This window comes from Siphateles boraxobius, unplaced genomic scaffold, assembly GCF_051911475.1.
Source record: "Siphateles boraxobius isolate OS27281-9 unplaced genomic scaffold, OSU_SipBor_1 48, whole genome shotgun sequence".
Taxonomy (NCBI): Eukaryota; Metazoa; Chordata; class Actinopteri; order Cypriniformes; family Leuciscidae; genus Siphateles; species Siphateles boraxobius.
Genome location: NW_027509119.1, coordinates 2,970,141 through 3,040,803, shown reverse-complemented (window position 1 = coordinate 3,040,803; position 70,663 = coordinate 2,970,141). Strand labels below are relative to the sequence as shown.

Below are 70,663 nucleotides of genomic sequence, written 5' to 3'. Positions count from 1 at the left end.
TAGAAAGAAAGATAGATCGATTAGTTAGAAAGAAAGAACGATAGATTAGTTAGAAAGAAAGAACGATAGATTAGTTAGAAAGAAAGAAAGAACGATAGATTAGTTAGAAAGAAAGAACGATAGATTAGTTAGAAAGAAAGAACGATAGATTAGTTAGACAGAAAGAAAGATTAGTTAGAAAGAAATAAGATTAGTTAGAAAGAAAGATGGATTTGTTAGAAAAAAAAGAAAGATTAGTTAGAAAGAAAGATAGATAGATTAGTTAGAAAGAAAGATGGATTAGTTAGAAAGAAAGAACGATAGATTAGTTAGAAAGAAAGAAAGAACGATAGATTAGTTAGAAAGAAAGAACGATAGATTAGTTAGAAAGAAAGATAGAACGATAGATTAGTTAGAAAGAAAGATCGATAGATTATTTAGAAAGAAAGAACGATAGATTAGTTAGAAAGAAAGAAAGAACGATAGATTTGTTAGAAAGAAAGATCGATAGATTAGTTAGAAAGAAAGAACGATAGATTAGTTAGAAAGAAAGATAGAACGATAGATTAGTTAGAAAGAAAGATCGATAGATTAGTTAGAAAGAAAGAACGATAGATTAGTTAGAAAGAAAGAAAGAACGATAGATTAGTTAGAAAGAAAGAACGATAGATTAGTTAGAAAGAAAGAAATAACGATAGATTAGTTAGAAAGAAAGAAAGATAGATTAGTTAGAAAGAAAGAAAGAATGATAGATTAGTTAGAAAGAAAGAACGATAGATTAGTTAGAAAGAAAGAAAGAATGATAGAATAGTTAGAAAGAAAGATAGATAGATTAGTTAGAAAGAAAGAACGATAGATTAGTTAGAAAGAAAGAACGATAGATTAGTTAGAAAGAAAGAAAGATAGATTAGTTAGACAGAAAGAAAGATTAGTTAGAAAGAAATAAGATTAGTTAGAAAGAAAGATGGATTTGTTAGAATAAAAGAAAGATTAGTTAGAAAGAAAGATAGATATATTAGTTAGAAAGAAAGATAGATTAGTTAGAAAGAAAGATCGATAGATTAGTTAGAAAGAAAGATCGATAGATTAGTTAGAAATAAAGATAGATAGATAGATTAGTTAGAAAGAAAGATAGATAGATAGATAGATAGATAGATAGATAGATAGATAGATAGATAGATAGATAGATAGATAGATAGATAGATAGATAGATAGATAGATTAGTTAGAAAGATAGATTCGTTTGAAAGAAAGAACGATAGATTAGTTAGAAAGAAAGAACGATAGATTAGTTAGAAAGAAAGAACGATAGATTAGTTAGAAAGAAAGAACGATAGATTAGTTAGAAAGAAAGAACGATAGATTAGTTAGAAAGAAAGAAAGAACGATAGATTAGTTAGAAAGAAAGAAAGATAGATAGATTAGTTAGACAGAAAGAAAGATTAGTTAGAAAGAAATAAGATTAGTTAGAAAGAAAGATTGATTTGTTAGAAAAAAGAAAGATTAGTTAGAAAGAAAGATAGATAGATTAGTTAGAAAGAAAGATGGATTAGTTAGAAAGAAAGATGGATTAGTTAGAAAGAAAGAAAGAAAGAAAGAAACATAGATAGATTAGTTAGACAGAAAGAAAGATTAGTTAGAAAGAAATAAGATTAGTTAGAAAGAAAGATGGATTTGTTAGAAAAAAAGAAAGATTAGTTAGAAAGAAAGATAGATAGATTAGTTAGAAAGAAAGATAGATTAGTTAGAAAGAAAGAAAGATTAGTTAGAAAGATAGAACGATAGATTAGTTAGAAAGAAAGATTGATAGATTAGTTAGAAAGAAAGAACGATAGATTAGTTAGAAAGAAAGAAAGATCGATAGATTAGTTAGAAGGAAAAGAACGATAGATTAGTTAGAAAGAAAGAAAGAACGATAGATTAGTTAGAAAGAAAGAAAGAAAGAACGATAGATTAGTTAGAAAGAAAGATAGATAGATTAGTTAGAAAGAAAGAACGATAGATTAGTTAGAAAGAAAGAACGATAGATTAGTTAGAAAGAAAGAAAGAACGATAGATTAGTTAGAAAGAAAGAAAGAACGATAGATTAGTTAGACAGAAAGAAAGATTAGTTAGAAAGAAATAAGATTAGTTAGAAAGAAATAAGATTAGTTAGAAAGAAAGATGGATTTGTTAGAAAAAAAGAAAGATTAGTTAGAAAGAAAGATAGATAGATTAGTTAGAAAGAAAGATAGATTAGTTAGAAAGATAGAACAATAGATTAGTTAGAAAGAAAGATCGATAGATTAGTTAGAAAGAAAGAAAGATTAGTTAGAAAGATGGAACGATAGATTAGTTAGAAAGAAAGATTGATAGATTAGTTAGAAAGAAAGAACGATAGATTAGTTAGAAAGAAAGAAAGAAAGATCGATAGATTAGTTAGAAGGAAAAGAACGATAGATTAGTTAGAAAGAAAGAAAGAACGATAGATTAGTTAGAAAGAAAGAAAGAAAGAACGATAGATTAGTTAGAAATAAAGATAGATAGATTAGTTAGAAAGAGAGAACGATAGATTAGTTAGAAAGAAAGAACGATAGATTAGTTAGAAAGAAAGAAAGAACGATAGATTAGTTAGAAAGAAAGAAAGAACGATAGATTAGTTAGAAAGAAAGAAAGATAGATAGATTAGTTAGACAGAAAGAAAGATTAGTTAGAAAGAAATAAGATTAGTTAGAAAGAAATAAGATTAGTTAGAAAGAAAGATGAATTTGTTAGAAAAAAAGAAAGATTAGTTAGAAAGAAAGATAGATATATTAGTTAGAAAGAAAGATAGATTAGTTAGAAAGATAGAACGATAGATTAGTTAGAAAGAAAGATTGATAGATTAGTTAGAAAGAAAGATAGATAGATAGATTAGTTAGAAAGAAAGATAGATTAGTTTGAAAGAAAGAACGATAGATTAGTTAGAAAGAAAGAACGATAGATCAGTTAGAAAGAAAGAACGATAGATCAGTTAGAAAGAAAGAACGATAGATTAGTTATAAAGAAAGAATGATAGATTAGTTAGAAAGAAAGAAAGATAGATAGATTAGTTAGAAAGAAATAAGATTAGTTAGAAAGAAAGATTGATTTGTTAGAAAAAAAGAAAGATTAGTTAGAAAGAAAGATAGATAGATTAGTTAGAAAGAAAGATGGATTAGTTAGAAAGAAAGATGGATTAGTTAGAAAGAAAGAAAGAAAGAAAGAAAGAAAGAAAGAAAGATTAGTTAGAAAGAAAAAAATAGATTAGTTAGAAAGAAAGATCGATAGATTAGTTAGAAAGAAAGATAGATAGACTAGTTAGAAAGAAAGATAGATAGATTAGTTAGAAAGAAAGAACGATAGATTAGTTAGAAAGAAAGAAAGAAAGATAGATTAGTTAGAAAGATAGAACAATAGATTAGTTAGAAAGAAAGATCGATAGATTAGTTAGAAAGAAAGAAAGATTAGTTAGAAAGATGGAACGATAGATTAGTTAGAAAGAAAGATTGATAGATTAGTTAGAAAGAAAGAACGATAGATTAGTTAGAAAGAAAGAAAGAAAGATCGATAGATTAGTTAGAAGGAAAAGAACGATAGATTAGTTAGAAAGAAAGAAAGAACGATAGATTAGTTAGAAAGAAAGAAAGAAAGAACGATAGATTAGTTAGAAAGAAAGATAGATAGATTAGTTAGAAAGAAAGAACGATAGATTAGTTAGAAAGAAAGAACGATAGATTAGTTAGAAAGAAAGAAAGAACGATAGATTAGTTAGAAAGAAAGAAGGAACGATAGATTAGTTAGAAAGAAAGAAAGAACGATAGATTAGTTAGAAAGAAAGAAAGATAGATAGATTAGTTAGACAGAAAGAAAGATTAGTTAGAAAGAAATAAGATTAGTTAGAAAGAAATAAGATTAGTTAGAAAGAAAGATGAATTTGTTAGAAAAAAAGAAAGATTAGTTAGAAAGAAAGATAGATATATTAGTTAGAAAGAAAGATAGATTAGTTAGAAAGATAGAACGATAGATTAGTTAGAAAGAAAGATTGATAGATTAGTTAGAAAGAAAGATAGATAGATAGATTAGTTAGAAAGAAAGATAGATTAGTTTGAAAGAAAGAACGATAGATTAGTTAGAAAGAAAGAACGATAGATCAGTTAGAAAGAAAGAACGATAGATCAGTTAGAAAGAAAGAACGATAGATTAGTTATAAAGAAAGAACGATAGATTAGTTAGAAAGAAAGAAAGATAGATAGATTAGTTAGAAAGAAATAAGATTAGTTAGAAAGAAAGATTGATTTGTTAGAAAAAAAGAAAGATTAGTTAGAAAGAAAGATAGATAGATTAGTTAGAAAGAAAGATGGATTAGTTAGAAAGAAAGATGGATTAGTTAGAAAGAAAGAAAGAAAGAAAGAAAGAAAGAAAGAAAGAAAGAAAGAAAGAAAGATTAGTTAGAAAGAAAAAAATAGATTAGTTAGAAAGAAAGATCGATAGATTAGTTAGAAAGAAAGATAGATAGACTAGTTAGAAAGAAAGATAGATAGATTAGTTAGAAAGAAAGATAGATTAGTTAGAAAGAAAGATAGATAGATTATTTAGAAAGAAAGAAAGATAGATTAGAAAGAAAGAAAGATTAGTTAGAAAGAAAGAAAGATAGATTTGTTAGAAAAAAAGAAAGATTAGCTAGAAAGAATGAAAGAAAGATGGATTTATTAGAAAGAAAGAAAGATGGATTAGTTAGAAAGAAAGATTAGTTAGTTAGAAAGAAAGAAAGATGGATTAGTTGGAAAGAAAGATTAGTTAGTTAGAGAGAAATAAAGATGGATTAGTTAGAAAGAAAGAAAGAAAGAAAGAAAGAAAGAAAGAAAGAAAGAAAGAAAGAAAGAAAGAAAGAAAGAAAGAAAGAAAGAAAGATTAGTTAGTTAGTTAGAAAGAAAGAAAGAAAGATGATTTAGTTAGAAATAAAGAAAGATGATTAGTTAGAAAGAAAGAAAGATTCGTTAGAAAGAAAGAAAGATAGATTAGTTAGAAAAAAGATAGATTAGTTAGAAAAAAGATAGATTAGTTAGAAAAAAGATAGATTAGTTAAAAAGAAAGAAAGATTAGTTAGAAAGAAAGAAATATTAGTTAGAAAGAAAGATGGATTTGTTAGAAAAAAAGAAAGAATAGTTAGAAAGAAAGAAAGATGGATTAGTTAGAAAGAAAGATGGATTAGTTAGAAAGAAAGAAAGAAAGAAAGAAAGAAAGAAAGAAAGAAAGAAAGAAAGAAAGAAAGAAAGAAAGAAAGAAAGAAAGAAAGAAAGTAAGAAAGATTAGTTAGAAAGAAAGAAAGATAGATTAGTTAGAAAGAGAGATATATTAGTTAGAAAGAAAGATAGATTAGTTAGAAAGAAAGATAGATTGATTAGTTAGAAAGAAAGATAGATTAGTTAGAAAGAAATAAAGACTAGTTAGAAAGAAAGATTGATTTGTTAGAAAAAAAGAAAGATTAGTTAGAACGAAAGAAAGAAAGATTAGTCAGAAAGAAAGAAAGATAGATAGATAGATAGATTAGTTAGAAAGAAAGAAATATAGATTAGTTAGAAAGAAAGAAAGATAGATTAGTTAGAAACAAAGAAAGAAAGATTAGTTAGAAACAAAGAAAGAAAGAAAGAAAGAAAGAAAGAAAGAAAGAAAGAAAGAAAGAAAGAAAGAAAGATTAGTTAGAAAGAAAGAAAGATAGATTAGTTAGAAAGAAAGATATATTAGTTAGAAAGAAAGATAGATTAGTTAGAAAGAAAGATAGATTGATTAGTTAGAAAGAAAGATAGATTAGTTAGAAAGAAATAAAGACTAGTTAGAAAGAAAGATTGATTTGTTAGAAAGAAAGAAAGATTAGTCAGAAAGAAAGAAAGATAGATAGATAGATTAGTTAGAAAGAAAGAAATATAGATTAGTTAGAAAGAAAGAAAGATAGATTAGTTAGAAACAAAGAAAGAAAGATTAGTTAGAAACAAAGAAAGATACATAGATTAGTTAGAAAGAAAGAAAGAGAGAAAGAAAGATTAGTTAGAAAGAAAGAAAGAAAGATTAGTTAGAAAGAAAGAAAGGCAGATTAGTTAGAAAGAAATAAAGATAGATAGATTAGTTAGAAAGAAAGATGGATTAGTTAGAAAGAAAGAAAGATTATTTAGAAAGAAAGAAAGATAGATAGATTAGTTAGAAAGAAAGATAGATAGATTAGTTAGAAAGAAAGAAAGATAGATTAGTTAGAAAGAAAGAAAGAAAGATTAGTTAGAAACAAAGAAAGATAGATAGATTAGTTAGAAAGAAAGAAAGAAAGAAAGATTAGTTAGAAAGAAAGAAAGATTAGTTAGAAAAAAAGAAAGAAAGAAAGATTAGTTAGAAAGAAAGAAAGATAGATTAGTTACAAAGAAAGAAAGAAAGATTAGTTAGAAACAAAGAAAGATAGATAGATTAGTTAGAAAGAAAGAAAGATAGATTAGTTAGAAAGAAAGAAAGATTAGTTAGAAAAAAAGAAAGAAAGAAAGATTAGTTAGAAAGAAAGATGGATTAGTTAGAAAGAAAGAAAGATAGATTCATTAGAAAGAAAGATAGATTAGTTAGAAACAAAGAAAGAACGATAGATTAGTTAGAAACAAAGAAAGAACGATAGATTAGTTAGAAAGAACGATAGATTAGTTAGAAACAAAGAAAGAACGATAGATTAGTTAGAAAGAAAGATAGATTAGTTAGAAAGAAAGAAAGATAGATTCGTTAGAAAGAAAGAAAGATAGATTAGTTAGAAACAAAGAAAGAACGATAGATTAGTTAGAAACAAAGAAAGAACGATAGATTAGTTAGAAAGAAAGATAGATTAGTTAGAAAGAAAGAAAGATTATTTAGAAAGAAAGAAAGATAGATTAGTTAGAAACAAAGAAAGAACGATAGATTAGTTATAAAGAAAGATAGATAGATTAGTTAGAAAGAAAGAAAGAAAGATTAGTTAGAAACAAAGAAAGATAGATAGATTAGTTAGAAAGAAAGAAAGAAAGAAAGAAAGAAAGAAAGATAGAAAGATTAGTTAGAAAGAAAGAAAGAAAGATTAGTTAGAAAGAAAGATAGAAAGAAAGATTAGTTAGAAAGAAAGAAAGATTAGTTAGAAAGAAAGAAAGATTAGTTAGAAAGAAAGATAGATAGATTAGTTAGAAACAAAGAAAGAAAGATTAGTTAGAAAGAAAGATAGATTAGTTAGAAAGAAAGATAGATAGATTAGTTAGAAAGAAAGATAGATAGATTAGAAAGAAAGATAGATAGATTAGTTAGAAACAAAGAAAGAAAGATTAGTTAGAAAGAAAGATAGATAGATTATGTAGAAACAAAGAAAGAAAGATTAGTTAGAAAGAAAGATAGATTAGTTAGAAAGAAAGATAGATAGATTAGTTAGAAAGAAAGATAGATAGATTAGTTAGAAAGAAAGATAGATAGATTAGTTAGAAAGAAAGATAGATTAGTTAGAAAGAAAGATAGATAGATTAGTTAGAAAGAAAGATAGATAGATTAGAAAGAAAGATAGATAGATTAGTTAGAAACAAAGAAAGAAAGATTAGTTAGAAAGAAAGATAGATTAGTTAGAAAGAAAGATAGATAGATTAGTTAGAAAGAAAGATAGATAGATTAGAAAGAAAGATAGATAGATTAGTTAGAAACAAAGAAAGAAAGATTAGTTAGAAAGAAAGATAGATTAGTTAGAAAGAAAGATAGATAGATTAGTTAGAAAGAAAGATAGATAGATTAGTTAGAAAGAAAGATAGATAGATTAGTTAGAAAGAAAGATAGATTAGTTAGAAAGAAAGATAGATAGATTAGTTAGAAAGAAAGATAGATAGATTAGAAAGAAAGATAGATAGATTAGTTAGAAACAAAGAAAGAAAGATTAGTTAGAAAGAAAGATAGATTAGTTAGAAACAAAGAAAGAAAGATTAGTTAGAAAGAAAGATAGATTAGTTAGAAAGAAAGATAGATAGATTAGTTAGAAAGAAAGATAGATAGATTAGAAAGAAAGATAGATAGATTAGTTAGAAACAAAGAAAGAAAGATTAGTTAGAAAGAAAGATAGATTAGTTAGAAAGAAAGATAGATAGATTAGTTAGAAAGAAAGATAGATTAGTTATAAAGAAAGATAGATAGATTAGTTAGAAACAAAGAAAGAAAGATTAGTTAGAAAGAAAGATAGATTAGTTAGAAAGAAAGATAGATAGATTAGTTAGAAAGAAAGATAGATTAGTTATAAAGAAAGATAGATAGATTAGTTAGAAACAAATAAAGAAAGATTAGTTAGAAACAAAGATAGATTAGTTAGAAAGAAAGATAGATAGATTAGTTAGAAAGAAAGATAGATAAGTTAGAAAGAAAGATAGATAGATTAGTTAGAAAGAAAGCAAGATTAGTTAGAAACAAAGAAAGAAAGATTAGTTAGAAAGAAAGATAGATAGATTAGTTAGAAAGAAAGATAGATAGATTAGTTAGAAACAAAGAAAGAAAGATTAGTTAGAAAGAAAGAAAGATTAGTTAGAAAGAAAGATGGATTAGTTAGAAACAAAGAAAGAAAGATTAGTTAGAAAGAAAGATGGATTAGTTAGAAACAAAGAAAGAAAGATTAGTTAGAAAGATAGAACGATAGATTAGTTAGAAAGAAAGATAGATAGATTAGTTAGAAACAAAGAAAGAAAGATTAGTTAGAAAGAAAGATAGATTAGTTAGAAAGAAGATGGATTTGTTAGAAAGAAAGATGGATTTGTTAGAAAGAAAGAAAGAGAAAGAAAGATTATTTAGAAAGAAAGGAAGATAGATAAGTTAGAAAGAAAGATAGATTTAGTAGAAGGAAAGAAAGAAAGAAAGAAAGAAAGAAAGAAAGAAAGAAAGAAAGAAAGAAAGAAAGAAAGAAAGAAAGAAAGAAAGAAAGAAAGAAAGAAAAATTAGTTAGAAAGAAAGAAAGATAGATAGGTTAGAAAGAAAAAAGATTAGTTAGAAAGAAAGAAAGATAGATAGATAGATAGATAGATAGATAGATAGATAGATAGATAGATAGATAGATAGATAGATAGATAGATAGATAGATAGATAGATAGATAGAAAGATTAGTTAGAAAGAAAGATGGATTAGTTAGAAAGAAAGAAAGATAGATTCGTTAGAAAGAAAGAAAGAAAGAAAGAAAGAAAGAAAAATTAGTTAGAAAGAAAGAAAGATAGATAGGTTAGAAAGAAAAAAGATTAGTTAGAAAGAAAGAAAGATTATTAGATAGATAGATAGATAGATAGATAGATAGATAGATAGATAGATAGATAGATAGATAGATAGAAAGATTAGTTAGAAAGAAAGATGGATTAGTTAGAAAGAAAGAAAGATAGATTCGTTAGAAAGAAAGAAAGATAGATTAGTTAGAAAGATAGATAGATAAGTTAGATAAGTTCATTAGTACATATAGAATGGTTGTTTAATTGAATTTAGGGTTTCAGGAGTTTAGATTTCAGTTTTTGTGTTGTACACTACTGGGCCACCGTAGCCTTGGCTCAATTTGAACTGTTGCAATGAAAGTCAATGGGATTTTTATGGTTTTTAATATTAATTTTTAAGAAAACTGAAAGTCAAATCAGTCTGAAAAGATATAGCAACTCGAGTCAGAACAGTCTGAAGGTCTGACCCGAGTTTGGAGTTTGTAGAGTTAAAACTCTAGGAGGAGTTAGAGTCAGAACATTTTGGTTAGAAAAAGAAGAAGAAGAAGAAGAAGAAGAAGAAGAAGAAGAAGAAGAAGAAGAAGAAGAAGAAGAAGAAGAAGAAGAAGAAGAAGAAGAAGAAGAAGTTTAAATAGGATTTCAGTAAGTTGGCTTTCACAAGCCAGCTAAATAATGTGTTGTTAATGTTACACAAACCATGTTCCCGTTTGTCATCTCAGAGTCAGACTGCTGCTTTCTAATAATCAGCATCATTAGAAACGCTTTGAACATTATAGAAAGTCGGTGGAGAAAAGCTTGGCCACACGTGACAGGATTGGTTACATGTTTGCGACGGTTGAAAACAACGGTGGTTTTAAACTGCATTTTTAAGACTGTCTTTCTTTGGTACACTGCAGGTTTAAAGATAAAATACTCACAATGTGGAATTTGCACATGATTTGAGTTTCAATCACATTTCAGTCCTTCCATCTTCAAGATGAAGCTTCCTCAGGGGAATTAGCAATGGTCACCAAGTGGACTGACTGTATTTAAAAGGACTCAAATTCACCTCGCTAACAAAAATATGTTCTAAGAATGTTTAGCTAATGTTCTCGTTAAGTTATGAAAACGTTATTTCTGAATGTTCTCAAAACGTCCATGTTTTAAAAACATTTTTTTCTTGGCTATGTAAATGTTAGAGAATGTTTTCTCTAATTTGTCCTTTTGCAAATATTATGGGAACGTTACTTAGATAGATAGATAGATAGATAGATAGATAGATAGATAGATAGATAGATAGATAGATAGATAGATAGATAGATAGATAGATAGATAGATAGATTATCTATAATTAAAATGCTACATTTTGTATTTTGTATAAATGAATAGGCTTGGACTCTGTGCTGAATCCCAAAGCACAGGACAATAGAGACACCAGAATAACAATATTCATGATTCTGAAGCTGAAAATACACAATTATTTTAGATGAATATGATTGCACTCTTTCACTGACTATATATTTAAAATAATGTTGCCACTTTTTACTGGTAACAAGAAATTTGGCATTATCAGGACCCACAACTATTCCCTCATTGCATTATTATGTATTATATTCATTAGTTTATTGTAGTAGCCCACTGACACTAAAACTCTGAAAACTAGATTTTTTTCACACAGTAATTTGTATTTTGAGTGAACTATCCACACAACTTATACAGATACTTACACAATACTTTTATCCACGATAGGCTACATATTGTTGAATTTTTGCGATATAGGCTATTGTGAAATGATATTGATACACACCATTAATAGATAGATATACCTATATAATAGATAGAGATATAGGATCTACACACATGTAACGCTAATATATGTAGGCTACAAGTACAACTGGAGGCGAACAAAAAATATTGACAAAATTTCAGAATATACAATATTGCACATGCTATTTAACGTTACTCTAAACCAGTCCATAATACCTGCACGTTGCAACGCATTGTAAGGAGACACACTTACTTCATGATTATTTTGTTATTTTAACATTATAAGGCTACTTTACAAGGTCAGACAGAACAGTTTCGCTGGTATAAAATCAGTGATTTTCCATCGCGTTGATTCCGCCCATCTCTTCGTCGAGGGGCTGGTCGTAGAGGTCCGATGCGTCACGTTTATTTGGGCCTTCTGTGTGATCCCATGGGCAGGGGAGCGCCCGAATTTTTTCTCCCTGCTTTAAAACGTCCTGCATATATTTATTACAAGTGTGGATCTTCGGGATAACAAGGTATCGAAGGGGAAAACGCGACGCAAAGTAGGTTAAAGCCCGCGAGGTGCGGCTGAGCCTCTTTTAACGCAATAGCTACAGTTTAGCGTGCTGGTAAACACACACTTGCATGGGGCTTTGCGTATCATTTGCATGCATATCTGCAGACGCGTTATGAATTGTTGCAGATTACGTCTTTATTGCATGTGTTGTTTGTGATTCTCAGTAAATGTGTCGATTGCAGAAGGTCAGATTGATAGAGGAGAGCATTAGCATCGCTGGCTAGCTCTGGCTGCATCGAGCAAAAGCTAGCTGAAGTTTTCTTTAACACAAACTGCGAATATAAAGCGAGGTGTTATAACGACATTTCTTACGATATGCCTTTGCATATGGATCTCTGATATCCAATGCATGGCTTGTATTCTGCACTGGCCAAAGAATTAAAACGATCAAAGGGAATTCCGGATTTCTCCGATTTTTTTTTTCAGGCCAGCAGGCAGTCGGGCTCTACAATTCGTGTATTTTAACTTCAGATTTACATTGTGTGTATTTCATGGCATGATTATTTGGGTTGTATTAATAATGCATTTAAAGCAATATATTGATTTATGTTGTTAAGAGTGTGTGAGCATGTTGTAATGGGAATCATGGTTTTCTATTTTAAGTCAATTACAGATAGGATCACATCAGTGGTATTCGTGTGATATAGGCTATATATATATTATACTGTGTATGCATATGATTGGTGTTGTAAAAACTAGTAAGGGCGCCTACTAAAGTCTTTTTCAGAATCATTATTAACAGTATTAAGGGTCTCTGTATTTAGAGTCATGGAAAACCTGGAAAGATCAGAGAAATTTATCCAAATGTAAAAAGTAATGGAAAGTGTATAAGGAATTTAACTGTGTTTATGGATTTTAAACGCGTTATGTTTTTCATCCATGCAATAAATGAATGTCCCTGATTGAGCGCGGTTTTAGACAATTTAAATGGATAGTTCTCCCAAAAATTATAATTTAGTCAATTACTTGCCCTCATGTTGTTCCAAACCTGTATGAATTTCTTTCTTCTGTTGAACACAAAAGAAGATATTTTGAAGAATGTCAGAAACCAAAATGTTTATGGCCTCATTGACTCCTATGGTATTTTTTTTGTGAAAAATACTATGCAAGTCAACAACTGTCTGGTTACCAACATTCTTTAATATATCATCTTTTGTGTTCAACAGAAGAAAGAAACTCATACAGGTTGGGAACAATTTAATTTAATCATTATTTTGTAAGATTTTATTTCAAATTCACCTTGTGGGCCCCTTTGTATGTTTGCCGAGGCCCCCTGGTTGATAACCACTGATGCAATTTGATCGTACCCATGTTAGGAGTTATAAAATTCTTTATCCAGTAATTGGATAATGCATGGAAATTATTTTTTCCCAAAAATGCGGGAGTCTTGAGTAATTCTTGCATGAATGAGCTGCTTTATGTAATGACACACTGTTTTTTTCTCTCGTTACAGGTATGCAATTGGAGACAATTCTGTATAGTTTGCAGGAAAAAAATTTCAGACGTTTCCCTCAGATTGGTATTTAACATTAAAAAAATTCACCTTATCGATCCGTCACACAATGATGAACAAGTTCACCCAAAACTCCTCTACAAGCCCATTTTAGCATCATACATGACTTTTCCAATTAACTGACCATCACCTGTTGGAACGTTTTTGGTGCATTTTGGTGCAAGTGCTGATTCCTGAAAGCAGAATTCATACATGTACAGTGGAAGAATGACCGAAGCATGGCAACAGCAACATGCAGTGGCCGCTCCCCCCGTCGGGCATCCTCTTTTACAGGGGGCTGAGAATGCATTGGGCACGGGCGCTTATGGGATAGTCCTACAAGCGGATCCTGCGTTACAACAGTCTCAACACGGCCAACATGCACAACAGCATCCTCCACCTCAACTACAGGTGGGCAGTGAAGGTGGCCACAAATGTGGAGCATGTGGCCATGATATTTCTCACTTGGCCAATCCTCACGAGCACCAATGCATGGTTAACCAGGACCGTTCTTTCCAATGCACACAGTGCATGAAGATATTCAATCAAGCCACGGATCTCCTAGAGCATCAGTGTGTCCAGGTCGAGCAGAAGCCGTTTGTGTGCGGCGTATGCAAAATGGGATTCTCGCTTCTCACTTCCCTGGCGCAACATCATAACGAACACAGCACTGGAAACAATCCAATGAAGTGCTCGATATGTGAAAAAACATACCGGCCAGATTCCTCGTCTTCTAACCCTCAGCAACCTTCAACTGCGGAGACATCCAGTGACGGAGCAGCCATGGGTTCCTCGTCAACGACCGCTTTTCAAGACTCGGATCGTCCTTATAAATGCTCCGTGTGCAATAAGGCGTTTCGTCACCTTTCCGAACTCTCGCGTCACGAAAGAGTGCACACGGGGGAGAAACCCTACAAGTGTGATACCTGCGATAAGACGTTCAGTCAGGCTTCTCATCTGGCACATCACCAGCGCACTCACAGCGCCGATCGCCCTTATAAATGCGCTGTTTGCGAGAAGACCTTCAAGCACAGGCAGCATCTCGTACGCCACATGTACGCTCACTCCGGCGAGCATCTCTTCAAGTGTAATCTATGCGAGCTTCATTTCAAGGAGTCTTCCGAGCTGTTGCACCATCAGTGCCAGCCGGTCGGAGAACGACCGTTTCGATGCACCGCATGCGGGAAAAGCTTCAAACGCCCGTCAGATCTTCGGCAACACGAGCGCACACACTCAGAAGAGCGACCTTTCCAGTGTGAAGAGTGTCAGATGAGCTTTAAACAACAGTATGCGCTTGTGCGCCACCGTCGTACGCATAAAAACCCCGCCGATCGGCCTTTCAAGTGCAACCAATGCGACAAGGGTTTCCTTCAGCCTTCCCATTTGCTGTATCACCAGCATGTCCATGGGATCGAGAGTCTATTTAAATGCGCAGCTTGCCAAAAGGGCTTCAGACAATCTGGAGAGCTTCTGAGGCACAAGTGCACGGAGTCGAACTCCGGATCCAACGCCGTGGAGAAGCCCTACAAGTGCGACGTGTGCGGGAAGGGCTATAAAAAGTCCTCGACGTTACAACGTCACCAGAACTCGCACTGCACCGAAAAGCCGCTCAAGTGTTCGCTTTGCGGCAGACGCTTCCAGTCCTCGTCTGATTTCGTGCAGCACCGTTGCGACCCGGCTCGCGAGAAACCCATGAAGTGCGCCGACTGCGAGAGGCGCTTTAAATACTCGTCCGAGTTGCAGAGACATCGGAGAGTCCATACCGGAGAGAAACCCTTCAAGTGTCCCACATGCGACAAGGGGTTTAAACAGCGCGAACACTTGGCGAAGCATGGCATCGTTCACTCGCGTGAAGCCCAGTTCAAGTGTGTTTGGTGCGGAGAGTGTTTCGGAGAGCTTGGTGCCCTTCAGGAACACACAGTTCAACACACTGCAGAAGGAGGAGGTTATCCAGCGTCATCATGCATAGAGTAGTGACCGGCTGCTGTGAGCGAAAATACACGCAATAGCGATATTTCTTACATGTACATTGTATGTTTTACGTATCCAATTGCAGTACTTGTTGGACTGGTACATGGTGTTAGCTTTTTAAAGGGATAGTTCACCCAAAAATGAAAATTAGCCCATGATTTACTCACCTTCAAGCCGTCCTAGGTGTATATGACTTCCTTTTTTCAGACGAATACAGAGTTATATTAAAAAATGTCCTGGCTCTTCCAAGCTTTATAACGGCAGTGAATGGCGTTTCTGTTTTGAAGTCCATAAAAGTGTATCTATCCATCATAAAAGTGCATCTATCCATCATAAAAGTGCATCTGTCCATCATAAAAGTGCATCTATCCATCATAAAAAAGCATCTATCCATCATAAAAGTGCATCTATCCATCATAAAAGTGCATCTATCCATCATAAAAGTGCATCTATCCATCATAAAAGTACTCCACATGGCTCGGGGGGTTAATAAAGGCCTTCTAAAGCGAAGTGATGCATTTGTGTAAGAAAAATATTCATATTTAAAACTTTATAAGCAAAATAACTAGCTTCTGGCCAAACAAACATACGCAGTCTCTACTTACACCTAAAGCACAACTTGTGACGTCAGAAGAAGCGTAGTGCGTGATGGGATACTGTAAATATCAGCAGTGCGTCGCATTACTCGCATAAGTTGCGCTTTACACTTAAGTGGAATCGGTAATATTTTGCTTTACAAAGTTTTAAATATGGATATTTTTCTTACATAAACGCATCACTTTGCTTCAGAAAGTATTTATTAACCTGGAGCCGTGCGGAGTTCGTTTATGATGGATAGATGCACTTTTATGGACTTCAAAACTGAAACATTATTCACTGCCATTATAAAGCTTGGAAGAGCCAGGACATTTTTGAATATATCTCTGATTGTATTCGTCTGAAAGAAGAAAGTGATAAACACCTAGGATGGCTTGAGGGTGAGTAAATCATGGGCTATTTTTAATTTTTAGGTGAACTATCCCATTAAAGTCTTGATGTACTTCTGTGTAGAGATTGGCAACATCGCATCTACTCTATAAGACTTTGCCTCATTTACGCTCTGACGAACAGAAACAAACACGTAAATGGGCGCAACTCATAAATAAGCTTGTAAAAAAAGAACAATTTTGTCTCATGTGCAACTCATACTAAAGACTGGTGTTTCCAACAAAGAAAATATGTGGTTTGAGTTCTGCTTTGTGTCTAAAATCCAGTATATCTAGTAATATAAGAGGAGAATGTCAGTGACCTGCTTTTCCAAAACGACTTCAATTGGTACGCCATGTGATTGACCGCAACTAGATGTTTCATTGTTTCTTCCTAATTTTTTGGCCTTGTAACTTTCAAAATTAACTGCCTTTCTTCCAGTGCTCTCCATATCATGTTTCCATGAACTTGAACACTGTGTGGTCATCTGGACAATATACAGTAGTGATTGTATGTATTCGTAATGTATAACTCCCATCACCTAACCCATGATGTAACAGGGTATATGTATGCATGATTAGCCTAAACAATTTATACAGTTTGTTGTAATCTGTCATGCTAACTTGTAGGCAAATGACTAAACACACACACACACACACACACACACACACACACACACACAAAAAAAAAATATTAGCCATTCTTTTTCTCTTGTGCATTTCAAATCATATCTAATGAGTTTGCAAGCAATTATATTTACAGTAGGACAAAGCTTTACAGTTACTTATTAACTGCCAGGCAACTGAGAAAAACAATGAAGTATTTTTGTTTGCAGATTGCAAACAGATGGTGTTGCGTTAGCTAAACAATGCTGTAGAATTTGTAAAGTTATATATATATACATATACATGGATGTTTTGTATCGCTTCGACACGAGTACAGTGCTAGGATTTAGTATCTGTTTGTGTTTCTTCATACTGTAGACTGTGCGTATGTGATTGTTTCCTCTTTTGAGGATACGTTGTTGTTTTTGTTTTAGTGGATTATTCTTTTGCCACATACAACTTGTACAGTTTCTCTGCCACAGATTCTTTGTTTGATTTCTGCTTTAGAAACAATATGCCATAAATCAGTTAGCATTTTATTTTGTGCTTGCCTTATTGGATCAGTTGACAATATAACCTTTTTTTTTTTTTTTTTTATTAAACTGCAAAGAAAATGCAGATTTGGACGCAAAATTACACTGCAGGCAATCAGCAGCTTTTGTAATTAATCATTTGAGACAAATTCAAGTGTACACATACAGGTAATATCTTTAAAAGTATCCAACACAGTATTAAGTAGTAGTCAAGTAGTAAAAACCTCCTACGATGCAGTGTCTAAATAATAATTAAATCCATATTGATAATGATACATTGTATGATCCTAACAGCTTGAATGTAACATTGCAAACATTTATTTTTCCCTTTCGATGCCTCTGAAAGCCTTATTAACGTTAATGGCTTATGTGTCAGTATTGTTTGTTCTGTTACAGATTTGTGTACTCTTATTTTCATGTGCATTAAATGCAGAGACTGAATGTTGTTGTTGCTTGTGAAGCAATATTCTTGATGTTGAATTGAATAATTTATTTTTTTGTATTTGAGCAAAAACAGGTTTTTCCACCATCTAGCACCTCCTGTATGTCCCTTTAAACGTCTGTGTTTCTAGATAAGGTAGTGAAGAGACTCGAGTTGTAAATATGCCATAATGTGTTGTTTCCCCCCATTATCACAAAGCATGTCATAACTACAAGGCATTTACAAATTAAATGTTTGTAAACATAGATAACCCGTTGTAATTATTTGTGAACCAAATGGTCAAAATGACTGCAGGCCATGTAACGTTGATTTAAAAGTGAGCAATATAGTGGGAATAATAATTCAGCTTCATTTTTAATATACTCATGTTTTTTTGTTGTTGTTTTTTTACTGAAACAATTACATGGTACATTAACATTTGTTATTGTTAGACCAATATGATGTACACGTTTTGTAACAGGTTTTTTCCTCCCAGAATATAATTGAAATGTTCTAGTAATATGTAAAAAGTATCCAACTCTGTATACGACATGCATTACAGGTAAATAGTATAACTGGTGTAATGTGGCATTTGGTGTGTTAGTGCATTTTAGTGCTGTCAAATTGATTAATCGTTATTAATTGCGTCTAACATAAAAGTTTGCTTACATATAAGTGTGTGTATGTATAATATGTATGTATATGTCTATTTATGTGTGTGTGTGTATATATACAGTGTATATATGTGTGTAGCCTACATATATGTATGTATATTATATATACTTTTATGTTAGATGTGATTAATTGCGATTAATTATTTTGACAGCACTACTTACAATCAATACAAACAAATTATTGGATTAAAATATAAGTAGTATTGCAAATTTTAGAATTCCACATTTTAAACATTCAGTTGGTGTTCTTTAAAGTCCCTGTAAAGGCAATTTAAAAAGTATGTAAAGGCGACACAGCTACAATTCGGGGGCTTTTATTTTGAAAAAGGCAGCGGAAGTCCACACTGTATTTCCGGTGACTCCATCTAAGAAGCGATAGCAAAATTCGCCAGGAGTGTTGCTATCCTAGGGCTGATATCCGCCTACCTGTCAGCGGATCCCTCGATCACTTACTGGGTGTAATTGCTGGATCACTGGGATGAATTAAAACTCTCAATTTGAAGATTAATCGAAAATCTGGAGACGCGCGTGTCGAAGTGGTAGTGGCCAATTAAAGCCATCCATCGATATCGCTAGCTTAGCGCCGTTATACAGAGGGAACGGTTTTAAAGTGAGGCTGCTGAACCGCTGTAATGCATATTATAATAAACAGTGATGATCAAACTTTATTCACACTCCGAGATAATCGATCAATTTGGCTGCTTCACGTTGTTTATGTTCCGTTTAACCGCATAGCTACATTCGGTGGGCTCGACAGGTATTGTTTTTAATTTTATTTAACGTTACAAACGGACACATCTGATTAGGCTGGTCATGAAATCCTTACTTTAGTTTTTTTTATATAAACTGGCGGTCCGTCAGAAAACAAACTGGTTTCTGCACCGTTTCGGACGCTCTCTGCTTTTTGCTTTGGCTTTTAGTGGCGCGGGCGTCAGAGCGAGGTCATGCGCGCCGCCGCTGAGCAGCTGTCAATCACAATTGCTCGCGAGAGATCGCATTGAAGCGGCTTGCTGTAGTGTTTTAGGGTACCACAATACTTTTTGCAGTGTTTCACGACTGAGACGGTCGACTTGCGGTCGTTTGGAGAGTCTCGTAGTTTTAGGTGGAGGGAAGAAGGCGTATCGACTGGCCAAGCCCGCCATGCCCGGTCCGGTGAGCAGTAAAGCACGGGTGTATGCTGATGCCAACACTGTGAAGAGCAAGGAGTACTGGGACTATGAAGCACATGTGCCTAGCTGGAGGTAACTTACAGAGATAATAGTGTGAATGCAATTTTGGAAAAAGTTAGGGATGCGCGATATATTGGTATCAGCCGATATACGTTCATCGTTATCGGCCCGATAAAATTTGGCCGATATTTTAAGACCGATGAATAATTAAGCTAAAAGGCTTCAGATGCCACAATGCTGGTTTTGAATTGCCTTAAATATGATTGGAATCACCTCAAAAAAGGAAAGTGCAACATGTGCAGCACAGGTCTGTCTTAAAGGTTCTAGTAAAAACTAATTCTTGATATCTGTAATTGTATTTTCACTAGTTTAATGCCACCACAGGCTGCCATTCAAATTCAATTGTTGATATCATGTTTTGATTTCTTACTAGCTGATATTCTGATTTCATATTTCAGAAATATAATTCCTACTAGTAAAAATCTTTAAATATCAATAATTACGTGGTTACTAGTGAAAATGTCTGTTTTCTTTATATCAACGATTGAATTGCTACTAGGAAAAAGTTTCACTTTTTAAATCAATAATTTCATTTGTCACTAGTCAAATTACCCTCCTAATTATTGATATCAGAAATAACAATTGTAACATGTTGAAATACATTTACAGATATCAAAAGAATTAAAATTTCAACTGAAAATTGAGTTCTTGATATCAGGAATTTATATTTTTACTATTAACAGGGAATTATTTATATCTAAAATGATTTTTACCTGTAAGAATTGTATTTCTGATATGTGAAACTGAAATTTGAACTAGTAAGAATGAAATCAAATCTTGATATCAACAATTGAATTTGAATGGCAGCCAATGGTGAGATTTAACTAGTGAAAATACAATTGCAGATATCAAGAAATATCGTTTTTACTAGTTGAAATTTAATTCTTGATATCAAAATTGCTATTGTTACTAGTAAGAATCCCATTCCTGATATCAAGAATTAACATTTTAGCGAGTGAAAATTGAATTGTTGATATTAATCCTGGGAATGATTAAAAGTAAAATTGCTTGCCATACCCTCCCTATGATAATATGCCTGAAACACCCTGGTACTATGGCAATAAAAACATAAATGTGGTACATCATATGTCAAAAAGTCATGGTGTTACCACAGTACTTGTTGAAAATGTTTTCATGTTTGGGTAATTCTGCACAATTTTATGTATAACTTGCTTACTCTGATTCAGCAATCAGGATGACTACCAGCTTGTGCGGAAGCTCGGAAGAGGCAAATACAGTGAAGTGTTTGAGGCCATCAACATCAACAGCAATGACAGAGTAGTTGTTAAAATACTGAAGGTAAGAACGCCTGCTCTCTCATCATGTGAATGTCTGAACATCAGGAAGAAGCAAAGGGATAAGTTCACCCAAAAATAAACATTTTGTAATCATATACTCACCCTCATGTTGTTCCATCTATTGAAATTGTGTAATTAACACGCATGCATAAAAGCACATTAAATATGGTAAACAGAAACCAATGGCGTTTGTTTTTGTGGGGCAAACATACATAGCTGAGTTTAGCCTATTTAATGTGCTTGATGTATGTCTATATGTGAATAAAATACTATATTAACTCTATTCATATAAAGCGATCAGCCCCACAGTGGGAAATGAAACCATATCCGTACCGGCTGGGCCCGATCATCACGGAATAGAACGGTTAAGAAATGGATTGACTTTTGATTAGATTAAAAATGTTGAATACATAGAATGTCAGTGGATGGACAAAAATGATTGGAGAATTATTAAAAATCTGTTCTTTGTTTCATAGATGAGGGAAATTAATTTTTTGGAATTTTAATTTTTGTGTGTGCTAACCCTTAAATTTGTTAATATTTACCCTTAAAAGCCTGTTAAGAAGAAGAAGATTAAGCGTGAGATCAAAATTCTGGAGAACTTACGAGGAGGAACCAACATCATTCGTCTTGTAGACACAGTGAAGGACCCTGTGGTAAATGTTGCTCTTTCAGTATGTTTTTGCTAAATTAGTCTCAAATGTATACTGTTTTTGTATAATTTTAATGGATATAAAGCACAGAAACGGTGTCTAGAAATGATGATGCAATCAAATTTTGTGACACGATTCTCAAAGCGTTTTATTAACCCTCTGTTGTTGCTCGTGTCAAAAATGACAATTTCAATTAAATGAATGTACTATATTTTAGTGCGATAATGTTTTTCGTTTAACATTTTGTATCTTTAGTGGATTTTATGGTACTAAATTATTTCTACGGAAAATCTATGATCCATTTATGACCTGTTAGCCACTTTTAGAGCAACTTGAACTGTCATAAATCTTGAATGCTTTGGAGCACAGACTGAAGTTTGGTCTCTTTTTTAAAGATTACACTTGGGCAGAATTTTTTTTTTTTTTAATTAAAGTGAAACTAAACAAAAGTAGATAGAACTTTAAGGTTATAATTTTGAAAAATGCACTAAATGAAATCACATTAAATCAAACTAATAATTTCCAAAACATGTTTTACTCTAAAACTGTGAGAAAATCCAAATTTGAGGATATCTAAAACAAAAAAATTTGCTTTCAGTAAGATAGGGGTGGTAACACCAGAGGGTTAAATATTTTGCCAAATTTTATAAGGCTTTTATCTACCAGTAAGAGTTTAGTTTTCTCAGGTCTATTTAACACATTAGGTGGGTTATTTTTACTTTATACTATGTAATTTTATAGTATAAAGTGTGAATCTTGTGTTAATGTCGAAAAATCCAAAAAGAAAACGTAGATGATGCACTTGTTTAACTGAGAAAAACAAAGTGTGTAATGTTGAACACTTGTGTACCAGAATCTAGTGTTGAATGACAAAATAAACTCATACTAGACGACAAAGGTACATAGTGCATAATGTGTAATGTGTCCTTTGGGACACAACTGTTGTATGATATTAATCAACAGTCCAATTATAATATTAGGGTTGATTCAGGTCAAAATGCTTAAAGGGTCACTCCACCTCTGGAAAGATGAATGTGTATTTAAAATGGGTAATATATGTAGAAGAAATGTGAAATTATTTTTGAATTTGGAGCTTTCTAGACTGAGAAAAGACAGAAAATGTATTTTTAGCTTATGTGGATGAAAGACAACAACTCCCAGAATGCACTTGCTTCGCTGCCCTAGGAGGCCACGCCTACCGGTAACAGAGCGCAGTAGTTAAACAACAAGTCTAGGCTACTAGTGAGTCTCCGTGAGTCTGCCCGAAAATGTGTTTCGAGATCGCCCAACATGTCCGGGATTCGGCTTTTGCGTTCTACAGTCGCCATTCATCATGTTCAATTGTGGCGAGCAGGACGGGTGAAGGCCGTGTGGAGTACGACGCGAGGCCGGTGGCGTGATTACTGATGAGCGACACCTGTGAGACGCACCGGTCTCGTATCTCTCACGGAGGAGCGGGAATTTTCTTAGCAATGTTAAAACGCACATCAACCGATCGCTTGTTTAGCGTTCATGTAAACACTACATTCAGATTCACCAATCAGAATGAATTCAGTTAGATTGAAACAAAATCTGTCCATGTAAACAATGAATGGCGACCGCAGAAAGCAAAAGCTGAATCCCGGACATTGACGGCCAGACATATCTGGGAAAAAAGAGGACGGTAACCCCTAAAGTTACTACTCAGCTTTCTCCACAGAACAAGAGCCTGCTAGCTTACCTTCCAAAAAAGATGGCTGACACTATGTGTAATCCCAATCCTCCATAATGCATCCGTCTGCGTATTCAGTACCTTCGTCCATATTTTCAAAAAGTTTCTGCCAGTGAAATCAAACGCACCGGCACAGATCTTTGATTGGTCTGTTAGCGCATTAGGTCCAGCCCCCTATGGGCGGGTTTGAAAGGGTGAGATCTAGTGCTTGTAGTCTTTACAGCAATCCCCCTGTCTTACACTTCCTCCTACAATGACGTAAAATGACGATTTTTGCGTCATTGTAGGAGGAAGTGAAAAAGGTAAATAGAGGATTTCTCTCGTCTCAGGGGAAAATGAGAGAGTGTTGCACGACCATTCAATAGTATAACTGTGTTTCTAACAATGGAAAGCTTAATGCAAATGGGTGGAGTGACCCTTTAATCAAGGAAACCAAAAGGCGGTGTCTATTTTTGAGTTTATGCATTCCAGCTTAAATTTGCATTGGTTATCATTTTTCTTATCCTGTTTAAGTGTTTTTTCCCCCCTTTCTTATTTTTCTTTATGTTTTGGTATTCCACAGTCTAGAACGCCAGCCCTTGTGTTTGAGTTCATCAATAACACGGATTTCAAGGTACCACTTTTAATTACTAAAACTATCAAACTTGTTAAACTGAGGATTTTCAAAAATAAAAATTGGTCAGATGAGCCACTTTGACCTAAAATAGTTGCTTGATGTTCTCCATGAGACTTTTAAGTTAATATTGCAAGAATTTAACAACACATTCACTGTTCTCTGATGTCAGTTAAAGGTCACATGACATGCGGGTAAACAAATAAAAGTAAGTTTGATTAGTTATTATTTATTTAAAAAATACTATATAGTAATTTACATTTTTTATAGTTCAATAACCGTATTTTCTCGAAAATAAGTAGCACCGGGACAAAATTGAAGTGTAGAAGAAAAATATATAAACAATATTTATTATAAATGCTAAGCCTAAACGCATTTATGAAACAAAAGTTCTGGCCAACAGACTTTGTGTGCCTGATTAGCTTTAGTCTTCTTCATTTCATTAAATATACAATAATTGAATTAATTATTCATTAATTATTCAATATTTGAGGATTTAAAACTGTGGGAAAACGCAGCGCTGTTTTACTTGGTCAAAACAATCATGCTTAAAATACTTTTGAGTGTGTTGAAAGTTGTTAATGTTACACTGCTTTCGTTCAGTGGCTGCTATGAGGCACTTGTTAAACATTGCAGTAAGCTAGATTGATATCAGAATATCATATTAATAAAAGCTGGATGACTTGTGTTGCTCAATGGCATGCAACTAATTTAAAAACATTGTATGGTGATGAAAATGCTACATTACTGTTTCTACAAATAAAGCTCTTTCTGATTATCCTGTTAGTGACAAAAATGTGTTTTTGGATACAGGCATGTTACTAGTGGTAAAACCAATAAAACAAGAAGATTCCAATAATAAGACTAACTGTGTTGAGCTATCTAACAATGATTAGTTTTCTGTCGATAAATTTATCCAAACAGTTGCTCATGAGCCATTTAATGTCTCACTTGATGTTGTTCTGATTTTTTTTAGGATCTCTATCAGAGACTAACAGACTTTGATATCCGGTTTTACTTGTATGAACTTCTCAAGGTGAGCATGCTGAAGTAAGATTACTCTTTCATGTGTTTTCAACAGGAGAGTGTGTTAAGCGTGTGCTTTGTCTCTTTGCAGGCACTGGACTACTCTCACAGCATGGGCATCATGCATCGGGATGTCAAACCTCACAATGTCATGATAGACCACCAAATGAGAAAGGTGAAGTCAGATACCAGCATTGTGGATTTGCTTTTGAATGTGTTGATCAGTGTTGGTGACCTGATGTAAGTTTGTTTGTGTCTTTTTATTTGTACGTGGTGTAGTTGCGGCTTATAGATTGGGGTCTTGCTGAGTTCTACCACCCTGCACAGGATTACAACGTTAGGGTCGCCTCGAGATCATATAAGGGACCAGAGCTGCTTGTTGACTATCAGGTATGTTGTGTGTTTCGCGATGTAATATCAAAGACTTAAAGCCCCCCTGTAGTCAATAATTATATCCTTTAAAACTCATCTTTAATCACCAAAATTACATATTTAAAAATTTTTTCCTTGAAAAAAATCGTCATGCCTTAAAATAGCTTGAATGTAACTCGACACCCTTGCCTCATTTAGTATTGTGATTCTATAAATATGCAAATGAGCCCCGCCTCCACTCACTCACTCAGCTCAGAGATCCACTCGTTGACGATCACATGTTGATCTGATTGGTTACAAGGTAGTTTGTGACATCAGAAACACCAGTGATTTCAAACCGTGTTTTTGAGACTGTCTTTGTTTCACTGCAGTTTTAAGCAGAAAATACTCAGCAATGGCGTTTACTTATGAATTTACACATGATTTGTCTCAAAGCATATAAAAAAAAAAAACATATAGACATATAAACACCATTTAAAAACCTGATTTTCACTACAGGGGGACTTTAAGAATTACAAAGATTGTGCACTCATATTATACTGACTCATACTATGAATGGGAGAAAGTGCAACATGCAATATATTCCCACATTACCATCAGACATTGCAGTTAAATCTCCTAAATGATTTGCAGATGTATGACTACAGTCTGGACATGTGGAGCTTGGGCTGTATGTTAGCCAGTATGATCTTCCAGAAAGAGCCATTTTTCCATGGTCAAGACAACTATGACCAGGTATAACTTGTCATTCTTCTATGAAAACTGTTCCAGTATGTAGTCTTAAAATATACAATATGCTAACAGAAGAATCTTTGCTGCAGTTGGTCAGAATTGCCAAGGTTCTCGGGACAGAAGAGCTATTCAGCTACCTGAACAAGTATCGCATCGAGCTGGACACGCGCTTCAAAGATCTGCTTGGCCAGTAAGTCTGTTGGTTATCTAGATTGGCCACATTTTGAGGAGTTGGTGATGCACATGTAGAAATTTAGATTTCTGTGATAAACACTAATTTAGCTGTTATGATCAGTAATCAGTCTGGTGGCTGATATTATAAACAATCTTCTTTTGCTTGCAAAATCCACTCTAGATTTTGATTAAGTGAGCTACAAATAATGTTTATGAACTTTTGTTCACTCATTAGCTGAAAACTATGGAAGCTCTTTTCTGCTACAAAAAAGGTAATTGTGACTCTTTATCTTGCAATTCTGAATTTTTATCTCAGAATTGCGTGATATAAGGTCGCAATTGCATGTTATAAATAGGGTTGGGTATCGTTTGAATTTTAACGATTCTGATTCCTATTTCGATTCTGCTTATCAATTCCGGTACCCCTTTTTTCGATTCCAATAATACGAAAAAAAACTTTAGATATCATTCACATTTAGTCTTATTGCAAAACATTTAATTGTAGCTGAATATCATGAATTAAAATCAACAGGCTAAAGAACACTTACGCAAGAAACGTTTGCCTGTGGTTTAAAAAATACCATAGAAAAACAACCATCCTAACTAAATGTAAGGCATTAAAGACAATGAACACTGAGTAATTAAAAAAGAACATACAAAAAATTAGCAATCGCAACAAATAGATACAGCTGAACAAAGATATGATTGAGAGATTTTCAGGTATTCTGGTACAGAAACTGTAATCAAATGTAAAACAGCACTGCACTTTATAAATAATTTATACATTAGTTACAGAAATTATTCAGTCAAGAATGAGTGAATTTTCTCTTTGTCTTTTGTTGATTGATTAGTGTTGTTATAGAGACGGCAGCAGGAATATTAGGCTGCTGTCACTTTAAGAGCTGCACGGATCCAATATACTGTGCGTGGCTCTGAAAACAGCGCGAGAGTCAAATTACTTGGTCATATTGAAATGCTCACAAAGGAATCAATGAGAGGAATCTAAATTTTTATTTTATAAAAAGTATCCGATTCCTGACCTCAAGTATTCGATTCCAGAATTGGAATTGATTTTCGATTCCCAAGCCTAGTTATAAAGTCAGAAATGTGAGATATAAACTCTCAATTCTGAGGGAAAAAGTAGTCTCTTTTTTCCTTAGAATTGGACTTTATAACTCACAATTGAATTTATACCTCACAATTCTGAGCAAAGATGTCAACTCACAAGTATGTCTTTTTCTCGCAATTGTGAGTTTATATCTCGCAATTCTGAGTTTATATCTCACAATTCTGATAATTATCTTATCTAAAATGTTTTATTCTGTGGCGGAAACGAGCTTTATAGAAAACCGCATTGACTAAAAGATCTTGGTTCATTAAAATGAAGACTGATTATAAATGAGGAAACTGTGCCCTGGAGTCCACAAGAGCTGACATGGTTAAATGTTGTAGCTTATCCATGTTTTGACGTGTACACTGTCGAAGCATCACCGTTTTGGTCCGTGATTTTGCCCATCCATGCATTTATTCGGCTGAATATTTTCAGATGCCAACAACAATAGCAGATTAATATAGACATATACAGCTATATGTTTTCTATATTGACTTTTAATCGCTAGTCTTTTTTAATTTTGTAATCGCCTACATTTTCAGGCAGACACGCAAGCGCTGGGAGAACTTTGTTCAGCCAGAGAATCAGCACTTGGTGAGCCCGGAAGCTCTGGATTTGCTGGATAAACTCCTGCGTTACGATCATCAACAGAGACTGACTGCCCAAGAAGCCATGGAGCACCCCTACTTTTGTGAGCCAACTTTCTTTCTTTACTGTGATTTATTCATTTCTCAAGTTAATATATGTATATAGATATAGATGCATCTCTTAATGAAAATAAATGTTGTGATGTTATTTCCATCATGAGGTGCATCAATGTTTGTTCAAGATCTTATATTTCCAATGCACTCTGTAAAGTCTCCTCCAGAACATCCCAAAGACTTTCAATGAATTTAAGGAGCCGATTCATGTGTGAAAATGACTCTTCACGCTCCTCCCAACCATTCGTTCACAGTTTGAGCCTGATCAATCTGGACATTATCATCATGGAATATGGTCACGATGTTCTTCATACATTGTTGTTTAAGAAATTAAAAGCTACACACTCCATCAATTAGGGTTAGAAGAACTGATACAAACATATAGAAACATAATAATCACTGCAATAATGATCCATTTACAGACTAAAGAATGATCTAAATCCAAACAGCCACTTTTTTTTTTTTATAATATTTTTTCCTGCATTCATTAGTCATATTAATCATATTGAGAGCATTTTTTAACATGCCACCATCATATAAGGGTTGGACAATGAAAGTAAAACCACAATGATTTATTAGTATTTTGTAGGGCCTATTTTACAGCATCATTTCATTGTGGGACTGATAGATACAAGTCCTTCACTGTGGCCAGAGGGATTTTGAGCCGTTCTTCTTCCAGAACAGCAGCCAAGTCATTACGTAATGCTGATGGAGGAAAGTTTTCTGACTCGCTCCTCCAAAGTACCCCAAAGCGGCTCAGTAATATTCTGATCTGGTGACTGTGCAGGCCATGTGAACACTTTTTATGTTCATCAAACCATTCTGTCACAAGTCTTGCTGTGTATTGGTGCATTATCATGCTGATACACGACACTCCCTTCAGGGTACAATGTTTGGGTGCACATGGTTCTCCTGAATGGTTCAGTAATCCTTGTCATTGACACAACCAACAAGCAAAATAGGGAAGGCCATGATATTGCAACTAGGGTTGGGACAATACGTCGACGCAAAATATGCGCGCCGATTCGTCAGACCCAAAACAAAGATGGCGGCGCCGGATAGTAGTAGCAACACGAGTGGCTCCTCAGACTATCAGAAGTGCAAGGGGCACGCACTCGTTCCTCTAAAGTACACACACAACTCACATAAAAATGTGCGTCAGTATCGAGTTCTCTTTCGGGCTTGAACCAACAATAAAACACACAAATTATGCCAAACTGTCCGTTTTGTCCAATGTCCTCGTAAGAGCAGTCTTTTAACACATCTCCGGCAAACGGCTTCTTCGCGCAAAAAGAAAAAAATGTCACGAAGCGCAGTGAAATGCAGCGACCTATGTGGCGTTTCCTGATGGATCGAGGTTGTTCATTTTATACGTGCAATTTACATGAGCTCTAAGCGCGTTGGAGACTGCTGCAAGTATGCGCGTATAGCTATTAATGTCGTGGAAAATACACAGAGGACACTGACAACGCGCTGATAGACAGGACCAAGAAGGAACATTTAATTAAGTCTCAACTTTCAAATTTGGTCAGTCAAAGAAAATTAAACCATAAATAGGCCTACTATTTTGTGGTTCTTTTATGTGTCGTGACAGATTGCACTTTTTTTCAGTAAGCTAGGCCTATGTGTTTTCAAGGCTTCAAGATTTTATTGAATGCTACCTCTGAGTACGAATGCATTACTTTGCACTTGTATAGTCTTTTATTTTGGAATCGGACTGGAAAAATCAATCGTTAGATTAATCGATGCATGGAAAAAAATAATTGCTAGATTAATCGTTTAAAAAATAATCGTTTATCCCAGCCCTAATTGCAACCCAAAACTTTTATCCTCTTTTGAACTCTATTTTGTGTGGATGGCAGTGTTGTATGCACAGCCATGATGGAATGTAAAATCAGTGAAGATTGGCACATATATATAGGCATGAAACCTCCAACACTATATTGACCAGTGATTCAGTTTCATTGTCCAACGCCTGTATATCACCTATATATCCCTAGTTTCCTCCTTCTAGTCTCCTAAAGATGTTGGCATTCTTCTATAGATCCTGTGCTGAAGGGACAGCCTCTGTCAAACTCAGAGGGCGCTCTGGCAATAAGCAGCTCGACCACAACATGATGGGCTAAAAGCAGGTAAGATTAAGAATGATGTAACATCCAGTTAGGGGTGTGCAATATTTAGGCAAAATGATATCTCGAAATATTCTGTGATTTTCTTAATAACGATAACTGGACGATATTTTGCTGAGTGTGTTTGTGTTGGTACCTTGGCAGGTTTAGGACTGCTGTGGAAATCTGACACCTAAAGTTTGTGATATTCTTCATATTCTGTGTTGTGGTCAGTTCATAGCAGTGACAAAAATCATGTTTTCCAATAGGTTTAAATTGATTTTTACCTTCATAAAGCCATCTTTTGTGTAAAATTCTTACGTTTAATCAATAAATTAAATTAGAATAATAAGATAACATAGGGCTTTTACCAATCAAATAAAATTAGTATCAACAAAATTCATCTTTGCAGTGCAGAGGAAACACAGACACTGCATCTGAAGGGGCATTTAGATCTCTTTACACACCGCTTAATACAGATCAGAGTGACATTCATTCATTTAACCTGCTGTTATAAATTCATGAATAATGGTTTTAAACATTTTAAACGTTGAATATTGACATTTTGAAATGTACTTTAAATGTTAAATTTAAACTGCCAGTAGGTGGCAATGAGATTCATTCAAGCTACTGATTCCTTCTGGAACGAAGCATTGTACTGTCATAATGAGTGAGTCATTGAATCATTCATTCAAACGATTCGTTCATTCAGTAATGAAACAGCCGTGTGATGCTCAGAGATGCAAATCAGTCCTGTTTTGTTTAGAACTATTTTCGTTGGCAAAATGAAGACAAAAAAACAAGCAATGTGATGTCTAAAATGTAAGTCGCTTAATATTAAATTATTGGTTATTGAAATGTTGTATAAAACCAATATCAAGGATGCTGATATTTGGAGAAAAAAAATCACTTTTCGTGTGATATTGATTAACTACATTAAATGATATATAAAAGACATACAGAGGTATTTGTGCCCCCTTATCTTGAATATTGAGGGCATTATAAATGCATTTTAATAGACTAAATCATGCAGTGTCGATAATGTCAGATCGCTCATCATTAAAACAACACGATATTATCGTACACCATAAATATCGCACACCCCTACATCCAGTACACTGTATTTTTGACTTCTCTAAAATGTTTTGTTTTTTTACTGATATCATTCATTAATTTAGCATCTTTCTTCTAGGAAAACCTTTTTACCTCAACATGTCGTGCAGAGACATGCTGCCTTTCAGGTGTGAAGCTTCAGTTCACTGGAGCAAGAAGTTATTAAGCAACACAAGACTTGTACAGAATGAACACAATGGGCTGTAGTCCTTCGCTTACATTCACTTTGTATTAGTGCTGCTTGCCATCGTTATCTAGGTACCAAACTGGTGTGTCCCCCCCCCCACAATTTTCCCTCCTTTGAGTTGAACATCTCCATTTCATTTTTGGAACAACACTGAATTAAGCTATAATATTATGAGAGGGAAAGAATGCCTGCTCTTTCCCCATGATTCTCAGGCTGTAGATGATTGATGAGGGCTCCCGATCCTGGTTGCATTATGTTCTGGAAGATTGTGTTGTTCAATGACTTGCCCTGCTGATATGAGCTCAGATTATAAACTATAGTATTGTCGGGTATGGAGGCTTTACTGCAATTTATTGAAAATAAGATATATTAAATGAAACTGTTTTTAATCGGTCTGACCTGTTTTTTTTACCCACCATCATAACTCAGCTGTGAATGATTACGTGAAAGGCAGTTATTCTCTATGTCAGTGTCACTGTTTCTGAACTCCCTGAAACGCATCTATTCATAGATGCCAAATACGTCACTACCAAATAGAACGCCACCATATTTACATATATATATATATATATATATATATATATATATATATATATATATTATTATTTTTGAATACATTTTAGTTTGTCGAGATTTAAAGCACCGTTTTTGAAGAATGCGTTTTTGCTCTAGTACGAGCATATGATTGAATCTGGAAATAAAGTTTTTAAAAAAAAGGGAGAAATAATCCTCAGATGCCATGTCTGTAATTTTTTGCAAAAATCTGCCATTAATTCGATCTCAAATGGATTCTAGTCCCCCTGTTGTTTAAATCAAGTTTTTAATGTTTATGTCTATGTGGTGTTTTTAATGAATTTGCACATGGTTTGTCTTAAAGCTAAAGACAATCTCAAAAACACGGTTTGAAATCGCTGGTTTTTCTGACGTCACAAACTACCTTGTAACCAATCAGATCAACGTGTGATCGTCAACGAGTGGATCTCTGTGCTGAGTGAGTGAGTGGAGGCGGAGCTCATTTGCATATTCATAGAACCGTGTATACTAAATGAGGCAAGGGTGTCGAGTTACATTCAAGCTATTTAAGGGCATGAAGAAATTTTTTTTTTCAAAGCAAAAATCAAAATTTTGGTGATCAAAGATGAGATTTAAGAGATAAAATTGACTAAAGGGGGACTTAAATTACTCCACCACCTGCGTGACATCAATAACGTGGTTGAATGACATATTTGCCGGGAAACAGTCGTCACTATCGAGTTGATTTCTTCAATGATGCGTCGTACGATGATAGTTCAGCAGCAAGTTTCGTCGTTGTACGGGAGACTTCGCATTACTGGGAAGAGCTGCAACAATGTCAAATATATGAAAAAAAATTAGTTTTTTTGAACATTCAAGCATGAATGCCTATTCCAGTAGAGCCCAGAAACAAAATCACGGCTTTGTAAAAGGGCATATCTTTAATATTGTGAAAATTGAATATGTTGTAATTAAAAATTCAGCACTCAGACTATGATTCTAGGGTCTTCAGTGTATAATTTTAATAAGATAACAGCAACTTATTGTGAAATGTGCAATATTCGTGCAGTACTGACAATGATAATAAATACAAATGGATATGTAATTTCAAGCATATAACATGACACGACACATGAGTTTTGAACCCAAATAAGGCACATCCACATGACCTCCAATTATTCTTCCTGAGTCCATCGCAATCTTAACATGCACAGTGAGGAAGCTGGCCAGCTGGACTGCTTTACACAGGTACGAAAGGCTGAGGTTACTACGAAGGGGTCACGTCACATTAGCATGGGTAATAAAGAACACCAAGGGTGGTCTCAGAAGAACACGGATTATCTGTAGATACAATAGTAGCACTTCATAAGCCCTGATTAGAAATAAAAAAGTGACAAAGGAGGCCATTTTTTTATTCATAAGAGATTGTGGAACTGGTGTCCTTATGAAGCTCCGCCCCTTTTCAGCGCTGCGCTCATTGTCATCCAGTTTGTAATTCCACAGCGTGAAGGTAAGATCTTACACATTTATGAATGAACGGCTCGTTTTTAAAATCAATCATTTGTGACATCTGCTTCAAACATTACAATACCCATGATAACTTTCCTTAACTCTACAATAAGTAAATCCACTTCACCAGCTAATTACTCCTCAACAGCGATGCCATTCAAATATTTCCACAAAAATGGAAGTTCAAAGACAAAATTAAAAACATCTTGTTTTTCTGGCGTATAAGGTCTATAGGCCTACTGAGTTGAAAAAAAAATGCATTTGCTACTGCATATAAAGCTAATACCACAGACATTCAGTGCTTAACGTGAATACAAGTAAGCAAATAATAAATACATAAATAATAGAGACACTAAATAGAAGAACCTTAATGAAGTGCTCATAGGTTCACGTGTGAATTCCTATATAAATACTGTCAGGGTGGATTATTTGATTAAGTGCTGATATAGTTCTACCTTGTGTGTAATATAAATACTAGCTAGCATGATAGAATGTGCCCATTACATTATGATTGCAATTAAAATGCTACATGACCATCTTTCAGCTTCTCACGGTGTTCAGAGTGGAATACTAGTGTGCTGCATACCATGTAGTATATTAAAACAGTATGCTATGCAATAGGTGTTGCGTACAATGATCTCTACATTGTATGTTTAAATCGGCACATAACATCCCGTTGAAATAATAAGGACTTTTTGCAGTTGCATTATACTATTTTGTTCAGTCTGATCAACTAATGAATCAAGAAAGAAGTGACAGTTCAGTCATAACAGTGAGAACCGGGTCAAGTCCAGCACATTGCATTACAGTACTGACTGTATACTGCACATTTTAGCATAAAGTACTACATCCTTCATGTACAGTATCCCATGCATTCAGAAAATGTGCATACTGTGCACAGTAGAGCTGCACGATTCATCGTTATAAGATCTCGATTCAAACACCTGATTCGGCTATGTCTATTAAATCTTTGACAACCATCATTTCTTAACCACACAGTATCATTATTTCTGTCTTACAATTAAAATTATCACAGAGGTACTGGGATAAATGTATCCGTTTAAATGTCGGATATAAGCACGGATGCCGATGGTAGCGATCAAAATCAGTAACTTGATGCTTCAAATAAAGATTGTATCATTACATCGTTACACCAGTAGGTGGCGACAAGTGACTGTTAAATAATGCGTTTGTCATTGAATCATTCATTCAAGAGATTCGTTCAAAAGCACTGAATCATCCAGTAATGAAACAAGTGAGTGAATCATTGAATCATTCACTCAACCAGATTAAAATGTTTTATTTATTTAATTTTATAATTTATTATTTACGGCATTCTAGTAAATTGTGTAATTTTTTGTTTGTTGTCTATTCAGAATCGTGGGAGAATCGTAATCTCTTTTTTAAACAAAAAATTGCGAATATCAATTTATCCAGAATCATGCAGGTCCAAGTGCACAGTATACTACAAAAATAGTGAGTATGGTAGTATGCTATTCCGGACATACCTTCGGTTTGCAAGAATCCAAATGTCTTTCATGCCTGAGATTCATGTTGTTTTTACAAAACAGACAATCATTGTGTTTGTAAACAGACTTGCTGAGTAATATGGCACTTGATGTAGTAAATTACTACATCAATCATTGGACACAACCATGCTGTATGTAATACTTTTTACATTTTTATGGATGATCATCATGAATTACGTTTTCATGATAAACCATCCAAGATTATATCAATCGTATGATTTAAAAATCAGTTTTGCAGACACTTTTTTTTGACTGAAACTGGTTTGGTGGTTTGCAAATGTTGATCCAGATCTTCATGGAATGAGCTCTTGAAGCTCAGCGTCACTCAGTTCATTCACTGTGACGATGTGGTCGAGATGTTGAAGATAACGCTCTTCATCCTGCATGAAGTGAGGAATCCTGGTTCTCTTTAGAACGGCCAAATGCCGAAGTCTCTCCACATCTTCATAGGAAACCTAAAAACAGGAATTACAGAAAGTGATATGTAGAAACATTCTTAAAGGGATAGTTGGAATATTGCATTAAAATAGTTAGCATTTATAGGACCTGCCTTTCCAAGGGCGGTTAATATCTTAAAATCAATGTTCCTCCTGTGGCGTAAAATCCTTAAAATTCCATCAAGGTAGACCTGATCTTTACTAAAGCAGCCTGTACACACACATATGCAAAAACATATTAGTCACAAATATAGAGAGGCAATATGAAACCAGAGAGTAAAGTTTGCAAGAAAATTGCATGTTTTTCCTAAAATGTTTCTAGCATGGTTTATTACATTGCTACCATATTTTTATCATGTTGCAGCACGATGCTAAGAGATAAATAGATGATTTATGAGATAGATAGATAGATAGATAGATAGATAGATAGATAGATAGATAGATAGATAGATAGACAAATGGACAGATAGATAGATAGATAGACAAAGATAGATAGATAGATAGATAGATAGATAAACAAACATAGATAGATAGATAGATAGATAGATAGATAGATAGATAGATAGATAGATAGATAGATAGATAGGCAGACAAACATATAGATAGATAAACAAATAGATAGATAGATAGATAGATAGATAGATAGATAGACAAACAAACAGATAGATAGACAAACATATAGATAGATAGATAGATAGATAGATAGATAGATAGATAGATAGATAGATAGATAAACAAACATAGATAGATAGATAGATAGATAGATAGATAGATAGATAGGCAGACAAACATATAGATAGATAAACAAATAGATAGATAGATAGATAGATAGATAGATAGATAGATAGATAGATAGATAGACAAACAAACAGATAGATAGACAAACAGATAGATAGACAAACATATAGATAGATAGACAGACAAACAGATAGATAGATAGATAGATAGATAGATAGATAGATAGATAGATAGATAGATAGATAGATAGACAGACAGACAAACAGATAGATAGATAGACAAACATATAGACAGATAGATAGATAGATAGATAGACAAACAGATAGATAGACAAACATATAGATAGATAGACAGACAAACAGATAGATAGATAGATAGATAGATAGATAGATAGATAGATAGATAGATAGACAGACAGACAAACAGATAGATAGATAGACAAACATATAGACAGATAGATAGATAGATAGATAGACAAACAGATAGATAGATAGACAAATAGATGGATAGACAGACAAACATATAGATAGAAAGACAGACCTGTAGATAGACAGAACAATAGATAGATAGATATATAGATAGATAGACAAACATATAGATAGACAGAAAGACAGACCTGTAGATAGACAGAACAATATATATAGATAGATAGATAGATAGATAGATAGACAGATCTAAAGAACATAGACTTATAGATAGACAGACCTATAGATAGTTAGATAGACGGATGGATGGATGGATGGATGGACGGACAGACAGACTCAGAATAGTAATAAAAAGCTCAAATATTAGATCATAATGTTTGCTTTCTCAAGTGCAATATTCTTGCATTTCACATATTTGTCCTCAGTTCTATTGTTAGCGATGATCTCACCTGGTTTTGAGGTATCCGTCTGTCCTCGTTTGGCGCGCAGGCAGTATTCCCAGCGCACAGCGGGATCTTGGACGAAGCAAGCGATGTGGCTGAATAGTTGGCTGAAGCTCATGCTTGTGGCGTGATGTACAGTATAGTACAGCAGAGCGGCTCGCCACAGGAAGGGCTGTTTCCGTAGCAACACGCTGTGGAGACTGGCCAGACCCTCCTCGGTGGGATTCGCTGGTTTCAGCCCGAACTGCTTTCTCCCGACAGAAGTGGCCCACGGCTGCATGCTGTTATTCACACCCCGCAAGTAATGTGTGCCTGCGAGGGAAAGTCATACAATTGCTGGAAGGGCAGGTTTTGAAGACAAAAGACTATATGTGACCCGGGATCACAAAACCAGTCGTAACTCGCACGGGTATATTTGTGGCAATAGCCAACAATGCATTGTATGGGTCCAAATTATCGATTTTTCTTTTATGCCAAAAATCATTAGGTTATTAAGTAAAGATCATGTTCCATGAAGATATTTTGTACATTTCCTACCGTAAATGTATTAAAAAATTATTTTTGTGAGGGAATGCAGCATAATCGTGAACATAAATGGACAACATTAAAGGCGATTTTCTCAAAGTTTCGATTTTTTTGCACCATCAGATTCCAGATTTTCAAATAGTTGTATCTCGACCAAATATTGTCCTATCCTAACAAACCATACATCAATGGAAAGCTTATTTATTCAGTTTTCAGATGATGAATACATCTCAATTTCAGATTAGAACTGATATTTCATATACTATAGATTGCTGCAGGTATGGAGTATCTTTGTTGGTCAAAACATGGAAATGAGTTGTTTTAGCACTTCTGGTTCCATCAGCAGAAGTAGTGTTAATTTGGACAGCAAATTTTGATTTAGTTTTAGTCTAGTTTTAGTCGACTAAAATCGAATGGGTTTGGTTAAATTGTAATGCAAACTTCTTATATACTCCGGGAGAAAACATCTATTAACCTGTTAATATGAATGATGAGGAACATGCAATAAAGACATGCAAAAATTAAAATTTGTAATTAATGATATATGCATTCTTTATAACTTGCATACAACATTGTTCAATCTTTCAAGCAGACATATTTATTTGCATACATTTCATGTAGATTCATAATTTTTATTAAAGCTGTTAAATTTATTGAGTCAAGAGCATTAAAGGATTAGTTCACCTCAAAATGAAGATTTCCTAATAATTTACTCACCCCAATGCCATCCAAGATATCCATGTCTTTCTTTCCTCAGTGGAAGAGAAATTAAGTTTTTTGAGGAAAACATTTCTGGATTTTTCTTCGAATAATGGACTTCATTGGTAGCCAACATTGTGAAGTCTAAATCTTCTAGGTCTTTGAAGTGCTTCAGCAGACTGTGCACGATCGCAGCTGAGGAGGAGAGTCTTATCTAGCGAAACGATGGGTCATTTTCAAAAAAAAAAAAAATAATATATACTTTGCAACTACAATTGTTCAGATTGAGCTGATCTGCAACACGCCGGGAACTACGCCATCACGTTGAAAGGTCACGCTCGGAAAAAAAAAACGTTTAGGTTTTAAAAGATTTAAACACCCAGGATACGCACACGTAAGGACCATTTTAAACAATAATATGACACAAAGACTATGTCATAGTCATTCAACATACAATACAATTTAAACGATCATCCTTCGCACGGTGACCTTTCAACGTGATGACGTAGTTCCCGGCGCGTTGCAGATCAGCTAACAATTGTAGTTAAAAAGTATATATATATATATATTTACTTTTTTTTTTTTTTTTTTTGAAAATGACCCATTGTTTCGTGCACAGTCTGCTGAAGCACTTCAAAGATCTTTGAAACTGCATTGTTTTGGACTTCAAAACGCTGGTTAGCATTGAAGTCCATTATTCGAAGAAAAATCCAGAAATATTTTCCTCAAAAAACTTATTTTCTCTTCCACTGAGGAAAGAAAGACATGGATATCTTGGATGGCATTGGGGTGAGTAAATTATTAGGAAATTTTATTTTGAGGTGAACTAATCCTTTAAGTGATTTTCTCTTTTTCTTTTGTTGTTTGATTAACATTAATGATGAAATTTTTTACATTTTTCTTTCTAAATTTTTCCTTGTGTGTTTGCTGTACGTGTTTTGACCTTTAATGATGACCTTGCTTAATCAACCATGGATAAATTTTATCAATTAAATTATGAATCAATCGCCGATTGATTGTTAGCATCCCTAGTTAAAGATATGTGATCGTGGGGTAGTTCGTTTATAGGCTTCAAAATGTATAAAGTTGTGTTCGTATGTGAAGATTATAATGATCAACAAAACATGTAGGAACCTTTTGTTGCTCACAGGGTTTTTGTTTTCCGTTGCAATAAACCAGAATCCAGTTGAAAAAACCCAATTAGGATTTTGTCAAGGGAACCAAGATTATGCTAATTTCTGTGTTGGCCAACAAAAATACACCATTACTGTAGCTCTGAATTATGTCAATCAGTATTTTTGAGCAAGTAGATTTCACTGTGTTGTTTGTCACAGTCAAAACTGGTTAGGACATTTCTTTCACAATCTGTATAAGTTAAAGTTCATACCAATCTCGTGTCTAAGCATGCCCTCAAGCCAGTGTTGGCGTGCTCCGGACAAGTTAATAGTTAGTGTTGGTCGACAACTCTCCACCATCATTACCGCCTGGGACAGAAGCTCATCGGAGAGACTTACAACCACCTGTTGACAGAATCTGACATTACTATTCCGTTGTTATTTGGCAGGACGCTAATACACAAGCACTTATTCTCAAATGATATCCACACACCTCACCGACACAACCCTCCTTCTGTAGGTACTTGCGTGTGGCGGCCCATACTTGACTCTTCGGTAGCAAGTTTCCTCCTGTGACCTCTTCAAAGTTTTCATAGGTGTCATACTTCCTCAACACACACTCCATAATCCCAATGGCCTGAGGTAAGACAAATGGCAATAGTTTAAAGACTTAACCAGCATTATGGCTGCGTTCCAAAACCTAGCAAGCTGCCAACATAAGCAACATATTAATACATCATAATTGCGCTTAGAAGAAGGGCAAAAACGCATACTAATCTACTGTATGTACAGGTGAAACTCAAAAAGTTTGAATATCGTGCAACAGTTCATGTATTTCAGTAATTTAAATTAAAAGGTGAAACTAATATATTTAGTAACTCTATACATATGCATGAAAGGGCCGACATTTCTGTATTTAACATCCTCTTTTTTTATCATGTAATATTCAAATTTTCTGAGATTTTGAATTTGGGGTTTTCATAAGCTGTCAGCCATAATCATCCAAATTATAACTTTTGCACGATATTCTAATTTTTCGAGTTTCACCTGTATAATCTATTAATGACAGAAATATGTGTGGAGAATAGAAGAAAACTAATCGAAACAGAGAGGAAAGGGAACTATGAAACTTTTGAAGTTCCCCCTGTGATCAATTAAAGTTTTTAATGTTGTTTATATGTCTATGTGGTGTTTTTAATATGCTTTAAGACAAACCATGTGTAAATTCATAAGTCGACAGCATTGCTGAGTATTTTCTCCTTAAAACTGCAGTGAAACAAAGACAGTCTCAAAGATACGATTGTGATCGTCAACGAGTGGATCTCTGAGCTGAGTGAGTGAGTGGAGGCGGGGCTCATTTGCATATTCATAGAACCACCGCGCATACTAAATGAGGCAGGGGTGTCGAGTTACATTCAAGCTATTTTAAGGCAAGAAGTAATTTTTTTTCAGGGAAATTTTTTTTACATATGTAATTTTGGTAATCAGAGATGAGTTTTAAGGAATACAATTCTTGACTACAGGGGGACTTTAAAACTGGACCGGTGAGTGGGAACTGAAACTGAAAACAAACTTTGAATCCCTTAAGAGAGATCTTTGAAACTGACTGCATGAAGAGCGCTTTCTTTCAAAACTCAAGGATTTTGACTGAGTGTTATCGCTCACATACAAATCACTCGAACGGTGACTGAATCGCAACTTAAAAGTGAGTGATTATAAACGCACCAAACAGAGAGGATAAAATCCTGTCGATTCACTGTAATCATTATGGATTACCTCCTTTCAGTGCTTTCAGACTGTGTTTCTCTTGGTGGCACTCAGTCATGGTTTTGGCCGTCTAGTGCTCGTTTACTGGAGAGAGAAAACCCCCCGAAATAACTAGTTCTATAACTTTGTTTTAAAAAATATATTGATTATTAATCTTAAAGCTACACTGTGTGATTTTTACTGAAAAGGTATATGACCATCCAGTGAATATTAGTTTCTGTTCCTCTCAATTCCGATTTCGTTTTAACTCCTACGGTGGCCAATGTAGTCCAAGATTAGCATGGCTTCCAGTTCGACCTCATCCATGAGTGAAAGGTGAAGCTTGAATTAACCGTATGTCCCTCTTTGGCTAATGTACTTTCAAGATCGAGGGGCAACATGGCGACCGACATTAGAACCCCCCACCCGTATGTATTTTCAATGGCATATTATACACTCACGAGAATACTTTATTACTTGAACGAAGTAAATATACATTAATGAGCACATATATTTTTGAAAGAACTTAGTGTTTTTAGCTAAGAATAAACTAAAAAAGTTACACAGTGTAGCTTTAATAATCCATAAGATCATAACATACTTATGGACATTTTTCTCTATGTCAGTTTTTTTTTTATCATTTTGTTAAGGCTAACTATAAATTTTGGCACAGGTGTGTATTTTTTATTGGAATTTTACTATTACACCATCATTTCCTTTAAAAAAATCTATTTTGCACTAGGAATAAAAAATATTTCCTCTCCGCACCTTTGGTACAAAAATCTCCCCATTAAAACTGCAATTTTTAATCCCAGGGCCATTTAACTATAAAATGATGCAATCTTTGATAAGAGGCTTTCATTCTGTTGGCAAGGTTTCAAAATTAAATTTTTACTATTTTTTACCAGATGGTGCCATTTTTTCAGGTTTGGCCTATAAAGCAAATACTCGCCTTATTCCTGTTTCCTGCTTCGGCATATTATAGAGCCAATTGGATAAATTATGCAACGATAATTGTGTGGGTGTGTTGGTATGGATGTCAGTGTGGTTGGTATGTATGTTATAAAAAAAAATATGGATGTGTGTGCATGTGTGTGTTCGTAAAATTGAGAGAGAAAGAGTTTTTTGACACTTTTTTGACAAAGGCAATTTCGTTTGACTGTAAGCTATTTAACCGAGTGTGTATTATTTTCTGCACCTTTTCTTACTCGCATAGAAATGTTGACGCTGCGTTTACTCTTGCCTATATTTTTGTCCATTTTGGCTATTCTTGATTATAAATAAAAGTTCACGTTTGCCTATATATTACTTTTACAGTAGTAATTTCCTGAGTGATTTTAACCTTTTCCCTGCCATTGACGAAATTTTGCGTCTTTCCGTGTTTTCATTGTTATACGATAGGGGGCGCTATTACATCTTCTGAACAAGTACAGAATCTCCTGATCAAAACACAGGTGAAGAAAAAGCAGAAACATGTAAAATAATGCGATCATCAACTTTAAACAGCATATAGATCAAAACTGCCTAATGTTACTGAATGAAATGTTGACCCAGGACGAGCTACATGAGTTTTAGGTGTTGATCGACTCCATCTGTTTTGATCATCGTCCTGAATCACATCTTTGACATAAACGCGATTTTCTCAACTTTTTGCTCAAAATGTTGCTTTTTTTTTATCATGAAACTTACATTTAAATATTGATTAAAAAAAAGAAAGCATGAAGCTTTGTTTAAAAGCAGAGGACATGTTCTTCTGATGCATGTTCAGATATTCATACAGCAAAATATGGCCATGAAACTTTTGTGAAAATTATCACAAATGCTGATGAGAAAAGAGTTAATTTCAACCTATTTTGGGGTTAACTTTTTGGCAGTTGACAGTAAGGCGGCTCACTAGTTTTTGGAACAGAGCCAATTAGTGTTATTTAGACATCAATCAACATGTATCAATTAAAAAAATGTCTGCACTCTAAAAATCTTTCATTAAAGTTATGTTTATGAACGGCATTTCTTGCCTGATGTGTTATTGTTCCCATTATTTATTTGCTGTCCCAGATTAAATTAAACTGGAGTCTATAAACTGTTTACTTGACTTATTAAAACTTGGGTTCATATGTTAACCTTTTTTTTCCTGATGAGTAAGTGTTCCAACATTGTTTGTAATCATTATTCACTGTTTGGACTTGAATAAGTCTGACGACTAATTATTTGATTGTTTAATCGTGATCACGATCAGCTAGAGACCTGCAGCGTGCTTTCTATACAGTCATTGAGAATAGTGACACTGTCACACTGATGAAGGCAAAGAGCTGAAACGTTTGTTAACTTTATCTGCTGTCTATAATAAAAGATGTTTAGAGTGCAGACCTTTTTTGCATTTTTGTTATTTAAGCCGCGTTTCCACCGCAGGAACTTTCCCTAGGAACTAGAGACTTTGAGCTGGTACTCGGTGTGTTTCGACCGCAGGGTCTAAATGAAGTTCTGGGTAAAAATGTCCCCCTCAGAAAGTCCCTGCACACGAGGTAGTACTTTATTTATTTAATTTCTTTAAGTTCAGGGACTTTCAGGGGTTGGACTTGAGCGCTGAACATGCTGATTGGTTGAGTTACTGCCGCATTTTGATTGTTGACTCCACGCAGCATTTTATTTTAAAGGTCTCATATTGTCAAAACTGAAATTTCCTGGCTTTTTTCATGATAACAGAGGTCTAGGGTCTCTGAAACTACCATATAAGTTTCAAAACAGTCGATCCACAGACAAATGCACACAGCCTGGATGAAGTAGCTGTGCCTTTTCACGAGCCGTTGTGACTTCCGTATAAATGTGATGTCAGAACTACTCAGTCCCCGCCTTCAGTCCCCGCCCCCACCAATGGTGGATCATTTTGAAAACAACAGGCCAATCAGAAGAGAGGCTCATGAATATTAAGTAGACAGGCCAAAATCGACCTGCTCTTGGCAGAGCTCCTGAGAAAGGAGCTGTAAAAATATATTGAGATGGTTTTTGGTACTTATACCGCAAACATGTATTCTTAAGGACATCAAAACCTAAAATAAAACTTCAGAAAGTTATACAATATGGGACCTTTAACCACATCTGTTGCGATGCGTAGTGCAGTAACAGTTGTTTGCTATTCGAATTAACAATGAAGTTTAAAAAATACGACCGAGGATGATGTTCAAGCTTTACAGGTGAAACTCGAAAAATTTGAATATCATGCAAAAGTTCATGTATTTCAGTAATTCAAATTAAAAAGTGAAACTAATATATTTAGTAACTATATACATATATGCATGATTATACATTTCAGAGATCCGACAATTCTAGTATTTAAAATCCTTTTCTTTTATTGATTTCATGTAATATTCTAATTTTCTGAGATTTTGAATTTGGGGTTTTCATAAACTCAGCCATAATCATCAAAATTATAACAAATAAAGGCTTGGAATATTTCACTTTGCATGTAATAATATATTAGTTTCACCTTCTAAGTTGAATATTATTATTATTACACGATATTCAAATTTTTCGAGTTTCACCTGTATTAAAGGGATAGTTCACCCAAAAATGTAAATTCTGTCAGTATTTACTCTTCCTCATGTTGTTCCAACCCCGTAAGACCTTCGTTCATCTTCGGAACATGAATTAAGAAATTTTTGATTAAATCTGAGAGCTGGATCACTCCTCCATAGGCTTCTAAGGGATTGAAACTTGTTCCCCGAAAAGTTATTAAAGACATCGTTAAAATAGTCCAAGTGACTACAGTGGCTCAATCTTAAGTTTATCAAGCGACGAGAATACTTTATGTGCGCAAAAATAACAACTTTATTTAAACTATTCATTTCCTTCTCTGTGGGTCTCTAGTCAGTTAAACTAATTGCGTAGTGCCACGTCACACGTAGGCTCACTATTGGTCGACGCTGGTCATGTGTGTGATGCGTGTGACGTACAACAACAGAAGCGCTGTTACACTAGTGAACTGACTCGAGGCCCACAGAGAAGGAAATTAATTGTTTAAATAAAGTCGTTTTTTTTTTTTTTTTGCGCACATAAAGTATTCTCGCCGCTTGATAAACTTAAGATTGAGCCACTGTAGTCACTTGCACTATTTTACCGATGTCTTTAATAACTTTTTTTGGGGGGGGGGGGGGCTTTGGGGGATTGTTCCGGGTTATTTCGGTGGAAACGCAGCTTTAGACATAAAATAAAATATACCTGGGACAGAAAGAGACCAGAGCCCTCTCTGTACTTCTCCAAAACACTGATGGGCTCTGGAGGGGCATACTCAAACTGAGGCTCGTACTGATAGTCAGACTGAAAAAAGGTCTGACGCTCCTGTTCCAGGTTGGTGGGACGAAGAGCCACGAGGAGGCACGGCCCACGAGGCGTTGAAGGCGAAGGAAGGGGTCCGAGACCCCTGGCGATATGCGGCAAAGAGGTCGCAGGTCTCATTTGACCCCTGCCAGAACGCAAAGGCATCGTGGAGCTCACCGTACATGTGCTCTCACTCCGTCGAAGCCAGTTTCCCGGCCTTAAACTAAGACTTGTCAGGCTTCGCGTGGGTGGAGACGGGCCGCCGCTTCGCCACGGTGGTTGAATCACTTTCTTCACTGGCTGGGTTGCTCTAATTCGCTGTGGTTTTATTTCCAGACTAAGAGGCCTTCGACACGGTGGCTGCTTGGAAGGATCCCCAGTTTCTCCTTTATTTCGACCGTCCGTCTTTGGGAGCCTTCGCTGAACCTGGGAGCCAACGTCCCAAGCGGTACACGGCTGCGCATGTGGCCCATTGTGGGTCGATTTGGTGACGCTGGTGGTCCTGGCTCGGACTGGTTTGGGTTTCTCCGGGCTGGGCTCTGGTTCTAACATCTCTGAGACATTGTTTGCGAGCCCTCCTCCTCTATTAGCCTGCTCCATGCAGTTCTCACCCAGATCCAGCACCATCGCTACATCCACGCCTCTGTCCAGCAATGCTGCACACCTGAAGAAGAAAACATACCTCTATTTTCTGATTTAACATCATCAAAGCTGCAATCTAAAAAAAGCTGGGTTGTTTTAAGCCATGTTTGGGTCAAATATGGACAAACACAACCATTGGGTTTAAAAATTGTCCAATTGTCCATATTTTACCAAAACATGAGTTAAAACAACCCAGCATATTTTAGAGAGCAGACATTGAGCGGGACAAGCCCCTTTTGTCCATATTTGACACAAACATGAGTTGAAAGAAACCAGCATCCTGCTCAATGTCTGCACTCAAAAAAAAAAGCTGTTTTTTTTTAACCCATGTTAGGTCAAATATGGACAAACACAACCATTGGGTTTAAAAATTGTCCAATTGTCCATATTTGACCCAAACATGAGTTAAAACAACCCAGCATATTTTAGAGAGCAGACATTGAGCGGGACAAGCCTCTTTTGTCCATATTTGACACAAACATGAGTTGAAAGAAAACCAGCATCCCACTCAATGTCTGCACTCTAAAAAAAGCTGGGTTGTTTTAACCCATGTTTGGGTCAAATATGGAGAAACTTGTTCAATTGTCCATATTTAACCCAAACAACCCAGCATTTTTTAGAGAGCAGACATTGAGCGGGACAAGCCCCACCCCGAATATACACAACTGCCAAATTTTCTATAAATGGTTATCATTATGATCACAAGGTTAATAAGATCATTAGCCCCTTTAACACATCAATTACCATAAAATGACCAGAATGAAGAGAAAAACATACCTCCACATCCTGATTCAACAGTATCAAGGCAGGAATCTAAAAAAACACTGGGTTGTTTCAACCCATGTTTGGGTCAAATATGGACAAACCCAACCATTGGGTTAAAAAAATGAAAGCGTTTATCCATATTTGACCCAAGCATGAGTTGAAACAACCCAGCATTTTTTAGAGAGAGGAACAAGCCCCATGCCCAATATACACAACTGCCAAATTTTCTATATATTGTAATCATTATGATCACAACTTTAATGAGATCATTAGCCCCTTTCACACAGCAATTACCATAAAATGACCGGTAAATACACAAATATGCCATTCACACAATCAACGGCATTCTGACTTTTTACCGTTAAGAGTAGGGCTGGATATCGAGTTCGATACTTTTTAAGCACCGTCCGAATTGCCTCGATGCCATCAAAAAAATGCCTTGTATTTCGATACCTAAGGGGTTAATTTCATCAACGTCAGTGAGCTAACGAGCATGCAGCATGATTAGGAAAAACACTAGTTTACGCCGGTTATGTCCAGAGACGTGGCTCACACGTGAGGCTGTAGTGTGTAAGCCAAGTTACCCCCATAGATGGAAAAGATGTGAAAAAGATCAAAAGTATGGCTACATTTCACCAGGCTCGATGCCAACAGCACGCGATGCAATATTTGCGACAAGATAATTGCTGCCAAGACGAGCAACACGTCTAATCTGGTGAAGCACTTGCTCGGAATAATTTCGAATCAAATACAAATACGCTGATTGTGTGAACAAAATGAAAGGTCTCTATAGGCGCGCACATGTTCACTACACTGCGGAGATCGTCAACTTCATCTTTGCAGCCAGCACTGACTCAGAAAACACTAGTTTATTAATAAACATTTAAAATGTCTACATGCTATTTTTTCCCGACCCATTCATAATCATAAGTCTACTTCTGCCTGTGCTTTGCAGCTAGCTTAATGTGCGCTTGAGCGCGATGTCAATATTCAGCCCCTCAGTGGCCTTCATGAGTCTTTGAGTCTGTAATAAAAGTCAACAAACTGAAAAAATAAAACCAAAGTTTTTTTTATAGGTAATATGTAACGTAATCTTGTTAAAACCGGATTTCATAAAATTGGTATTGAAAAAAGTATCAAAGTCAAGGTATTGGTATTAAAAGACCAAAATACTGGTAATTTAGGTGGTTCAAAAGGTTACAACTTCCCTTACTGGTGAACTGACAGAACCGATTTACCAGTATTTTTAAAATAGTCTTGTTCGCGCATGATCTCTTACCAGTAACTTACCAGTAAAGACTGTATGTGTGAAAGGCTCTATTGTTTCTGCCTAAATGAATAGCGAGAGCGGGGCACAAACTAATGCGGGCTAGTTGTAACACACACGTTTTAAAACCTTCCACTCATGCCAGCATTACGAAACTTAGTGTATTTACTAGTTTCCATATCAACCCTATATAGCGAAAAACGTGCGCCAAATTAAAAAATCCTTAGAAGATATCACTTAACATTTATTTAAAGCATAGCAAAAGTAAATTTCTTACTTGTTCATATTTCATCTTTGTTTTTTGTGTTCATTTAAAATTAGATATTAGAAATCTGATATTATTTTAATCTTATATATTTTACTTAACAGTTCTTTAATGCTGATCTAACAAGCAGAAGACACTCACCGGGTTTAAATCACAGTTGTGCAGGCGGGGCATGTTGTCACACTGCGCTACAATGAGCCCCTGTTAAAACTACGCTATTATATTCTATACTTTTATGAATTCTAATGAGAAACCATGAGAAAAAGGTGAATAAAGACCGAGAGCCAATGTTTAGAAATTATTAAATATTATTATGTTTTGATTTTGAACTATGTTGTATAGCTGTGTTTTGTGGTGTGTAAAAATGACTTTATTTTTAATTATTAAAAAATGCCATTATTTTATATGAAAAAGTTATTAATTGTATTTTTATTGAGAAAATACTTTAGTTTGTCTTTTATATTTTTTTGATTAGATCAGATATATGGTCATTTTACACTGTAGTCCACCTATGGGGCATGTTGTCACTTTTTACCTCCATTCTTTCAGGGTAAATCAAGTAAAACAAGTCTACACTGTATTAATGAAACAAAACCACATAATTGTACTAGACATGTGGGAAATTAATGTGGGGTTAATGTTAGGTTGTGCCCCGCTCTCCCCTTAATGATGTTAGCTAAACTCTTGATTTGTATTATCTTCAATGTAACTCTACATTTCTGGACATTACTTGGACACAGTCACATCTGATGACACTAAACTCTGAATTGTAATGTAGACACATGCATTTTCTGTAAAGCCGCTTTGAAACGATATGTATTGTGAAAAGTGCTATACAAATAAATCCGAATATTTGATATTCTTGATGCGGGTCTGTTTATTTTTAGTATTACAAAAAAACTTGAAATGTATTTTTTTTAGGCTGTTCTGCCTCAGCTGTCTAACAGGACTCATTAATGTCAAAATGATAAAGATTGAGACAATCAATTGAGTAGTTTGATTTCAGCTACACATCTTAATTAAATCACGTGGGGGAAAGTACAATCCAATATAATAAATCAAAATAATCAACTAAACAATTATACTTGCAACAATTACATATTCAGAAAGCGCATACTTTGTGCTCAAAATGAGCCTAAAATGCAAAATAATAAACCTAATTATAGCAAAGATCAATATCCAAAAGCACAAACATAAAATAGCATTTAAAACATTTTTTGGTTACACTTAAGTATACATTTAAGTACATTTGAGTAAATTTAATGAACTACATGCACTAACTATAGTGTCAGGATTAGGGTGTGTTTTGCATGTAATTATGCATAATTTATTACCATAAGTAACGTGTAACAATGACACTAAAATAAACTGTAACCCATTTTTTTTAAGTTGTAATTATGAGAGATGTTAAATACAATTAGATATTTAATACAATTAAATGTTAAATAAAACATTTTGTTCTGTTTACTATTTTTCATAGTGTTGTTGGTGACCTCTGATCTGTATTAAAACTAATTTAATTAATACTAGCATCATAATTGTGCAATAATTAATAATACTTGTTAAAGTTGTATTGTGTTGTCCATTTTCCTGTTATTTAACTCATAGATAAAAACAAATGCTTATCAGAAACTTCAGAAATCTGATCACCGTATGCAAACAGCATTTGGTTGATTTTTATATAATTGTACATGCAGTTTTTTTTAAACCTCAGTTTAAAAATTATAATGTGAATGCATTTTAAAATTCTGAAAGATTTTCTTTACATTTATTCTGATGTGCATTTATTCCATTATTAGCGCTGTTTCCATTATAAAGGGAAATTATCTGAGAAATACTGTGTTGTAAAAGGTCTCGTTTAGTGCATGATTGAAATAAAACAATAATAAAAGTAACCTTAGAGATTCCTGTTTCTGGCTCATTTTAAAATAAATAAATCGAAGGCTAAAGCTTAAAGAAAACATTGTCAGTGTATGACATCAACATCTCTGACAATAACACTATCGATTCACATCAAATGAGACATTTTTTATAAACAAATAAGTAACGTTATATAAAAAGACGCAACACATACCGCGCAGCGCTTCTTTATAGGCAAATAAATAAACTTCAGGTCATGTTGGAGTTCCACCCATAATATCAGCGCTTCAACTTCAGTTCAGACATGGAGGAATAACGGTACAGGACGCCGGGAATACTGGGAGTTTGGGATGGGATGGCTGAGATTGCGTTGCAGCAAATGACGCGCTGGCGCATCTGATTGACGTACTCGCGTCGCGGTCAGTGTGCGTAGGCCTGTGACGACAGCACGTAGGGGAGACTCGATTTGTCACCACAAAGGGGCACCAAAGATTGTTGTTTTATTTTATTTTATTAATAACATTATATTATTGGCAAAATGCTTTATACATAAATTTAGATTCTTTAAATATCCTTCTTTGTTTATTAGATTCAGAATTTAATTTAAATACTTCTCAGATGCCAAAATGCAATAAAACCGTGTAATTTGTTTGCATTTTATAATCTGTTGTTGTTGTTTTTTTAATTATTATTATTTAATTTCATGTATTTTTATGTATGTTATAATGGATTCATTGTGGTTCTGTTGTGTCGTGCCTTTTTTCGCTGTATATTGACTGTTTATGCCATTTTTAATAGCCTATTCGGATTTTGTAGTCTATTTAATAAAAATAGGTCCCCTCGACCCTCGAAAAAACAAAAACGTCACCACACTGTGGCAAATTGTCAATAAATGTCTCTGAGGGAAGATTATTTTTTTAAGTCAGTTTGAAGACATACACACATACAAAAAGAACATTTCCACCGTTATTGACCAAGAAGAAAACTAAGGCTTACTCAATAGCAGGGCATGTTGTCACAATGGAAACCAGCTGATTTAATAACAGTATTTATTTATTTTTATTTTTTTGTGAAGCCTGAAATAGTACCTAACGTTATTTTAATGAATAAAACACAAAAACATAAATAAATAGCATTGTTATGAACGCAATTAAAAAATTTCAGTTAAAACTTACCTTCATTTTTAAAGTTGACTCAAGCCTGAAAGTATTCCAGCATGTTTTTATTGTTCATGAATTTTACATTAATTACTACATTATACAAAGAATAAATCTTGAGATTGAGATTATGTGAACAATTCTGTGAAAAACATCCAAAACTTTTTGTATTTGTAGTCAAAATCTCAAAATGTAAAACAACATGATTATGAGTTTATCATAACCCCTCAGATACGTTGACACATTAAAATGCCTAGATTTTTCTAACAGGAGTTAAAAATATAATATTGTAGGGAGAAATTCAAAATAGTCATAATAATCTATATTTGACAAGTTACTTCATTAAGACACCAAGATGAGTAGACATACTAAAATAACAATAGATTGCAGTAAAAATAAGAATTATTGATTAGTCACATTATTCAGTTGCTTATTGCTGGTATAATGTTGGTAATATAAGGCATAAATGACTGGCTGATATTATAATCTCAAGCACATTTCTCTTAAAACTCCCTCTTTCTGCTATTCGATTCTTTGAAAGAGTAACGGTAGCACTTTACAATAAGGTTCATTAGTTAACATTTAACATGAACTAAGAATGAAAAATACCTCTACAGCATTTATTAATCTTAGTTAATATTAATTTCAACATTTACTAATACATTATTAAAATCAAAGGTTGTATTTGTTCACATTAGTTAATGCACTAACATGAACAAACAATGAACAGCTGGATTTTTATTGACTAACATTAACAAATACTGTAACAAATGTATTGATCATTATTAGTTCATGTTAGTTAATACATTACCTATATGTAATCAAATCAAGTTTGCCTGTAGTAACGTTAACACTACTGTCTGTTCGTTCACATGTGATCAGAATTGAGCATGAAAGAAATCAATCCCACAATAAAAATGCCTTTACAGTATGATACTGTATTACGAATTTATCGGGATGAAAACAGAAATGTGCTGTATATTTACAGCTGTTCTGTAAAAGATACAGCCTAATACTGTATTATGGAAATACAGTACAATTCTGTAAGAAATGACCTGTAAATTTACAGTAAAGGATTACATTATACTGTTAACTAATGAAACCTTATTGTAAAGTGTTACCAGAGTAACTAGCGTTGTTTCGCTGGATCCTTTAGCTTTCATTGGCTTTGGTCTGGTTGTCTGGAGGAAGTGGTTTTCCTAAATGATGAGCTGTGGTGATGCCATGAGTGAGAGACACACACTTCTCTCTGACCTCCGGCCGAAGACGAAATCCTCCTTGGAAACTGAGGTCAAAGTATTTGGTGGGCGCGAAGGACAGGGGCTTTTCGGCAAACACGCCATGAAGCCTTTCCCGCCACGCTTCCAACATTTGACTTCTCACGCTCGCTGGCGAGTGCGCCGGACACCAGAAGACCTGAGGCGCGAGGACCTGAAACCCACAGAAGCGCAGCACTCCATTCTGTGTGCAAGAAAACACATAAACTCTTTGTAATCTACATTTTTCTTAATCAATGTTAAAGGGGCACACCACCATTTTTTGAAATTGGGGTTATTCACCGTCTCCGTTGTCTTAGTCAGGGGCCGGTTTCACAAAGCTATTTTAGACCGGTCTATAGTATTAGACAAGTCTAAAATTTGCTCATAGACCAGTCTAATGCAAGTTAGACTGTTTCACAAAAATAAAGGCAAATTATTCATTTCATTATTAACCGACGGAAAACACAATAAAACTCAAGCGTTTGACACACACTCCAACCCATATACATGAATATCAGATGATGTCACCAACGTCTCCTCACTGACGTCACTCAATTCCAAAACTTGTCTTCCGCCATCTTGAGTACCTGATTCGGCAAGATCGATACGTCAGTCGCAAAGGAACTAGAGCTTATTCTCTGGCCGAGCCCGAACTTGCGGGCCGATATTTCCCGTCACTATCCTCGGGCCGGGCCCTTGATCTAGAGATGTGCACGCCCAATGCAAAAGAGTGCGGCGCGGGACTAGATTTGATGGCCGAGTGCGAGCGGCAATGCACTCTCTGTGTGTGTGCGCGTTGCAGGGAGAATAAAACGGTTCGCGGGACTCCCGCAAACTAGAAATATCTATGAATAAAACATAAAAACTAATCCATTTTTGCAGAAAAGCAACAGGAACTATAACAAAATAGAAACGATTTACAGCCCAGAGTTTCCTTTTAAAACACGTTTGCAGCGTTGAGCGATGTAGCCAATCACAGACTCATTGTGCAGTCAGCTTAATTTGATATTAACAGAGATGTGAGATCGCGATTAACTGATGTCAGCTTTTTAGGAATGATTAAGGGAGCACACTTTGCGTAGCCTGGTAATACCAGACTCTGCTACTTCACTTTGCTTCGTACACAGAGTCTGGGATAGCATAATAGAGAAGTGTTTTCTCTCTCGCTAGGGAGCCCGTACTGAATTTTAAAATCATTGGTTACCCGTAAGCCAATCAGATAAGTTTGTTTATGACGCATGTTATGCGCCGACACAGCCGCATCGAACCACAGACATCATGCATCGAACTCAAATCTATGATCGAACTTCCACTATAAACACTTGATGATGCGAGCGAAATACCCGAGTGAACATGGCTGTAAACGACTTTTTTGATCTGTGAGTGATGTAATAGAATGACTGCTGCGCTTGACAGGGCACAAACGAGCAGAGAGAGAGAGAGAGAGAGCCCCGGCCGCGCGCGCGCACTCCCACGTCTACAAACAACACGAGCGCTGTCTTGCTCTCTCTCCCTCGCGCATATTCATAAAAATCAATCGACAAGATAGTAAGAGGTCGGAAGACCGCGGTTTCACGTGGAGCATTTGGAGATTTTTAGAGATTATAGACTCTAGGAACAACATCTCAATGAACAACATCTCAACTATAAAGGCCTGTCTCATATAAGTTAGACGCCTATCTCAAGTACAAGCCGGTGCAGTTCGACGATTTGGGCAAATAAAAGCCCGGGCTATTATTTGAAGTTTTACGGTATTTAAGACCTGGAAAAGAAAAGAGACACTGACCTGTCAAAAGGCTCCCCAGTCTCTCGCTGACGATTGGTAATAGTTGATAAATTAAACTTTTCCCAAAGGGAGTAGGGCCTTAAACATCACCTCCATTCAAAATGTTTAATACACACTCTTCGTGTTCGGGCTTCAGTTTGCTAATGCCGGGAATATTCTCCACAACAGAGCGTATTGCATCCGCGTCTCCATATCAGCGGTCGTTTTCGATTTAAAACACGAATCGAATTTAAAACACTTAAACACGGCGCTTACCGACTACGTCACGGCTTTCAGCCCGCCCTCTGTTCGTTGATTGGCCAGGCTGTTTTCAGGCCGGTGGAAAACAGAAACATAGGCTGCTATCTCAGACTGACTACAGGAGCGAAATGAAATTAGCGGAAGTAGGAAGTCTGACGTAGTCAGGCTACACTTTGCGCGCATTCAGTCAAAATCCTTCAATCATATCATGCCCAACCATGCACGCAACTGCTTGCTTTTATGTTATAACAGTGGTTTGTGTGTGCAAACTCTCTGTGCAGTGTTCATGTTGTCTGTGGTGAGTGGATGTAAATGATAATGAGCTTACGCTAGCTTAGGGCTGTGCGATATCATGATTTATGATCGTGGATTAAAATATATCCACCATCTGCTTTTGAAGAAATGTCGTAGTATCGTGCATTCTATCAGTTGCAGTTCTGGCGCCTCCGTCTCAGCATAGGCTACAACGCGACGTATATTCACATCAGATGTTAACGCAAAGGAACGGGACAATGCAGTTCACATAAGTTCATTATTTGCATGTGCTAACAAGTCATTCATGTGTTGATGCGCGGTTCTAACGAGCGCTTTTCTGAGCGCGTACACCCGAAGCGCACGCGCACTAAGCCTGTCTAACAACAGTGACAGGTTACTGAACGAAGTTATCTTTCTAGTCTTATTGCGCGAATACTGTCAAATACACACAGGGTTTACATAAACAAAGTTGGTTATGTATAAAGTAAAACAAACAGAGAAAATCGGCTTCCTAGCTAATGCCGTCAGTATTGTAGACAGTACCCGGCAGGTACTCAAGATGGCGGCAGTCAACTGGAAAAAGAGCGGATGACGTAAGAGGTCATGTGACTGATATTCATGTATTGCACAGTGACGCGTCAACGCTTGCTTTGGTCAGGTGGTGTTTATAGCATAGGGGGCGGAGCTTTAGATTCTAGAGAGCATTTGATTGGACAGTAGATGTGATGAGTAGCTGAAGTCCGCGATGATGTCATAAAAATCCCTGATCCATTTTAGCAGAAGTTTTGAATGCTTATATCTCCTAAATGCAAATTTTGTCATTGTTTTGGAACATACCAGCTTATTCATAACCTTAAGGCTAACATATTCATACTAAAAGCTAAAAAAACGTATATTTTGATTTCAGGGGGCCTTTAAAGGGCTGGTTTTGCAGAACACCCTTATATGGACATGGTCTGGCTGTGTTTTATTCAAATTACTATTACTTAAGAATGAGTTTGGATAAAGAACTCAGGTTGGTGACGTCAAAAGCTTATGCCACCCGCCTTTACTCGTCACACCACTGCTCCTGTTATCAGACAGGTTTCTTCTGTCATTTTGTCTGGATTAATCAGACAGTGGTGGGCGGAGTCAGTGTAAACAGCCTCTGCCAACAAGCTGGAGTATTTGCACTTGGTGTAAAATGAGTTTTGAAAATCTAAAATATGTGACCAAAAAAAACGCATTCCATACGGATTTAATACACAATCCAAAACTGATCCAGGATGATTCCATATTATAGGGGAAGAGCGGGGCACAAACTAACGCGGGCTAGTTGTAACACAGTTGTTTTAAATACTTCCACACGTTATCATGATGAAACTTAGTGTATTTACTAGCTGCCATATCATCACTATATAGAGAGAAAAAAATACACCAAAATTCAGAAATCTTTGGAAGATATCACTGAAGAGTAAGTTTACCATGGTAAAAGTAAAATTCTTACTTTTGTTCATTTTTCATCTCTGTTTTTTGTGTTTATTTAAAATTATATCTTTAATAAATTAATAAATTATCATTTTAATCTTATATCTGTTATTTAACAGTTGAGATCGCTCTTTAATGCTGATCTTACAGCAGAAGATACTCGTCGGGTTTAAATCACAGTTGTGCAGGCGGGGCATGTTGTCACACTGCGTTACAATGAGCCCCTGTTAAAACTGCGCTATTATATTCTATACTTTTTTGAATTCTAATGAGAAACCATGAGAAAAAGGTGAATAAAGACTGAGTCAATTTTCAGAAATTATGATGTTTTGAACTATGCAGTATACAGTAGCTGTGTTTTGGGGTGTGTTTGTTGTTGTCAAATTTGTTTATTTTTAATTATTAAAAAATGTCATTATTTTATATGAAAAAGTTAATAATTGTATATTAATTGAGAAAATATTTTAGGTTGTCATGTGTATTTTTTGATTAGATCAGCTTAATCCAATAGATCAGCCATTGTTTCAGAGTAAATTAAGAAAAACATGTACGCTGTATTAATGAAACAAAAATACATAATTGTACTAGACATGTGGGAAATTAATGTGGGAAAAAAATAAATACTCAAGTGGATACTAATATATAAATACTCTAAGAAAGTCAAAAAGCTCATCCCTACAGGATGGTTGAAAATCCTAATGGCCGACAAATTTGCATAAAGATTTGTTTTCGCAGCTTAATTTGAATAAATGCTCTGTTTGGGAGGGAAGTTTTAAGCTGTGAAACTAGTACACTAAACTGAAAGATCAAACAAAACTGTGCTTTCTCTTGATATGATAAATGTATCTCACCTGTAAAGGCCAAAGGAGAACATTGATGTCCCCATGAACGCCGTCGGCCAAAAACATGGACTCTGTTGCCCCAGTGGTGAATGACAGTATGGCCTTCTTATCCTGGTGTGAATGGTGTACGACATTTTAACTGAATCTGATCACCATTAGAATCACAAAAATGTCAGGTGCACAAAACAAGCCTTTTCCAGACCTTAAAAATGCCGTTGTCGTACATCTTCTGCAGGGTGAAGGCAAATCCTTGAGTTAAAACTCGGTCTATCCAGCCCTTCATGATGGCAGGCACACTAAACCAGTAGAGAGGGAACTGTGAATATATTACAAACGATGTTATTGTTCTGAGATCAAGGTGAAATGTATAATAATTTGACATGAGTAGTGATGGGACGGTTGAAACCATGCTCCGATGCTCCAAAGCAGTTTTCAAAGCACAATTGTATCACACACTGTACCGATGCTTGCATCGAAATTAAACAATACCACGTGATTGATGATGTTTCAAGCTTCAAACGTTCAGACAGCTAGTTTGAAAGAAATTGGTGCTTCATTATGGGGTTATTTTTGTGCCAAAAATGCTGCTTAGATCATTAGTCATTGCCTAGTTCTTCAGATAAATTAGTATATGTTGATGTGTATGTTCCATGTTTATGATGTTTTGTTCTGTCGTCCTTACTGTATTGATCCTACTTTTTCAGGTAAACTAGTATATGTTGTTGTGCAGTGTTGTGGCTGAATGTGTTCATTGAAGGATAGTTCATGAACTCGTTCATATTTTGGGCGAACGTGAAATGAACGTACTGTATTACTGCCTGATGAACGTTACTGTGAACTCGTTCATTTTGGTGTCTGTGAACGGTGCGCGGCGCGCTCTCAGTTTACCTTCGTTCAATAGAGTGCCAGATTTCTATAGAGCCGAAAACCCGGATAAAACACACCGTAAACAGGCCTTAATATGTAGCGGAAAAACACCCAATCTGGCAACACCAGCACCAGTGTCGCACCGCCGCATGCATCATCAACACAAAAAGCAGCGAGGAGTCGTCGTATGATCATTTAAACCAGTTTTATGACAAGGTCGGTGAGGATGGGAAAAATCGTATATTTCTGTGCAAACTTTGCCCACAGATAAAATAATTGCTGTCTCTGGTTCTACGTATATGGGCTGTGGCAATAATTTTGAAAAATAATATCTCGCAGCAACATATGGAAAAAAGAACTATGAACTAGTTCAAAATTTTAAAGTATGAACTATGAACTGAACTAGTTCATTTTAAAATTTGTGAACTGAACATTTACCTAGTTCATGTAGAAAGTGAACTTTCCCAACACTGTTGATGTGTATGTTCTTTGTTTATGTCATCTTGCTCTGTCGTCTGGTTCAGTCGTCTTAAAGGGATAGTTCACCCAAAATTGTAAATTTTGTCATACTTACTCACCCTCAAGTTTTTCCAAACCCGTATGAGATTCTTCCTTCTGCTGAACACAAAGTATATTTTGAAGAATGTTTGTAACCAAACAGTTGTGTGGAGCCAGAACTGAAGAACACAAAAGAAGACATTTGAAAGAATATGGGTAACCAAATAGTTGATGGACCCCAATGGGGTCCATCAACTATTTGGTTACCCATATTCTTTCAAATTACTTATTTTTTGGTTTGGAACAACCATTATGACAAAATGTAAACTTTTGGGTGAACTATCCCTTTAAGATGACGGAACCAGACGACAGAGCAAGATGACATAAACAAAGAACATACACATCAACATATACTAATTTACCTGAAGAACTAGGCAAGGACAAATGTATAGTACAAAGCACAAAGCAGTCGACTCGTTTTTGGCACAAATGCAACCCCATACTCCATGACCTCATCTGATGCATAAAAAGGGAAATGATTATGGAGGAGGCATTATTTAAATGATTTAACACTACAATTCCCTATAAAATAATTTATATTTTTTTAAAACAGAGCACCCAAGATACTTTTTTTCAATCACAGTTACTATAATTATGATCACATACTTATAGTTTATATTATTGATCAATATGTGAATTCGTTGACCAGGCTACGACACGAGTTGTGTTCTCATTGGCACAAATTAATTTAGATGAGATTAGAGAGAACTGTATTGATCCCAGACTGAAGCTTTGTTTGGTCACATGCTTTTTCTTCTCTGCTGTGATTTGTTAGATATGGTGGAGAAAACAAGTGTGACCACCAGATGTCACTAATGTGCACTGTGTTAAAAACTTTGAGTAATGAACCTTTTTTCTGTACAATTTGATGAAAGCGTCAAATGCTTCAGAAAGCCTCGGTTTGCCGTCACTAGACATGAGCGTGGCAGTGTCACCTGAAGGATCACCAGCTCTGACTGCTCCAGCTTGAGCTGTTCTTCTGAAACATCATCACTCAATCGCCCGTTTTGCCATGCCGTCATCATCTCCTCATTGTACACAAAGTGCTCAGGGTTCTTCAGATCACCTGTAATACTTACAGTAATATGATGCTCCTTTATACCATGGTCTGTCTGAATACTCGATTCTGATTGGCTGGAAGGTGTGAATTAATTAAGTAAGGGATAATCCATGTGTATGTGTGTGTGTGTGTGTGTGTGTGTGTGTCGTGTGTGTTAATTCAGCAACATTGCTCTCATTGCTAATGCAAATGTTATCGAATATATGCTTATTACTTAGACTTTTATTATTGCGCATACTGTACTAAGCGGGTCTGTGTACTATTTGATAATTTCATTTCATGTTTGGAATGGAATAACGAGAAATTAAAACCAGCTAGTTTATTCGTTTTTTGTTTTTGTTTTTTTGTTTAGTTTAAAGGGGTCATGAACTGGCTTTTTTAAAAAAATTATATTGTTGTCTGAGGTCAACTTATGACGTTCGCTTGGTTTTTACATTCAAAAACATCAAAATGAATAAGTAATAGGCTATTTTCTACCCTAGTTTTGAGCCTAGCTCAAAAACGCTCGGTTTTAATGGGCGTCTCGCATTGAAGACTTGGAAGTAAACGCCCACTGCTGTGAGTGGATAACATTTTTGCATAATAATGAGTTTCAAATCACTCGTCAGTGCACGTGGGGGAAATTGTTTTGAAAACTTCCAATGTTGTAAAATGGCAACCGGAATGATTCGCCCATACATGTTCGACCCAGAGTCCGATCCCGAATCGCAGGACAATGAACCAACAACACCTCAAATACAACGGATACTTCAGCCTGTGACAGCGTGGTAAGTTATTGTTAATTGTTTATGCTACTTCTAATGTAGGCTATCTTTAATGTTTTTATAGAAATTTTACTCACATAGGTGTGTTGCACCATTCCTGTCGGATCCAATATAGAAGGCACAGCACCGTTTTTCAATCTTAATCGGTCTGCAAATCCTGTCTCGACCTGTGTCTTGTTTACAAAACAGTCCTCGGCGAAATGAAGCGAACAACCGGACAATGTTTTACCCACATCAGCTGGAACCTCATTAAAAATAAATTTTAACCATGCATTCCTATTGGAATCCAGAGGAAGCTTATGCAGCAACTGTCTTCTTCCACAACCAGGCACTGCACAATATTTAGTAAACGGCATGTTTACTGCTCGGTAGCTCGATCCGGTTTGTCATCACGAGGTAGGCCTATGTTATTTAGCTATGCCTGTAATGCGCGAATCGGTGGGCGGGGCTAAACCGGCCGTGTTGAAGTAGGCGTTGATCTTCTTCTGCGGGGATGGTGATTTATCCTCTTTGACGTCATAGTTCCCCAGTTTGAAAAACGAGTCGTTTGCTGAGCCTGGTGTCAATAAAAGCATTTATTGGACTAAAAGTTCTGAAACTTACAGGATATTCTTATAATATGGTGACCTCTTAGATGTCAAAGGCTCAAGGAAAATTTGATTTCTCAGTTCATCACCCCTTTAAAAAACGAAAAATTAGGTTTTGGCTCGATTTTTCATTTTCGTTTCTGGTTTACAAATCGGTTTAAGGGTACGATATTTCATTCGCACACGTGGGCGACGCAGAAAGGTAATTCGTGCTCTTTATTAATCCCAAACCTGTTAATTTTGTCAGCATTACTGTACGTTCACTGATTCTAGCTTCTCTCTTTTCTGTCTCTTTCTTTTCATGTTAACTGAGTAGGCTACACATGCTTACATTCAAACTATAAACTTTATTTCTATTCAATTTTCAAAAGTATTTATCCCTGCGTCACACACGCCTACCTGCCTTTTGATGTAAATAAAAGACGAGAGTGGTAAATGTTACGGACATATTATCATTCATGGTAGAGTTCAGCCTATTATTGATTTTTATTTCTCGTTCCCTTCTATCCAAAGAGATGGAACTATTTGCACTGTATTTCTTAATGGGAAACACATCATGCTAAAATAATCCGTCGTCTACTGTGGCTCACATTAATGGGGTCGCTTGCAAGTCGCAGTAGCACGAATTACGTGACCAGCAACATATTTCTACTTCAAATATTGTGCGTAGTTAACAGTGAGTGGTCGTTTCAGACATTATTTTATTAAAGTGCATTTATCAGTGCTGTACCGACTCTTATTCTGCCTGACGGAAAGAAAAGCTCGTACTGAAGGCGGAGCGGTTTGACCAATCACATGACAGGGGCGTTTCAGCGTCGCCCACGTGTGCGAATAGGTCTTGTATAGAAATATGTCTTGCTTTTCGCTTAATGCAAGGAAGAAGCTTGTGTCTGCGACTTTCTTGCCAGTTCTTGATTATGGGGATGTAGTGTATCAGCATGCTCCTTCTTATATTCTTGCCTCCCTAGATGCTGTGTACCATGGTGCCTTAAGATTTATCACGAATTGCACATTTTCTACACATCATTGTGCATTATACAATAGAGTTTGTTTGTCTTCTCTTGCTGTACGAAGGAAAATGCACTGGTACTTATTGATATACAAAGCAATTTTGGGGGTCTTACCGTATTATCTTTGTTGTATGCTTAAGCAAAAAGTATTAGGTAACTATTCACTGCGCTCACAGTTTTTTTTACAATCTGGATGTACCTCGAGTCAAAACTAATATAGGCAAAACTGCGTTTAATTATGCTTTTAATTATGCTGCACCTTCAGAAAGGAACTCTCTATAGATGACATTAAGGCTGAATCATTTGGTGTCTTTCAGCAATTTCAGAACACTTATACAAGCGCTAGAGAAAGATTTAATGATTTGCAACTGCTCCTGAGGTTGTACTTTTTATCCTACTTTATTGTGTGTTGTATTGTTTTAATGTTATATGTGTGTATATGTGTTTGAATAATTGGGTCGCCTATCTTGGCCAGGACACTCCTGTAAAAGAGATTTTAATCTCAGAGCCTGGTTTTCTCCTGGTTAAATAAAGGTTAAATAAAATAAAATAAAAATCTGGTTGCATTGGAAAAAATGCTCATTCTTCGTTCTATCCCATTATTGCAACATGCTGTGTTAATGTTAGCACATGCTTGTGGCTAAAGCTTATCTAGATTATTGGTACACATTAGGCATGTTCACAGCAGAGGGCTGTTATTCAACACTAACAACATCATAGCTTGATGATCGCGTGAATGAGTTTGGAATCATGGGAGTCGTCATCTTCACCTCCACAACCAATGGAATTCAGTACGACGGGAGCACAAATCATTTTCTTGAATGAGAAAGCACACTGTACTTCATGGCTTAGCTGCATATGACTCAGAGCTACAGGGCGTATGCTTCCCCTGCCAAACTAATTTTAATAATAGTCATAAGGTTATATAACATGCTTGTGGTATCATATGTTTTAGCCGCTAGTCATAACTATCGCTGTAGGGTGTATGCTTCCCCTGCCAATCCTCCCTCCTTAAATTAGTACTAATGAAAATATAATTCCTGATCAGAAATAGACATTGGTACTAGAAAAAGTACATTCTTAATATCAAGAATTCACATTTTAAATGGTACAAATTTAATTATTGATACCAAAAATGCATCCTGTGAATGAATACAAGCTAAAATGGCTTGCCATAGCATGTCACTGTGATTTAAATGATAAAGCAATACTTCATAGTTATTATTTACTGAGGGATGTGCCTCCATATTGACCAGTATGTCCAGCCAATCAACATTTTAAATGCAATATATAGCCTATAAATCAATAGTCAATGTCAATACATTGCTTTCCATCTTGCTTTATAGCAGAGTTGTATCTAAACTGACTTGGAGACTAGATTATCATTGTCTTGTTTTAAACGTATGTGCACCTATAATAATGAGGAGTGTCATCACGCCCATATTGTACTGGTCCCCACAGATGTTTTGATGGAAAGTGCGCATTTCATTTCGTGCACGCGCATATGAACGCATGTTAACGCGCGACGCGGTTATCTTTTCCGAGCTGCAGTTTATAAACTAACACAGTTCATCAAACGTAATAAATAGTTGTATTTCACTCTCACTTTTTTTTTTCAGGCACAAAGTGTCCGGCTTTAGCAAGCAAAACACATAAAGACAAAAAGATGCACGGCTGAGTTTAGACAGACTTGAGAGACAAGAGAGACTAGAGAGAGACACGCCGACCTGATTTCTGTTCCCACAATTCACTCTCATTGTGGTTTTTTTCTCTCTATTCGTAACCAGAAGGATACTTCCACTTAATTATCTCATCGATGTTGTAAACTCTGATTGACGTGGTTTGACAGGAGGGGTTGGCGGGGCCTTGAGTAATTTGCGGGGCCCTATGTAACTTGCGTAGTGTGTGTATAGGGCTGATCGGCTCTGGGTGTATGCTTCCCCTGCTAAACTACACTAGTTTTAGCAATAGTTATGTGGTTAAAAAAAAAAGTTTGTATTATCAGAATTAGCTGCCGCTAGGGGTGCAAGCTTCCCCCAATAGATCCCATTCACCTGGGCTATTCAATTGGCCCCTGAGGGATTTTGTACCGGCCCTTTAGGCGTAATTTACGGGTGGGAAATGTTTTGCTAAGGTCGATATTGTCCCCACCACTTTTGAAACATCTCGCGGCACGAATGTACCAATACAAATAAATAAAAAAAATCTCATGTTAACTAGCAGAGCATTCATTTCGTCCGTTTGTTAAATAAGAGGCGATCTAGCGCTGAAGTGTTTTGTTTTTAGGGTGACCAGATGAGATTGGCTGAAATTATGGGGTGTGGGGTTTAGGGGGTGTTGGCGTCGGCAGGTCAACGAACGAAACGAATGAATGAAAATGAGCTTATCAATGCATATCTAAATTCGCGCCTACGGTATCTTTGTAGAACTTCAAAAAAAGAAACAAAAAAGATGCTGCAGCCAATGAGCAGCCCGGCGGGGTCCGACTCAACCTCCACGGACAGTTTTTAATATTTTATCAGACAATAACTACTCAAGATTTTGCTTTAGTATAATTTTCTGGACAATTAGGGCCGGATTCGGGATTTGGGACAACAGCTTAGTTTTCGGGACTTCTGGTCACCCTATAGTTGTTTTGGATCAAAGTGCTCGTTGCCGCTGCGATCAGTGGCATTGCAAAAAAAGCATTCTCCGGCCCTTTATTTTGCCTCAGTTTCATGAACTGGCCCCAATTCCAAATTAATTGAATAGCCCTGCCATACACTGTTAAATTGGTTACAATAGCGCTTCTTGGATCTATAGCGCGCAACATCAGGATATATTAACCACTGTATCAGCATCAGTCCTGTTGAGGGTAATGCGTAAAAAAAAAGGATCCAGAAAATTTGTGTCAGTTTGTGTTGTTGGATATTGACATGTGGTTTTGTTTTGAGGGGTTATTCCTGCTCTCACCCATGCGAGGCCTCAAGTTCTTGCCCAGAACAGAACCATACCGCCAATCCAAACTATATGCTAATAGCCAATCGTATTTGACGATAGTGGTCCTGACAGAAGTAGATATTTGAGGATGTTATATGACAGCAAATTCCTACCCTTAATATCATCTGCAGTGGCTGACGATTTAAAGCTCATAGCATAGAGATCCGACACGAGGACTTTATAGCCTTGCTTCGTCAAAGCCTCGACGGCGACGTCCCGCGCAGCAGCGTTGAATGAGACGGGACTCTGGTGGGCATATACCATCAGTGCTGTCTTCTGTGCTGTTTACATCAACACACACACACACACACACACACACACACACACACACACACACACACACACACACACACACACACACACACAAGGGGAGAGAGTTTGATTTAAAGGAGAAAGGAGTAGTTCATTTTAAAATGAAAATTAGCCCATGGTTTACTCACTCACAAGCCATCCTAGGTGTTTATGACTTTCTTCTTTCAGACGAGTTATATTAAAAAATGTCCTGTCTCTTTCAAGCTTTATAATGGCAGTGGATTGCAACCAACGATTGAAGCTCAAAAAAGTGCATCTGTCCATCATTAAACTATCCATCATAAAAGTGCATCTATCCATCATAAAAATGCATCTATCCATCATAAAAGAGCATCTATCCATCATAAAAGTGCATCTATCCATCATAAAAGTGCATCTATTCATCAAAAAAGTGCATCTATCCCTCATAAAAATGCATCTATCCATCATAAAAGTGCATCTATCCATCATAAAAGTGCATCTATCCATCAAAAAAGTGCATCTATCCATCATGAAAGTGCATCTATCCATCATAAAAGTGCATCTATCCATGATAAAAGTGCATCTATCCATCATAAAAGAGCATCTATCCATCATAAAAGTGGATCTATCCATCATAAAAGTGCATCTATCCATCATAAAAGTGCATCTATCCATCATAAAAGAGCATCTATCCATCATAAAAGAGCATCTATCCATCATAAAACGCATCTATTCATCATAAAAGTGCATCTATCCATCATAAAAGTGCATCTATCCATCATAAAAGTGCATCTATCCATCAAAAAAGTGCAGCTATCCATCAAAAGAGCATCTATCCATCATAAAGAGCATCTATCCCTCATAAAAGTGCATCTATCCATCAAAAAAGTGCATCTATCCATCATGAAAGTGCATCTATCCATCATAAAAGAGCATCTATCCATCATACAAGTGCATCTATCCATCATAAAAGTGCATCGTTCCATCATAAAACGCATCTATTCATCATAAAAGTGCATCTATCCATCATAAAAGTGCATCTATCCATCATAAAAGTGCATCTATCCATCAAAAAAGTGCAGCTATCCATCAAAAGAGCATCTATCCATCATAAAGAGCATCTATCCATCATAAAAGTGCATCTATCCATCATAAAAGTGCATCTATCCCTCATAAAAGTGCATCTATCCATCAAAAAAGTGCATCTATCCATCATGAAAGTGCATCTATCCATCATAAAAGTGCATCTATCCATGATAAAAGTGCATCTATCCATGATAAAAGTGCATCTATCCATCATAAAAGTGGATCTATCCATCATAAAAGTGCATCTATCCATCATAAAAGAGCATCTATCCATCATAAAAGTGCATCGTTCCATCATAAAACACATCTATTCATCATAAAAGTGCATCTATCCATCATAAAAGTGCATCTATCCATCAAAAGAGCATCTATCCATCATAAAAGTGCATCTATCCATAAAAGTGCATCTATCCCTCATAAAAGTGCATCTATCCATCAAAAAAGTGCATCTATCCATCATAAAAGTGCATCTATCCATGATAAAAGTGCATCTATCCATGATAAAAGTGCATCTATCCATCATAAAAGAGCATCTATCCATCATAAAAGTGCATCGTTCCATCATAAAACACATCTATTCATCATAAAAGTGCATCTATCCATCATAAAAGTGCATCTATCCATCATAAAAGTGCATCTATCCATCAAAAGAGCATCTATCCATCATAAAAGAGCATCTATCCATCATAAAAGTGCATCTATCCATCATAAAAGTGCATCTATCCATCATAAAAGTGCATCTATTCATCAAAAAAGTGCATCTATCCCTCATAAAAGTGCATCTATCCATCAAAAAAGTGCATCTATCCATCATAAAAGTGCATCTATTCATCAAAAAAGTGCATCTATCCATCATAAAAGTGCATCTATCCATGATAAAAGTGCATCTATCCATGATAAAAGTGCATCTATCCATCATAAAAGTGGATCTATCCATCATAAAAGAGCATCTATCCATCATAAAAGTGGATCTATCCATCATAAAAGTGCATCTATCCATCATAAAAGTGCATCTATCCATCATAAAAGAGCATCTATCCATCATAAAAGTGCATCTATCCATCATAAAAGAGCATCTATCCATCATAAAAGTACATCTATTCATCAAAAAAGTGCATCTATCCATCATAAAAGTGCATCTATCCATCAAAAAAGTGCATCTATCCATCATGAAAGTGCATCTATCCATCATAAAAGTGCATCTATTCATCAAAAAAGTGCATCTATCCATCATAAAAGTGCATCTATCCATGATAAAAGTGCATCTATCCATGATAAAAGTGCATCTATCCATCATAAAAGTGGATCTATCCATCATAAAAGAGCATCTATCCATCATAAAAGTGGATCTATCCATCATAAAAGAGCATCTATCCATCATAAAAGTGCATCTATCCATCATAAAAGAGCATCTATCCATCATAAAAGTACATCTATTCATCAAAAAAGTGCATCTATCCCTCATAAAAGTGCATCTATCCATCATGAAAGTGCATCTATCCACCATAAAAGTGCATCTATCCATGATAAAAGTGCATCTATCCATCATAAAAGAGCATCTATCCATCATAAAAGTGCATCTATCCATCATAAAAGAGCATCTATCCATCATAAAAGTGCATCTATCCATCATAAAAGAGCATCTATCCATCATAAAAGTGCATCTATCCATCATAAAAGTGCATCTATCCATCATAAAACTGCATGACAGCATATTTATTAAACAAAAATTAATTATTTTATTTATCAAAATAAACAAAATAGTACAAACTTTGCTTCCTCAATGTTCAATACAAACATATACATTTTTTCTGCAATCATACACTATGGGAATATTGAAAAGCACATTTTTCCTAAGATGTGCCTTTAGCCCCATTGTATCCTACCAAAAATATTCTGGCAAATGCATAGGTTTCACATGCTATTTTTAAATTGACTTTAGGTCATACATTGTTGAAAACAGAGACTTACCTTTGATTTTTTTCCTCTAAATACTTGGGATTTGCCTTGTACTTGAGATTATCACTGAACTAGTTACAATTCGCTCACAATCCAAACCTGTGTGAATTTCTTTCTTTTGTGAAACATTAAAGAAAACATTTTAAGAAATGACTGTTTTGGGGTTTTTTGACAATACAATGGATGTCGATCGTCACCAAAACTTGTGTTTTCCAGCATTCATCAAAAAGTGGTCTTTCATGTTACAGAAGTCAAACAGGTTTGTTTGAGATCATTTTTGTGTGAACTATAACCTTTAACAGAGGAATATCTGCTGATACAAAATGGTGCAATGAATTATTTAGGGTCAAACACTAACTGACTAATCTAAAAAACATATATGAGTACAGATTTCTCACCCATTTCTCGTTGCATGCAATATTCAATTCTGCACCAGGATGAAGAGAGAAAGTCTTGGGCTTGTGAATGAGCTGCTCTTATAATCCTCCTAACGCTGGCCTGTGAAGGTGTCCGATCCCGTCTCAGGTTTCAGTCTCGGTTATTGTATAACCTGTAAGAGGAGTTTGACTGATTCGTCAAACAAACGGACATCTTGGTGACAATCTAGTTAAATATGTGTGTGTTAAAGGAATGCAGATCTGGTACTTTTGCTTCTTCAGGGTGTCAAGCACCTATTTTAATAGTTTTCTTCCTTGCAGCTCTGTGTAAAATATAAACGCGAACACTTAAAGAAAAAGTAATATTGTTAAATATCATTACAATTTAAAATAATTGTTTTCTATTTTTATATATTTTAGAATGTCATTTATTCCTGTGATCAAAGCTGAATTTTCAGCATCATTACTCCAGTCTTCAGTGTCACATGATCCTTCAGAAATCACTATAATATGATGATTTGATGATCAAGAAACATTTATTATTATTATTATTATCATCAATGTTGAAAACAAATTTCAGGATTCTTCAAAAAGTTCAAAAATCTTCTAGAAAGTTCAAAAGAACAGCATTTATCTGAAATAGAAAGCTTATGTAACATTATACACTACTATTCAAAAGTTTGAGGTCAGTAAGAATTTTTATTTTGGTTGGTGAAATAAAAGAAATCCATACTTACATTCAGCAAGGATGCATTTAATTTATCAACAGTGACAGTAAAGACATTTATAATGTTACAAAAGATTCTATTTTACATAAATGAAATAGAACTTTCTATTCATCAAAGAATCCCGAAAAAATAATAATCATAAATGTTTCTTGAGCAGCAAATCATCATATTATAGTGATTTCTGAAGGATCATGTTACACTGAAGACTGGAGTAATGATGCTGAAAATTCAGCTTTGATCACAGGAATAAATTAAATTTTAAAATATATTCAAATAGAATTTTTTGTTGTTGTATTTCTAATTAAATAAATGCAGCCTTGATGACCAGAAGAGTCTTCTTTTAAAAACATTAAAAATCGTACCGATCCCTAACTCTTGAACGTCAGTGTATATATATTTATAAATATAATTCTTTTGTACAGTTTTTGTTTCTGCTGGACAAACAAAAACTTTTTGGCCTAAAATAACTATGCAATAGAAATATATATATATATCAAAAATATATAATTCTAGAGCGAATCTGGTACTCAAAAAAACTAAAAACTAAAAAAACAACTCTGCCTGCTCCAGAAGGGGAAGAAAACGCAAACAATAGTCGGCGGATCCTATTACATAGAAAATATCACATTCCACATCCAGGCACTAGATACATTTGTATCTTTTTATAAAGCCTTTAGTTGCAGGGCAGGGTTACATTTAATAATCATGCAATATTGAAAAGTCCATTTGTCTCAAAAATCCGAGGCAAGACATTTTTGCTTTTAGTGGCTCTGCTTTTTAATTGTGGATATATTGATATTTAAACTGCTGGAAGGAACCGTCTCACATGATGAGTCTCAGCTGATTAAAACAAGAAAGTTTCATTAGGAGCCATCAAATACAGTGGCGTGCACAGACCTCCTCAGGGGCAGGGGCGGGGGGACCAAAAAGGGCACTAAATAAAAAAAATTACTACTTCTTGATTTTTTTTTCTATTCTTTCTTTCCTTGGCATTCTAATGAAATATGTTGATACAATAGAATGCATAACACATCAAGTGAAAATAGGGAAATTATGATAATATTACTAAATATTATTTACTTTACCAAACAAAACAGTGAGAATCAAGAAGGTAATTATGGAAAATTAATTTTTAGTTTTGTTGATGTTGTAAATTTAATGTATGTATTATATGTAGGCCTATGAAAGACAGTGTTAGCTATCATGAATCAGTAACAGTTTACAATAAGGTTTCATTAGTTAAAATTTGCTAAATGAACTGCACTTCTATAGCATTTATTAATCATTGATTCGTTTAGCTGACGCTTTTTTTGAATCTTAGTTAATATTAATTTCAGCATTTACTAAAACATTAAAATCAAAAGTTGTATTTGTTATCACTAGTTAATGCACTGACTGTGACATAACATGAATAAACAATTAACAGTTGTAG

At 35.2% G+C, this 70,663-nt stretch overlaps 4 protein-coding genes across 6 annotated transcripts; 2 read left to right on the top strand and 2 right to left on the bottom strand.

The window, feature by feature from the left end:
- Positions 1-11,286: 11,286 nt before the first annotated feature.
- On the top strand, positions 11,287-17,507 carry znf319a (zinc finger protein 319a). Of its 2 annotated transcripts, none has more exons than XM_077201601.1 (2): positions 11,287-11,481; positions 12,949-17,507. In XM_077201601.1, exon 2 carries the CDS (start codon positions 13,201-13,203, stop codon positions 14,959-14,961), a length of 1,761 nt encoding a protein of 586 aa, XP_077057716.1. In that variant the 5' UTR covers positions 11,287-11,481; positions 12,949-13,200; the 3' UTR covers positions 14,962-17,507. The 2 variants fall into 2 exon arrangements, with proteins under 2 accessions (XP_077057716.1, XP_077057715.1); XM_077201600.1 differs by having other exon boundaries at positions 11,306-11,454.
- Positions 17,508-18,498: 991 nt separating this feature from the next.
- csnk2a2a (casein kinase 2, alpha prime polypeptide a) lies at positions 18,499-45,627 on the top strand. Of its 2 annotated transcripts, none has more exons than XM_077201597.1 (12): positions 18,499-19,398; positions 20,574-20,685; positions 21,239-21,340; positions 23,611-23,661; positions 24,638-24,697; positions 24,779-24,862; positions 24,967-25,077; positions 25,693-25,794; positions 25,881-25,981; positions 27,619-27,767; positions 29,822-29,909; positions 31,078-31,574. In XM_077201597.1, exons 1-11 carry the CDS (start codon positions 19,298-19,300, stop codon positions 29,893-29,895), a joined length of 1,047 nt encoding a protein of 348 aa, XP_077057712.1. In that variant the 5' UTR covers positions 18,499-19,297; the 3' UTR covers positions 29,896-29,909; positions 31,078-31,574. The 2 variants fall into 2 exon arrangements, with proteins under 2 accessions (XP_077057712.1, XP_077057713.1); XM_077201598.1 differs by lacking the exon at positions 31,078-31,574 and adding an exon at positions 45,515-45,627 and having other exon boundaries at positions 18,506-19,398.
- Positions 32,699-50,388, bottom strand: kiaa0895l. Its single transcript, XM_077201596.1, has 7 exons — positions 50,192-50,388; positions 45,080-45,842; positions 39,612-39,755; positions 39,391-39,523; positions 36,786-37,091; positions 35,287-35,384; positions 32,699-35,191 (listed from the first exon to the last, which is right to left on the bottom strand). The coding sequence occupies exons 2-7, from the start codon at positions 45,803-45,805 to the stop codon at positions 35,030-35,032; spliced, it is 1,569 nt and encodes a 522-aa protein (XP_077057711.1). The 5' UTR covers positions 45,806-45,842; positions 50,192-50,388; the 3' UTR covers positions 32,699-35,029.
- A 796-nt stretch (positions 50,389-51,184) lies between these two features.
- nqo1 (NAD(P)H dehydrogenase, quinone 1) lies at positions 51,185-68,670 on the bottom strand. Its single transcript, XM_077201595.1, has 6 exons — positions 68,525-68,670; positions 64,922-65,089; positions 59,344-59,474; positions 57,186-57,299; positions 56,993-57,094; positions 51,185-52,595 (listed from the first exon to the last, which is right to left on the bottom strand). The coding sequence occupies exons 1-6, from the start codon at positions 68,538-68,540 to the stop codon at positions 52,287-52,289; spliced, it is 840 nt and encodes a 279-aa protein (XP_077057710.1). The 5' UTR covers positions 68,541-68,670; the 3' UTR covers positions 51,185-52,286.
- Between the last annotated feature and the right edge of the window lie 1,993 nt (positions 68,671-70,663).

Excerpts from the sequence above, each read along its gene's own strand:
- znf319a (XM_077201601.1), top strand. The coding sequence starts at position 13,201 with ATGTACAGTGGAAGAATGACCGAAGCATGGCAACAGCAACATGCAGTG.
- csnk2a2a (XM_077201598.1), top strand. The coding sequence starts at position 19,298 with ATGCCCGGTCCGGTGAGCAGTAAAGCACGGGTGTATGCTGATGCCAAC. Across the intron at positions 23,662-24,637 it reads TCAATAACACGGATTTCAAG|GATCTCTATCAGAGACTAAC; the intron begins GTACCACTTTTA and ends GATTTTTTTTAG. Across the intron at positions 24,863-24,966 it reads TAGACCACCAAATGAGAAAG|TTGCGGCTTATAGATTGGGG; the intron begins GTGAAGTCAGAT and ends TACGTGGTGTAG.
- kiaa0895l (XM_077201596.1), bottom strand. The coding sequence starts at position 45,805 with ATGGTGCTGGATCTGGGTGAGAACTGCATGGAGCAGGCTAATAGAGGA. Across the intron at positions 37,092-39,390 it reads CATGCTTAGACACGAGATTG|GCACACATTACTTGCGGGGT; the intron begins GTATGAACTTTA and ends TTTCCCTCGCAG. Across the intron at positions 35,192-35,286 it reads TATTAACCGCCCTTGGAAAG|GTTTCCTATGAAGATGTGGA; the intron begins GCAGGTCCTATA and ends TCCTGTTTTTAG.
- nqo1 (XM_077201595.1), bottom strand. Across the intron at positions 57,095-57,185 it reads ACGACAACGGCATTTTTAAG|GATAAGAAGGCCATACTGTC; the intron begins GTCTGGAAAAGG and ends CATTCACACCAG. Across the intron at positions 52,596-56,992 it reads TTCTCCTTTGGCCTTTACAG|AATGGAGTGCTGCGCTTCTG; the intron begins GTGAGATACATT and ends TCTTGCACACAG.